Here is a 66,318-nt window from a genome sequence, read left to right as displayed (position 1 = left end):
GGTGTGAGGTGTGTGAGGTGTGAGGTGTGAGGTGTGTGAGGTGTGAGGTGTGAGGTGTGTGAGGCGTGAGGTGTGAGGTGTGAGGTGTGAGGTGTGTGAGGTGTGAGGTGTGAGGTGTGTGAGGTGTGTGAGGTGTGTGAGGTTGAGGTGTGAGGTGTGAGGTGTGAGGTGTGAGGTGTGTGAGGTGTGAGGTGTGAGGTGTGTGAGGTGTGAGGTGTGTGAGGTATGAGGTGTGTGAGGTGTGTGAGGTGTGAGGTGTGAGGTGTGTGAGGTGTGAGGTGTGAGGTGTGTGAGGTGTGAGGTGTGTGAGGTATGAGGTGTGTGAGGTGTGTGAGGTGTGAGGTGTGAGGTGTGAGGTGTGTGAGGTGCGAGGTGTGTGAGGTGTGAGGTGTGTGAGGTGTGAGGTGTGAGGTATGTGAGGTGTGAAGTGTGAGGTGTGAGCTGTGAGCTGTGAGCTGTGTGTGTGCGGTCGGCCAGCTCGAGGTGTTTTCCACGCCTCTTCGGGGCTCTCTTTGGGGACGGTGTCAGGGGGCCGAGGGGGTCCCCCAGCGGCAGTTCCCTTTCCCTGCTGGTTCTGCTTTCTGAGGAGCCGCCGCGGGGGAGGGGCCTGTCCCCCAGGCAGGGGGACGGGAGGGGCACCTGTGTCCCTGGCCCCCTCCTCCCACAGGACCCGGAGCAGCTCCTAGAGGGGGCTGCCCACAAGGCCTGGGCCCCCTGCGCCGTGGGGACGGTGACCTTCGGGGCCCACAAGTCTTTGCGGTGGGGGCGGGGCTGTCCTGTGCATTATGGGAAGTTTAGCGCTTTCCCCACCAAGGTCTCCAGAAAGGCACCTGCCCCTCTCTCCCCTGGGGATGGAGCACCTGGTTGGGGACCACTGGGTGGGGCTGCAGGGGTCCTCCAGAGGGGAGAGGAATCTAGGGGAGGATCTGCATTCATCCATCTGCTGACCTCTGACCTGTGAGAACTGGGGTCGGTCTGCTGAGGGCGGCCAGGACAGGAGAGTCTGGGCGTCTGACAGGGAGGTCACGCCCGACGTCCTTCCTTCCTGACCTGGGACGCCGCTGTGAGGGCCGGAGCTCAGGGCCTCCGTGGACACGAGGGGCCGTTTCCCTGGCGGGAGTGCCAGGCCGGCTCGGGGGGGCAGGGCAGGGGGCAGGGCAGGGGGGCGGAGCCCGTGTGCTCAGCCAGGTGACTGGGGCTTGGGGTGTGGCCGCCCAGCTGGTGAACTAGGACACCGACCGCTTTGGTCACAGGCAGGGTGCTCCCCCCAGAGGGACGGGGTGCTCCCCCAGAGGGACGGGGTGCTCCCCCAGAGGGACGGGGTGCTCCCCCAGAGGGACGGGGGCAGGAGGGTGTAAGCCACCAGCTCTCAGTGATGCTGGTCAAAGCCCTTTCCTCCCCCATCCCCCTCCCCCTGGCTCTCTCCTGCCCACCCTGCTCCCCCCTCTCATCAGAAAGCCCCTTCCCTGCCTGCCAGGCCCGGGAAACCCCTGGGAGCCCCCCCCCCCCGGGCCCTGACCGGGCATCACCGACAATGGCCCCTGGCCGACCGCTCGGCCTCCAGGACAGACTGACACGGATGGACTGACAGGGACAGACTGACACGGACAGACTGACAGAAACAGACTGACACAGACTGACAGAAACAGACTGACAGAAACAGACTGACACGGACAGACTGACACAGACAGACTGACACGGATGGACTGACACGGACAGACTGACACGGATGGACTGACACGGACAGACTGATAGGGACAGAGTGACAGGGACACACTGACAGGGACAGACTGGCACAGACAGACTGTCACGGACGGACTGACAGGGACAGACTGGCACGGACAGACTGACACGGACACACTGACACAGACAGACTGGCATGGACGGACTGACACGGACAGACTGACAGGTACAGACTGACAGGGACACACTGACAGGGACACACTGACACTGACGGACTGAAACAGACAGACTGACAGGGACACACTGACAGGGACGCAGGCTCGCACCACGCACGGTGTCACAGCCCTCTGAGGAGGTGAGGTGCAAAGCGTGTCTCACGTCGGACAGGGTGACCCTGGGTCATGTGTGTGGTGGACGGACACGCGGTGAAGATGTGAGAATGCGGGATCCGCACCTCAAGGCCACCCTGCAGTGCCCACTGTCGCCAGTGGGTGGCAGCAGTCCAGAACCCACCAGGGCAGATGGACAAACAGGTGGCCCAGACTCCAGGGACCTATTCGGGATTCGGCCGGAGGGGCAGACCACAGAGGCAGCGGGCGGGGCGGGTGTGACGGGCGGAGGCTCCGTCTGGGAAGAGAGAACATTCGGAGGGGTGGGGGGGATGGTCGCACAGCAGGGTGGACGCTGAGTGCACTGAGCTGGGCACGTCCCAGTGGTTAACTGGGCATTTTGTCCCGGCCCGTGTGGCTCAGTGGGTAGAGCGCCAGCCAGTGGACCAGAGGGTCTCCGGTTAGATTCTGGTTCAGGGCATGTGCCCAGGGTTGCAGGCTCCTCCCCGGCCCCGGGCCCTGGTCGGGTACATGCAGGAGGCTCTTCGAGGTGGCCTGTGCTGCCCACGCTGCCCAAGGCTGGTCAGGAGCTGGAGCCCCTCGAGGGGCCCGGCCGGTCCCACCCTGCCCGTCTGTCTGGGTCACCAGGCCTGGTCGCCAGGGCCTGGTCGCCGGGGCCTGGTCGCCGGGGCCTGGTCGTCGGGGCCTGGTTGCTGGGAGCCTGGTCGTCAGGGGCCTGGTTGTCGGGGCCCGGTTGTCGGGGGCCTGGTCGTCGGGGCCTGGTTGTCGGGAGTCTGGTCGTCAGGGCCTGGTCGCCGGGGCCTGGTCGCCGGGGCCCGGTTGTTGGGGGCCTGGTCGTCGGGGTCTGGTTGTTGGGGCCCGGTTGTCGGGGGCCTGGTTGTCGGGAGCCTGGTCATCAGGGCCTGGTCTTTGGGGCCCGGTTGCCTGGTCTGGTCGTCGGGGCCTGGTTGCTGGGAGCCTGGTCGTCAGGGGCCTGGTCGTCGGGGCCCGGTTGTCGGGGGCCTGGTTGTTGGGGGCCTGGTTGCTGGGAGCCTGGTCGTCGGGGCCCGGTTGTCGGGGGCCTGGTTGTCGGGAGCCTGGTCATCAGGGCCTGGTCTTTGGGCCCGGTTGCCTGGTCTGGTCATCGGGGCCCGGTTGTCGGGGGCCTGGTCGTCGGGGCCCGGTTGTCGGGGGCCTGGTTGTCGGGAGCCTGGTCATCAGGGCCTGGTCTTTGAGCCCGGTTGCCTGGTCTGGTCGTCGGGGCCCGGTTGTCGGGGCCTGGTTGTCGGGGAGCCTGGTCGTCGGGGCCCGGTTGTCGGGGGCCTGGTCATCGGGGCCCGGTTGTCGGGGGCCTGGTCGTCGGGGCCTGGTCTTTGGGCCCGGTTGCCTGGTCTGGTCGTCGGGGCCCGGTTGTTGGGAGCCTGGTCGCTGGGGCCTGGTCGCCGGGGGACCCGGTTGTCGGGGACCCGGTCGCCGGGTCTTGTCGCCGGGGCCTGGTCATTGGGGCCTGCGTGTGGGGACGGTCTGGGGAACTCGGAGGTGCTTCCCGCCCCCGACCCTGTGTTGTCAGAGGGGAAGTGGGCTGGGCCGCTTCCTGTTCTTGCCGGCTCAGTGTCAGGCTCAGTGACAGACACAGTGTCAGGCTCAGTGACAGGCACAGGTCCAGCCAGAGAGCCCGCGCCCCTCGGTCAGCCCCTGCGTCTGAGCGGGAGTTTCAGACGGCGGCTGCTCCCGAACCAGCCGGGCCGGTGAGTCCGCACCGGGGAGGGCGGCAGGGGCCGCAGGGGCGTCTGACAGCCGAGGGGGTGCTGGGGGGTCACAGCCTGAGGCCTCACCAGGGAGCCCGGGTGTCAGTGCCCCCCGCCCCCGCGCTATGTGGGCAGAGGTTTGGGGTGCCAGAACCTCACAGACTGTCTTCTGCTAAGGCTCAGGAGCTTCCGGGGTGCCCAGCTGGCGCTGACATGTGGGGTGGGGTGGGGTGGGGTGGGGTGGGGGCTGGCGGGAATGAAGAGCCGCTCCCCGAGTCCAGGGGCGGGCCCAGAGCTGGAGGCGGGAGGGGAGATGGTGCGAGCACAGATCTGGGGCTCAGCCTCACGGGTGCTGAGGGACATGAAGCGTGTGTTGAAGGGTGTGTTAGACCAGATGGAAACCGGGGACGGGAGGTGAGCCCCACGGGGTGGGGGCAAGGCGGGTCCGCTCACTGGCCGGGGAGGTGAGCCGGGACTGGGGAGCCGGCGGGCCCGCAGGAGCTGGGCGGTGGGAGCCCTGTGGAGGGGAGAGGCCGGACCGCCCACCCAGGGGTCGGGATGAGAGGACTCAGGGACGCGGGGACGGGGGGGATGGGGGGCTGGGGGGCTGGGGGGACGGGGGGACATGGGGACGAGGGGACGGGGGGATGGGGGAACGAGGGGACAAGGGGACATGGGGATGAGGGGACGGGGGGACGGGGGGCTGGGGGGACGGGGGGACATGGGGACGAGGGGACGGGGGGATGGGGGGCTGGGGGGACGGGGGGACATGGGGACGGGGGGACGGGGGGATGGGGGGACGGGGGATGGGGGGCTGGGGGGACGGGGGGACATGGGGACGAGGGGACAGGGGGACGGGGGGCTGGGGGAGACGGGGGGACATGGGGACAAGGGGACAAGGGGACGAGGATGGTGGGGACAGCATGCTGTGCGAAAGGCTCCCAGTTGGCGTGTTTGTCTGTGTGAGACATTCATGGTTAAAGCACGTGTGTGGACCGACAGGGCCGTGCTGCAGGCACAGGCATGGCGGCGGGCGAGGCCTCGCGGACCTCGTGGGAAAGGGGGTTTGGTGTGACTGCGCCTGCGCCTGGCCCTGGGCAGCGCCGCGGGCGTGGGGGACGCGGGCTCCGCCTGCTGGCCTGTCCCCCCACATCGCGTCCAGGGGAGGGGGCGGCCCGGCAGGGAAGTGGGAGGCCCTGCGGGGAGGGTGAGGCCCGGCAGGGAGGGGGGAGGCCCGGCAGGGAGCAGGGAGGCCCGGCAGGGAGGGCGCTGTGCCCGTGGGCCGCCTGCTCCTCACGGGCCACTGGCCGGACGGCCACAGGCACCGGGCGGGGACGCCGGGAGGACACGGGCTGCCCCCTGGCTGCTGCGGGCTCCCGGCCGCCAGCGCGGGAGCAGCCGGGGCCGCTGAGGCTGCAGCCCGCCCTCCGGCTCGCTCCCCTGGGGGCATGGACTGGAGGGGGCAGGAAGCAGAGGGCGACAGTGGAACGGGGTCACGGGCAGGAAGCCCTGGGAGGGGGCCACGTGTCCACGTGAGGACAAGCTCTGTGGGTGTCCGCTGGGGAGTGGGCGGCCAGGGTGGGGCGGGGCCTGGGGCCTGGGTCTGGCGTCCGGGGGCCTGGGTCCCCTCTCAGGCTGCGTGGGCCCGGCTGCTCCTCTCGGGGGGTCCCTTTCTGCCCCCCCACGCACCCGGCCTGGCTGTCAGGCCTGAGGGCAGGGCTGTGGCCCCGGTCTGGGCATCAGCGCCTGGCTCTGCCCAGGACCCGCCCGCCACGGCCTGCCCTCAGGGCGGCGCTGGGAGAGAGGGAGGGGAGGGCTGGGGGAGGGCCCCCACCTCCTCAGAGGGCCGAGCATGGCAGGTGGGCCTCGCCAGGCGCCCAGGGGACCCAGGCCCCAGCCGGCAGCCGTCTGACCTGAGACCCGGGGGCGAGGGCAGGGTGAGAGAGGCCTGTGCCCTCCAGACCCTGTGACCCCCAGGATCTGTGACCCCCCGGCCCTGTGACCTCCCGGCCCTGTGACCCCCTGGTCCTGTGACCTCCCGGCCCTGTGACCCCCAGGATCTCTGACCCCCCGGCCCTGTGACCTCCCGGCCCTGTGACCCCCAGGATCTGTGACCTCCAGACCCTGTGACCTCCCGGCCCTGTGACCCCCAGGATTTGTGACCTCCAGACCCTGTGACCTCCCGGCCCTGTGACCCCCAGGACCTGTGACCCCCAGGCCCTGTGACCTCCCGGCCCTGTGACCCCCAGGATATGTGACCCCCAGAATCTGTGACCTCCCGGCCCTGTGACCCCCAGGATCTGTGACCCCCAGAATCTGTGACCTCCAGACCCTGTGACCCCCAGGATCTGTGACCCCCAGGCCCTGTGACCTCCCGGCCCTGTGACCCCCAGGATATGTGACCCCCAGGATCTGTGACCTCCAGGCCCTGTGACCCCCAGGCACTGTGACCTCCAGGCCCTGTGACCCCCAGACCCTGTGACCCCCAGGATCTGTGACCCCCAGGCCCTGTGACCTCCCGGCCCTGTGACCCCCAGGATCTGTGACCTCCCGGTCCTGTGACCCCCAGGATCTGTGACCTCCAGAACCTGTGACCTCCAGACATTGTGACCCCCAGGATCTCTGACCCCCAGGCCCTGTGACCTTCCGGCCCTGTGACCCCCAGGATCTGTGACCTCCAGGCCCTGTGCCCTCCAGACCCTGTGACACCCAGGATCTGTGACCCCCCGGCCCTGTGACCTCCCGGCCCTGTGACCCCCAGGATCTGTGAACCCCCGGCCCTGTGACCTCCCAGCCCTGTGACCCCCAGGATCTGTGACCCCCCCGGCCCTGTGACCTCCCGGCCCTGTGACCCCCAGGATCTGTGACCTCCCGGCCCTGTGACCCCCAGGATCTGTGACCTCCAGGCCCTGTGACCTCCAGACCCTGTGACCCCCAGGATCTGTGACCCCCAGGCCCTGTGACCTCCCGGCCCTGTGACCCCCAGGATCTGTGACCCCCCTGGCTCTGTGACCTCCCGGCCCTGTGACCCCCAGGATATGTGACCCCCAGGATCTGTGACCTCCAGGCCCTGTCACCCCCCAGGCACTGTGACCTCCAGGCCCTGTGACCCCCAGACCCTGTGACCCCCAGGCCCTGTGACCTCCCGGCCCTGTGACCCCCAGGATCTGTGACCTCCCGGCCCTGTGACCCCCAGGATCTGTGACCTCCAGAATCTGTGACCTCCAGACACTGTGACCCCCAGGATCTCTGACCCCCAGGCCCTGTGACCTTCCGGCCCTGGGACCCCCAGGCTCTGTTACCCCTGGCCCTGTGACCCCCAGGCCCTGTGACCCCAAGGCCCTGTGACCCCCAGGCCCTGTGACCCCCAGGCCCTGTGACCCCCAGGATCTGTGACCTCCAGGCCCTGTGACCCTCAGGCCCTGTGACCCTCAGGCCCTGTGACCCCCAGGCCCTGTGACCCCCAGGATCTGTGACCTCCAGGCCCTGTGACCCTCAGGCCCTGTGACCCCCAGGCCCTGTGATCCCCAGGATCTGTGACGCCCAGACCCAGTGACCTCCCGGCCCTGTGACCTCCAGGCCCTGTGACCTCCCAGCCCTGTGACCTCCTTGCCCTGTGACCCCCAGGATCTGTGACCCCCAGGCTCTGTGACCCCCAGGCCCTGTGACCCCCAGGATCTGTGACCCCCAGGCCCTGTGACCCCCAGGCTCTGTGACTCCCAGGATCTGTGACCCCCAGGCCGTGTGACCTCCAGGCCCTGTGACCCCCAGGCTCTGTGACCCCCACGCCCTGTGACCCCCAGACCCTGTGACCTCCCGGTCCTGTGACCCCCAGGCCCTGTGACCCCCAGGCCCTGTGACCCCCAGGCTCTGTGACCTCCAGGCCCTGTGACCCCCTGGCCCTGTGACCCCCAGGCCCTGTGACCCCCTGGCCCTGTGACCCCCAGGCTCTGTGACTCCCAGGATCTGTGACCCCCAGGCCCTGTGACCCCCAGGCCCTGTGACCCCCAGGCCCTGTGACCCCCAGGCCCTGTGACCCCCAGGCTCTGTGACTCCCAGGATCTGTGACCCCCAGGCCCTGTGACCCCCAGGCCCTGTGACCCCCAGGCTCTGTGACCCCCACGCCCTATGACCCCCAGACCCTGTGACCTCCCGGTCCTGTGACCCCCAGGCCCTGTGACCCCCAGGCCCTGTGACCCCCAGGCTCTGTGACCTCCAGGCCCTGTGACCCCCAGGATCTGTGAGCCCCAGGCCCTGTGACCCCCAGACCCTGTGATCCCCAGGATCTGTGACCCCCAGACCCTGTGACCTCCCGGCCCTGTGACCCTCAGGCCCTGTGACCCCCAGGCCCTGTGACCCCCAGGAACTGTGACCTCCAGGCCCTGTGACCCCCAGGCCCTGTGACCCTCAGGCCCTGTGACCTCCAGGCCCTGTGACCCCCAGGCCCTGTGACCCCCAGGATCTGTGACCCCCAGGCCCTGTGACCCCCAGGCCCTGTGACCCCCAGGATCTGTGACCTCCAGGATCTGTGACCTCCCGGCCCTGTGACCTCCCGGCCCTGTGACCTCCCGGCCCTGTGACCTCCCGGCCCCTGTGGGATGTCAGTCATTTGGTGAAGGGGTTTCTGGATTCTTCTTTGCCTCGGCCCTTTCCTTGCATGCATTCGGTCTGACCCAGCACGCCTGGTGAGGGGTCGTCTGGTTTCAGGTCAACACAGGCTTCCTGTGGTTTCCAGCGGTGGAACTGCCTTCGGGGGCGGGGCCGGGAGGCCCATCGGGCGTGTGGGCAGCACTCGGGGCTGCCCTGGGCAGGGGATCGGGCTCAGAGCCAGGGCTCAGCCTGCCGGCTGCCTCGTGGCTCCGTGACCTGAGGCCGGCCCCGCAGAGCGCCCCGCAGAGCGCCCCGCAGAGCGGAGTGGGACGCAGCTCCGGGCTCCGGCTCATCCACACCCTCTGAGGGTGGAGCCTCTCGGCGCCTGTGCTTCGGGCGGGAGCCAGGGGAGGTCGGAGGGCTGCTGGGTGCTCCGGGGCCTGGGTTCCTTTTTCAGGAGCATGCTGGGACGTTCTTTCAGGCGACAGGTGCTGTGCATCTTGGGAAACGGTGGCCACACTGCGGTTCACGCTGCCATCGGCTCAGGGGAAGGGGGCCTTCCTCACGCTCCCTCGGAGCCGGGAGGCGAAGGGACTGCACTGGAGCTTCTCATCGTCTTACTTGTGGGGCTGCGCTTGTTTCTCCTGGGAACTACCTGCTCGTTGGCTCTGACACTTGCTGTTGATTTGTAGGAGCTCTTTATATATGAAGGACACACTGTAGAGTCCGCAGGATAAGTGCAGGACGTGACTCATCATAACGGCTCACTCACCAAGGCCTCATGCCTTCGCTTGTGACTTAACCCGATTTCCCTAAAGCGATTTCAACCTGCTTGTTCTCCAGCTCCTGGTGAACCCTGAGTGAGCTTCGGAGCAAGACCCACAGGATGTGATGTGCCTGGGGCGCTGCTGAAGAGCCACCCGACCCTGGACCCGGCCAGCATGCCAGGTGAGAGCCCCCACGCCTCCTCTGCCTTGAGCCCGTGGGAGGGGCCCCGGGAGGGCTCCGCCGGGCGCTTCTCGCAGACGGCGAACTCCGCCGGGAAAGGAGCCGGGCTCCGTGGTCGGAGCGTCGTCCGTGCACTAGGAGCTTGCAGGTTCCATCCCATCCCGTCTGGAGGCAGCCCGTCCACATTTCTCTCTCACGTCCATGTGCCTCTCTCTCCCCCTTCCTCCTATTCTCAGCGAAGGATGAAAAGCAGCCTGCAGCCCGGCTGCTTTGATTTCAGATAAGAAGAGAAAGAGAGAGAGAGAAACGTCAAAGATGAGAGAGAATCATGGACCGGCTGCCTCCTGCACGCCCCCCACTGGGGATCCAGTCCATAGCCCTGGCCTGTGCCCCAACCTGGAATCGAACCCAGGACCCTTCCGTGGAAGGCCGGCCCTCCCTCCACTGACCAGGGCGGGATCTTATCGTTTCTGAGGGTCTCTGGAAGGGCCCCTCCACCACCCTCACGCCGCCGTCTCCGTCCGCAGGAAACCTCACGGCCGCAGGAAACCTCACGGCTGCAGGAAACCTCACGGTTGTCTGTGAGCCCAACCGCTGCAACGTGTCCTTCGAGGAGAGCCGCGTGCTGGCCGTGTCCGTGTACATCGCCGTGTGCGCGCTGGGGCTGCCCGCCAACTGCCTGACGGCCTGGCTGGCGCTGCGGGAGGCACGGCGGGGCAGCGTGCTGGCCGTGTACCTGTGCGGCCTGGCGCTCTGCGAGCTGCTGTACGCGGCCACCCTGCCGCTGTGGGTGCTGTATGTGAACAAGGGCCACTGCTGGGTCCTGGGCGCCCGGGCCTGCCAGGTCACCGCCTTCGTCTTCTTCTGCAACCTCTACGTGAGCATCCTGCTGCTCTGCGCCGTGTCCTGCGACCGCTACGTGGCCGTGGCCTACGCGCTGGAGAGCCGTGGCCGCCGCCGCCGCCGCACCGCAGGCCTGCTCATGGCCGCCGCCTTCCTGCTCGTGGGGCTGGTCCACTACCCCGTGTTCGAGACGGACGTGAAGGACACCTGCTTCGAGACGCTGCCCGTGGACGCCCGGGCGGCCCGCTACTACTACGCGCGGTTCGCCCTGGGCTTTGCCCTGCCGCTGGGCGTCATCGCCGGCGCCAACCACCGCGTCTTCCGGGCCGTGGGCCGCAGCGCGGGCCTGAGCGCCGCCCGGAAGGCGCGGGCGCGGCGCACGGCGCTGGCGGTGGTGGCCATCTTCCTGGCCTGCTTCGCCCCCTACCACCTGGTGCTGCTGCTCCGGGCCGCCGCCTTCTCCTACTACGGCGGCGACGAGGGCGCCCTGTGCCGCCTGGAGGCCCGCGTGGGCACCGCCTCCGTGGCCTTCCTGTGCCTCACCACGGTGAGTAGCGTGGCCGACCCCGTGCTCTACATGCTGGCCACGGCCCGCTCCCGGCAGGACCTGTCCTGGATCCGCAGGGAGTGGACGGCGTGGTCTGCGGGGACGGAGGCCACGAGGCTCACGCGCCTGAAGGACTCGGAGGAGAGGCCGTCGCCCGAGCCACTGGCGGGCAGCTGCCTGCTCCCCAGCCCCGCGCTGCCCCGGGGACACGGCCGGGCGCCCTGCAGAGGCTGCGGGAGGAGTCCTGCTGAGCCCCGGGGCCCGGGGCCGGCCGCGCGGCTTCCCCATCCCCGGAGCCCGCCCACCGTGTCCGTGGCGCTGCCGTGACGCCTCTGGAAGCCGTGCCACCGATTCCTTGTTCCTGCAGCCACATGCTCCACACGCCTCTTCCCCTCGGGGCCCGGCCTGGCTCTCCCCGGGGGCCCAGGAGCCAGGCAGCCCGGCAGGCAGGGGGCCCGGCAGCCACAGCTCGCCTGGCGGTTAGCTGGCACGTTCCGGCACCCTGGAGGTGCCGAGTCAGCATCCAGGGGAGACTTACAGCAATATGTACGTGTTCATACACTGATGTCAGAGAGGAAGCGAGAGGGAGGGGTAGGAACGTCCATGATGAGAGAGGATCATGGACCCGCTGCCTCCTGCACGCCCTGCACTGGGAACTGAGCCTGCCACCTGGGCCTGTGCCCTGACCGGGAATCGAACCCCGAGCCACAAGGCCAGGCCGGCAAAGACTTCATTTCTAGGCTTTCTGGTGGGTGTGGCTCTGACGACCGAGAGTTCCTGGTGGCTGTGCACCGGGAGCGGGCTTAGGCAGAGCCTGGTCCCCGTGGGGCACCCAGGCCTGTGGGGCAGAAGCCCAGCCCCGAGGGCCCTCGCGGGGTGGCTGGCTGTGTGCCGAGGTCTGACGCTGCAGGCCGCCGAGCCCTCGGGGAGCTGGGGTGCCACGTGTCCCCCGGAGGAAGCCCAGGGCTCCTGGCTCCCGGCAGGGCTGGGACGGTGACCGGGTCCGAGGCTCCGAGGCCGTGGGACTCCCTTCACTCCTGGTTCCCGCACCGCTGTCCGGGGAGCAGCAGGGCAGGGACGGCTGGATCAGAGCATCCACCCCTCACAGGCGCCGGCGGAGCTCGGGCCGGAGCAAGTGGGCTCCCCGGAAACCACCTGGTGGGGTCGGACCTGGGCTGACCCCCGACAAGCCTCTCTGGGCCAAGCCACACCCACGGCTGCCTCAGTTTCCTCATCTGCCCCAGGGCCAGCCACACCTGCCTCACTAGGCCTCCGCCTCGGCTACTCACAGCTCAGCACAAGGACAGACGCCCAGCCGGCCGGGCCAGGCCCCTCCCTGTTTTGGGGGTCCTTTCCCAGGAGGCCGTGCGGGTGCGGGCCGTGTGTGGAAGGCAGCGCTGGCTGTCTGTCTGTCCGCACCGGGAGAGGCACTGAGAAGCACATTTAGAAATAAAACGGGATGCCTGCGTGTCCGTCTCAACTTCCCGTTTGAATGAAACAACATCTTTTTCCCTTTTAGAGTAAAACTTCCCTCCGGGGCGCCCCCCCGCTCTCTCAGGTGTGGGCTGGGGGAGTCCAGGCGGGGGCGGGGGCACGCGACACTCCGAGGGGCAGAGTGTGTGGCTTCCGGGGGCTGCTCAGTCTGCACCACAGACGGCGGCCAAGGCGGCGGTTCTCCTGAGTCGGGCAGGAAGCCAGAGGGGGCGACGTCTGGGCCGGTTCCGCCGGAGGCTCAGGGGGGCGGCCACATCCCTCCAGCTCTGGGCTGCCGTCCTCCTGGGCTCATTTCTCACGGCTCTGCTCCCCCTCCGGGCCCCTGTCCCTTCTATTATTTTATTTTATTTTATTTATATATTTTTATTGATTTCAGAGAGGAAGGGAGAGGGAGAGAGAGAGATAGAAACCTCAGTGATGAGAGAGGATCACTGCTCAGCTGCCTCTGGCACACCCCCCGCTGGGGATCCAACCCACAACCCAGGCATGTGCCCTGACCGGAATCGAACCCTGGGCCCTCCAGTCCACAGGCCAGTGCTCTATCCACTGAGCAACACCGCCCAGGGCTATCCCTTCCGTTTACTTAAGTTAAGTTTTCTGGGGCGATTTGTAAGTTTCAAGGGTACAGTTCTCGAAGGTGTCGCCTGCGTATCCGTGGTGTGAGCTGCGCCCCACGCTTAGCCGTGACCTCACTCTCGGTGACTGTGCTGCAGCCACAGCCTTTGGCCTTTCCTGAGAGCTGCACCCCCCACAATGCTCCCCGCGCCTCAGGTTCTCTGCCTGGAACATTTAAAAAATCTGTTTTTAGAGCCCTGACTGGTTCCGATCAGTGGGTAGAGCATAGGCCTGCAGACGGAGGGGTCCCAGCTTCAATTCCAGTCAAGGGCACGTACCTAAGTTGCAGCCTGGATCCATGCCTCTGGTCAGGGTGCATGCAGGAGGCAACCAACCAATGTGTCTCTCTCATCCTGGTCCTTTCTATCTCTCCATCTTCCCGCCTCTCTGAAATCAACACAAATGTATTTTTAAGAAGCTTTAAGAAATATGTTTTTCTTGATTTTAGAGAGGGAGAGGGATGGAGAGATAGCACGCCCCCTACTGGGGATCGAGCCTACAACTCACACATGTGCCCTGACTGGGAATCGAACTGGTGGCCGACCTCCTGGCTCCTGAGCCCAGCACTCAGCCCCTCCCCTCCCACGCACCGCCCCGTCCTACCCACGCCCCGCCCTCGCCCCTCCCTCCCACGCCCCGCCCCTCCGGCCCCTTCCCTCTCATGCCCCGCCCCTCCTGCCCCTCCCTCTCATGCCGCCCCACCCTCTTCCTGCCCTACGCCCCGCCCCGCCCTCCCATGCTCCGCCCCCTTCCTGCCTCACGCCCCACCCCCTCCATGCCCCTCCCCCCTGGTGCTCTTCCTCTCTCATCCCCGCCCCGCCTCCAGGAGGCCCGCGCAGGCGCAGTAGGGCCGCGCGCGGAGACCTGGGAGCCGGGGGGCGGGGCGGAGGGCGCGGGCCCAACGGCCAACGCGGCCGCGCGGGAACTGCAGCGGCAGGCCCCGCCCCCGGTTTGAACCAGAGACCCCGCCCCCGATCTCAGCCAATCGGCGGGCGGGCCGGCCGCGCCTGGCGGCCCTTTGTGGGCGCTGAGCGCCCGCCCCGGCTCCGCCCCCTCGGCGCAGGCGGTGCGGACGGCGGCCGCCAGGTGAGCAGCGTCTGGGCTCCGGGTTCCTCCTTGGGGGGCGGCGGGGTCCGCGGGCGCGGGGAGGTTCGGGTCTGGGGAGGCGGGCGGCGGCACGTGGTCGCCTGGGGGCCTGGGGTGGCGGGCGGCCGGGGCTCGGGGTGGCGGGCGGCCTGGGATTCCGAGGGTGGGGGGTGGGGGTGGCCCGGCCTCCGCGGGCGCGGGAGGCTCGGGTCTGGGGAGGTGGGAGGCGGCACGTGGTCGCCTGGGGGCCTGGGGTGGCGGGGCGGCCTGGGATTCCGAGGGTGGGGGGGTGAGGGTGGCCCGGGGTCCCGGGGCGGCGGGCGGCGGGCGGTGCCGGCGATGGGCATCCGGAAGAGAGGCGCGACCTTGTGGACCTCTGCCCCCCCATTCCCGCCCCTCCAGTCCCATTTTCACCCAAAAGTAACAGCTCGTGGCTGTAGTCCGGCCTCTTTAGACAGAGACACGCCGAGAGGGTTTGCTGGGCGGGTGGTGTAGGGAGACCCCACCCTGGTCTCCTTCCAGGGGCCTTGGACCAGGTGGGTCAGGCTTCCCTATCACCCAGGAGACCCTCCATGAAGTTCGTGGGGACTCCCGCTGACAAAGTTACAGCTCCACCCCGTGCCCTGAGGCTGCCCCTCCTTCCCCACCCTTCCACCCACCCAGTCACCCTCCCACCCACTCACCCATCCATCCCTCCTTTTATCCTTCCACCGCCGTGCCACACACCCATCGTGTGGACCACAGGGAGGCTCGGTCCCCCTCCTGACCGCAGTCCTTGCAGAGTGAGTGGTGGGACACTTGAATTTCCTCTCTGTCTCAGTGAAGCTCTGTCTGCTGGAACATGAAGCCTTACAAGGCAGGACAGCCTCCGTAGCCCCATGGGTGCCCCCTTTGTTTCTCGGTGGTGGTTGCCTCGTACCCGGATGCTAAGGACATTTTGCAATGGCTTCCCTGCTCCAGACTGCGAAGGGCCCAGCTCTCTGGTCTGGGAGGGCCGGAGCCAGCGTGGGGCCTCGCCCGGGCCGGTGGAGACTGACAGGCAGGGCGGGCTGCCCCGTCCAGACCCCTGGCAGGAGCGCTGTCTGCTGTGGCTCCTGTGCCGCCCGCAGTCAGCCTGGGATGGGCCCAGCTGTGACTCCAGTCCAGCTCCCCGGCCACCTTAGCTCCACATCTTTGAAAGCTCGTCCCCAAAACAGGGTTCCCAGGAAGAGCCCCCCGGGAGGTGTGGGGTGCCCAGCGCCTTTCCTCTGCGGGGCTGCGCTCAGACTCCGACCGACCGACCGAGGTCACTGTCCTCACAAGCAAAGGAAAACAGGTTCATGTCTGAGCGCCTGCCTGCCCACGCAGCCCAGGGGCCAGTTTGGCCGTGTTTTACGGTTAAAGTGGAAATCAGGGTGGAGTTCGCGATGACCTTTGCAGGTTTAGCCTGGAGGAGGGCGGGGATGGTCCCTCGGCCGGGATGGAGCCTGTCTCCTCCGGTCGCCAGGCCGGGGCTCCGTGGGGCTGCCCGTGAGGGTGTCAGGCCACCGCGGTCGGCCTCGCCGTGGCCCGCCCATCGCACGCGCCGTGCCCTCCTGACGGGGGTCTGCCTGGGACAGACAAACACCTGAGGCCGGGTGCCTGGCCCGGCTGGAGGTCATGGTGATGGGGCCGGTCAGAGTCGGTCCTGTCCCGCCTCCTGCGTTCCCATCAGCCTCCCTGAGGTGGGTGAGGGGCCAGGCCCCGCTGGTGGGGCTGCCGCTCCCCGGTGGACTCGGCCTTCCGTCCTCTCCGGCCGCCGACGGGAGCGGTGCCGGGGACCTGGGCATTGAACTAGGCGCGCCAACCGGCCACCCCAGAGGAATGGCGTGGGTGAGACCCGCGCAGGGAGCCGGGCTCTGCGGGTGGACCGGCCTGGTGTGGGACCCGGGTCCCCCGAGAGGAGGGTGACGGCTTTGCGGGAGCTGTGCTGGGCCAGCCCGCCCCATGGTCCCTGCGGAGCCACACCGGCGACTGTCCCAGCACCAGTGTGCGAGGAGCGTGGCCCTCCTGGCCACCTCTGGGCTCGGCGGGTGACACCCTCCCCCCACCCGCTGCCTCTGAGCCGTCCGTGCGGCTCTGCCTGCTGGGCACTGAGTGAGCAGCTGCCGAGCGGCGGTGTGGATGGAGCCCGCCTGGGCCGGGCCGGGATGGGGCCTGATGTGCGCCCTGCGCAGCTCCTCTCCCCTGGCTCGTCCGTCTCGGTCACCGGGTGTGACGTGGGACGGTGGCCTGGCGACGCCAACACTCAGCGGCGCGCTCCGGGCACTTGGCCAGCCGCCTGTCCTGTGGGCCGTGGCACAGTCCTGTGGGCCTCCGTTTGGTTCTTGCCTCTTCATTCGCCATGCGGTGGCCTCGGTTACCCATGCCCTCTGGGAAACGGGCTGCCGGCAGGGGCCCGTGGGCGGGAGGGCTTGTGGGCAGCAGCAGTGGGGGCAGGGCGGGGACCCGTGCTGGAAGGTCCGGCAGGGAGGCGGTGCGGAGAACCTGGGGGCCTCTGCTTCCAGGGGGCAGCTGGGCGGGGTGCACGGGCCTGGAACGGCCCCTCCCCAGTCCTGGCGGAGGCTCTGAGGAGTCCGTGCCGGGCTGTGGGGGCGGGGGAGTGAGAGCCCCACATTTGGACGTCGGGAGTGGTCGTGACCTTGCACCTGACACAAATGCAGGTGAACTCAACTCCACACACAGAAAACGCGGGAGAACCCGAGGTGGGGTTCCGTCCGGGCCCGGGGTGTCCAGTGCTTTCTGACCCTCTTCCCAGCGGTCACAGGAGGCGGCCCCTCATGCTTGTCGGCACGCCGGCCGGAGGAGAAGGGACTGGGCGCCCTGTGACTGCTGGGACATTGGTCCTCTGTGGGCCCTCGGCCGGAATGGGGACGAGGCTGTCCTCGGAGACCCACCTTCCTGCAGCCCAGGTGCCGCTGCGCTCTGAGGGCCAGCCGGCTCACCTCCACCGCCCTCCCTGTGCCCCCCTCCTGAGTGGGGCGGGACCAGTTACGCTAGGCCGGTCGCCACGCAGAGGCGGGACTAGCTTCTTTGGAGACACTCGGAGCGCCAGGGCTGCAGAGCCTCGGCCGGGCGTCCGACAGCCTGACGTGACGGCCTGGTCTCAGCACAGGTGTTCGCGTGGCAGTGACGCAGTGGCCAATAACACCAGAGCACACGTCTGCAGACGGCATGCGCAGCCGGTCCTGGTGCTTAGCAGTGTAGCTAGCGGTACTCTTGGTTAGCATTTTAGCTAGGGGCTTCGCCAGGGCTGCGGCGGTGAGTGCTGGACTAGCTGCTGAGACAGAAAACGTGAACCCCCTCCAGAGGGATTGGACTGGTCTTAGGAGCTTGGTGGTAACCCCATGATGTGGGCATAGCCCCTGCGGCGCTGTGAGGGCAGGGATGGACGGACAGACAGCTGCCGGCTGTGTTGATGCGTTCGACCTGCTTGCTGCTCCGGGGGACCTAGTCTGGTGAGGAAATAAGCTGTGACCACAGCTTTTTGTTTGTGTGGGTTTTAGGTTTTTAAATTTATTTTTAGAGAGAGAGGAAGGGAGAGGGAGAGAGAAATAGCGATGTGAGAGCAAAACAAGACAGGCTACCTTCTGCCCGTCCCTTCCTGTGGTTCTGTGGACCCACCATGCAGACCTGTTCTGGCCACGCCTGCCCGACTGTCTCTGTTGGAACGTCGCCGCCGTGGGGTCAGCGCCACGTTCTTTGAGATTGGCTTTCTCACGTGGCAGCTCCCGGGGTCCCTGGCCACTCCCATTGCCGGGAAGGGGTGCGTGGTGTGGGCCCGGAGAACCCCAGCCCCCCTGGGGCGAGCCTGTTCCGTGTTCAGCTCTGAGTCAGCTGCAGTGAACATGCCTGTACATGTCTGTACGTGAACATGGGTGTTCATTCCCGGGTTAATGCCCACGGTCGCTTAAGTTTTACCCGGTAAGTACAGGGGAGCGAGGTGGAGGGTGTTGACACTCAGGGCAGGGCTGGCGCTCGGGGTGGGTCGGGGGGCCTTGCCAGGGGCTCCTGCGGGGGCCTCAGCCCCTCTTCCTTCACTGCAGACCCATCGCCACCGCCCGGGCTCCACCCAGCACCGCCACGCAGCCTCGGGTTTGGTGTTCTTAGAAAGGAAATCCAATGATGGGCAAGTGCAGGGTCTAACCCTCACGCACACGCGAGGGAGTTATCTGAAGTCAAGGCACCGAGCTCCTTGGCCAAGTTGGGAAGAGAACAGAACGCGGTGTGGGCACCTCTTCTGGAAAGGGAGCCCTGGTGGGAGGCGCCCACCACAGTGCTCGGCTTAGTGACCCCAACACGTCAGCTGAGTGCGCGCCCAGGCCCTGCAGACAGCCCTCTGGGCGCCCCAGGCACCGCCGCAGCCTTTGTGTCCCTGCAGCCTGCCGGCCGATGGCCCAGGGCCCTGGAGAGCAGCCTGGGGGGTCAGACGGGCGGAGGCCACTCCCAAAGGTGAGGGTCCTCCGGGGACTCTGAGGGGGCGGCCTGCGGGTTCTCTGCACCTCTTTGCAGGCCGTGTGGGGGCTGGGGTGGGGCCCCTCCCGGTGCCGGCCGGCGGCTGGCTGGCTGGTCAGAGGAAGGTGCGCCCTGCCTGGCGCAGCCCGGCTTGTACTGCGGCTTCAGCCCCGCTCCTCTGCTTGTGCCTCCGTTTCCAGTCCATCGTCTTTGCGGTGGAGACGGCTGTGCAGGTCAGAGGCTGCGGTTCGTGCTCGCACTCGGAGCTCCGAGTGGTGGTGCACAGCGTGGACGCCCTGGAAGCGGCCTCTGGTCTCCGCCCCGCACCCCGCCCGGCCGCAGACCGAGGGCTCGAAGGGCTAAGGTCTCCCGTCTCCGCAGGACACAGCATGTTCGCCCGCGGGCTGAAGAGGAAGAGCGCGGACGGCGAGGACAGCCCGCCGGCGCCGCCCTCCTACAGCCTGCAGCGCCAGTCGCTGCTGGACATGTCGCTGGTCAAGCTGCAGCTGTGCCACATGCTGGTGGAGCCCAACCTCTGCCGCTCGGTGCTCATCGCCAACACCGTGCGGCAGCTGCAGGAAGACCTGAGCCTGGACGCGGCCTGGCGGCTGCCGGCGCCCCCGGGCGCGGGGCGGGGGCCGCTGGAGCGCCTCGTCTCCACCGACATCCTGTGTCGAAGCCCCTGGGAGCAGCAGGGCGGCCACTCTGCTCCTGACTCGGGGGGCAGCCCCGCGCCAGACCTCTGCGAACTGCCGGGGGCCCCGAGTGCGCAGGCGCCGAGGAGCGCCCCCGGCTGCGCGTGGGAGGCGGACCGCCCGCGGGAGAGCCGGGGCGGCTTCCAGACGTCGCTGGACCAGATACTGGAGACCCTGGAGAGCAGGGCGCCCCGCGCGGCGGAAGGGCTGTTCGCGGACGTGGACGGGCCCTACTACGACCTGGACGCCGTGCTGACGGGCATGGTGGGCGCCAAGGCAGTCCCCGGCGACGGGTTCGAGGCCTTGGCCTCCGCGGGCGCCCCGCCCCCCGGCTCTAGCTGCAAACGGGACCTGGGCGAGCTGGACCACGTGGTGGAGATCCTGGTGGAGACCTGAGCCTGGTCCTGCCGCCCGCACTTGCCGGCCCCGCCTGCCCACGGGCAGCTGCTGCGTGCCCGCAGGATGGCCTGGTGGCCGCTGCTTGCCCTCCTCCGGCCGGGCTGGGCTGCACTCGGGGCGGCTCCCGGAGGACCGGCCCCAGCGACAGCGCCTGCGGTCCTGGGTGAAGTTTTAAAGACTGAGTTTTATACGTTTTGGGCAACATTTTGCTTAAGATATATTTTGTAAACTTTTTATTATCGCTGGACTTTCCCAGCTATTTTGTGAAAAGTATATTTTTTCTATGAACGTCCTTTGCTGCTAATAGACCGTCTGTGACCCGAGCGCCTGCAGTCGGTGTGTTTACTTCCCGAGGTTGGTTCTTTCTGACGAGGATCCTCCCTCCAAGTCAGCTTCCCTGTAAGCTCTGTGGAGCCACCCCACGTGCTGCCACGGCGGGGGCCACTCCATGAGGCAGCCAGCCCACCTCCCAGCTTGGTGGGAAGCGGTGTAGGCTCTGCAGGGTTTAATGGATGGCTGTCCTACATCCTTCATAATAAAAGGCTAATGTGCAAATAGACTGAGTGAGATACTACAGGCACTTCAGTGTCAATCACAGGGCGGACCTCAACGCAGGAGCTGAGCCTCTCTTGCCTCTGAGGCAGCGCTAAGGACCCCTGGGGGGTGTGTGTGCTGACTGCCGGCTTAGGCTCCGGTTCACTCCCTGCCGGCAGACGGACACCCCCCTTCCCCCCAGTGCCCCAATATCACGTGCTGGGCCTCTGGTTTATGTATAAATGTTCTTGGGGGCAAAGGTCAGATTGCTGTCTGGCCCTCGTGGGTCTTCAGACACCTTAGGGGTCTCTGGTGCCGACCTCGGCACAAAGGCCTGTGCACACGCTTGCTGTTGGCGGGCTGGGCCGTGCCTGCTCGTGCCTTCTGGGACCCGCTGTCCAGGTCAGTGTACATCTGGGTTAAAGAGCGTGGACACGGGGCATCGATGGCCCTCGGTCTTGAGGGAGTGGGTGGTGGGTTGGCGGGGTTGCCTGCCCGAGGCCTGGTGGACACCACCTGCCCCTCCTCCTCCTCTTTCCAGCTCACAAGGCACTGCCCTTCCCACACAGCTCCTTCCTCTCGCCTGCTCCTTCCCTCCCTGAGGTGGACTTTCTTCTGGGCTCGTGGTGATTTCATGTCCGTGCTGTCGCCAGTCTTCCGATCCCGGGAACCTGAGGAATACTCGGAAGTGGAGGTGATGGCTCCTGTCACCCAGGGTCCGCCCTGGGAGGTTGGGGGAGCCGCACTCCTGGGCAGGAGTGGCTTTGCGGGTTGCCCCGGGAGCTCCCGTGCTGAGGGCTGCTCAGCCTGGGCCGAGGGTTCCAGCCTCAGACTCCCCCAGGCATGGTGCCCCTGGGTCCAGGCCCCCAGGCTCGGGGCCTGCAAATCCTGGCTTCCCCTCGGACAGAGAAAGGTGGGGGCGGGCGCACCCGCTGCGCATGGGCACTGCCCAGGCTCCCAGGGGTCTTGCCCGCTGTCTTCGGGAGCCTGGTGGTCAGAGACCCGTCTGCTGCCGCTGTGGGTCACGCAGAGACCCACTCATAATGGGAGTCCAGCCAGGCTCTCGCCCCGGGCCAGCCTCGCAGGAGGGAGGGTGCTCCGGAGACCGGACGGCCTGGGGCCGCTGCTCGCCACTGCCCAGCCGCTGCTGCTGGCTTGCTCGGGCGTGCGGGTGGCCCGCCTGGGCCCGGGTCTGTGGAACACGGACCGTCCGGCTCAGGGGCGTGTCCTCAGACTATGGGGCCTCGGGCCGGGTGGGCAGGGGTCAGCGAGGTCCGGTCCGGCCAGAGCAAGGGAGAGTCCGGGCGCTCGGCGACGGCGGCGCGAAGTCCGCCAGTGGGGCCGGGACTCCGGGGGAGGGTCCCTGGGCGGGGCGGACGGGAGGGAGCCGCAGCTGGGCGCGCTCAGGCCGGTGTCCGGCTCAGGCCCGCAATCACGCCTACGGCTCCAAGTCCGCGTGCGGCTCCCGCCGGTTGCCCAGCAACAACGCTCACCAGTCCTACTTCTGGCGATGCCACCCTGACGTCACAGCCTGGGGCAGAGGGCGTGGCAGCTCCAGGCCACGCCCCTCAGAGCCCCCGCCCCCGGCGCGCCCAGACGCTGTGGCCAGAGGGGCTGACGGCACCCTGCCACCCTGCGAGGCCTCGTGCCGCCCCCACGCGGACTGTCCGGCGGCTGCGCGACGCCTTCCCGCCTTCCCGCCCTCGGCCTTCCTAGCGCGAGGGCGGAGGAGCGTCCCTGCTCCCGGGCCCCTGCAGTGCCTGGTCCTGCCCGGTCACCAGCCCTCCTGCTGCTGCTGCCATCCGGGGCGAGGGGCGCTGGCCAGGCTTCCCTCAGCCCCACCCAGGCCCCGCAGCCACCCTCGGGAGCAAGCCTCCGGGCGCAGCCCTCAGGGCGGGACCCTCACCCGCCGGCCAGTCCACCCGCGCTCACGTCCCTCACCTGGGACTCCGGGCCGTCCTGTGTGCACGAATCACCCCCTCTCCCTGGTCCTCAGCCAAGCTCCTGGGAACATTAGTTTAAAAAGTCACCAGATGAGATCATTCTCTGAACGCTGGACCGCAGCCTCCTGCTCCCGGCCCTGCTTCCCGCACAACAGCCGGCTCTGCAGTGTGTGAGCAGCCACACGCCCAGCCAGACTGCCCGGCCTGGACAGACACTGGTGACACCGCCCAGCCAGACTGCCCGGCCTGGACAGACACCGGTGACCCCGCCCAGCCAGACTGTCCAGCCTGGACAGACACCGGTGACCCCGCCCAGCCAGACTGTCCAGCCTGGACAGACACCGGTGACCCTGCAGGAGGTGACCAGGCGCCGGGCGGCCTCTTCTGGGACCCTGATCCACTGTCCTTGCTGTCTGCACAGCCCACGGCCTGGCCACAGTGCTGTCCTCACCCGAGGCCCGAGGGAGGGGTCGCCAGGGCTGGAGCCTTTTTTGAGGCTCCCCATGCCCCCTGTGGGCCTGGGTGGGGAGTGAGGACAGCACTGTGACCCTCTGGGTACGACCCTCGGGATGCGGGGTGGCAGCACCCAGGCACAGCAGCACCTGGCATCCCAGACTAGTCTGAGTCCTGACCCCCAACCTGTGAACAGGGAACTCACAGTAAGACAAACTTCACAGACGTGCTAAGACTCTTGAGAAGGAGAGACAGTCCTGGGAGACGGTTATGCTGCTGAGCCCAGTAATCACAGGGTCCGTCCCAGAGGGAGCCGGGGAACGGGAGGGGGTGGTGGACGGGGGAGAGGGGGGGACACGGGGTGGAAGGAGGCCTGACTCGGGGTGGTGAGCACACAGCACAAAGTGCAGATGATGTGTTGTAAGGTGGTACACCGGAAACCTGTATAATCCTACTAGCCAAGGTCACCCCCATAAGAGAGGGGGCAGCCCTGGCTAGAGTGGTTAGAGCATGAGTCTGCAGATCGTCGCCCGTTGGATTCCCAGTCAAAGGCACATGCCTGGGCTCACATACCTGGGTTGCAGGAAGGCAACCAATCAATGCGTCTCTCTGGCATTGATCTCTCTCTCTTTCTCTCTCCCTCCTCCCTCCCTTCCACTCTCTTTAAAAGATCAATGGAGCCCTAACTCATTTGGCTCAGTGGATAGAGTGTCAGCCTGGGGACTGAGAGGTCCCAGGTTCGATCCGGTCAAGGGCATGTGCCTTGGTTGCGGGCACATCCCCAGTAGGAGGTGTGCAAGAGGCAGCTGATCAATGATTCTCTCTCATCCATGTTTCCAACTCTCTATCCCTCTCTCTTCCTCTCTGTAAAAATCAATAAAATGTATTTTAAAAATAAATAAACAAAAGATCAATGGAGAAAATGCCCTTGGAGGCAGGAGGCTCAGAGTCTGAGAGGATGGAAGGCGGGAGCAGGGGTCGGAGGACGTGGGGGCCAGAATGCAGGTCGCCTTGAGAGGCTGAAAAGGCAGTGGTCTTCCTGAACCCCCAGAGGCACACAGCCCCCCCTCGTCCCCCACCTCATCTCTGTGAAAGAACAAACTGTAACTCTGCGCTATTACTTGTCACAGCGGCCACAGGGGTCATACCTGGTGACCCCACGCAGGAGGTGCTCCGGGCTGAGCCAACACCCAGAGGGGGCAGCAGAGGGGACCCCGACATTGGATGCTCAGCCCGGCGGAAGGAGGGGGTGAGGGCAGCCCAGGCTGAGAGGTGACCCCTGCTCCTCAGGTCAGCATCTGGACAGATAGACCCAGCATGGCGTGGGTCCCAGCCGCAGACCAGGCCTCCGGGGGGGCGGGCAGGGCAGGCAGTTGTTTAAGGTAAGCATGCTTCACTGGCTGGGAGAGGCTGGCCAGCAGGCAGGTCCCCCTTAAAGTGGGGGTACAGGGGCGTGAAGTGGGGTGCAGTGTGGTCAGGAGAAAGGGCCCCTGTGGCCCTCCCAGGTGCCTCAGGAAGGACCCCTTGGCCTGTCCCTGAGCCCCCGCCCTGCTGCAGGGAGGGGGCGTAGCTGTGGAGGTCCAGGTACCCGCCCCGTGCCCCTCGGGGTGGGCAGGGCCACGGCAGAGCTATTTTTGCTTCTGCTGCTGCGGCTGCTGCAAAGGTGCATCAATCATTGATGCTCCTCGCGTCCCTGCTGCCCGGAGCGGCCAGGAGCCCGGTGCGGGTGGGTGCGGCTCTGCCCAGAGCCAGCCTGCAGAGATGTGGCTGGAGCCCAGCTTCTCACCCTGCCTCCAACAGTGCCCTACTCCTGTACCAGCACCCAGGTGCCAGCCCTGGGAGGCGGCAGGCGAGCCTGGACCCCTGACCCGCGGCCACGGCCAGGGCCGGGGGCCTGGGGAGGAGGCCTGTTTGTGGATGGAGAGAGACTGCAGGGCCGCACGGCCCCCAGGGGGTGGTCCCCAGAGGCGGTGTGTATGGGGGGTGGGGTGGGGGGGGCTGTGAGGTGGGCCCTGTCTCCGTGCCTCCGGGGACAGCGTTCCTGAGCCACGCCCAGATGCCGTGGCCGTAGGAAGTAGGCCATCTGTCCCCAGAGGGGCACACGGGACCGGCTGCAGCTGAGGACGCGGCAGCTCCTGGCGCACAGGGCTCTGCACAGGCACGGGGCCAGGCCCCGGCTGGGGGTCGGGCCGGGCAGGGAGGCACCGAGCAGTTTCCTGGGCCCACTGGGCGCCTTCTCCCGTCCGGCCCTGGGATTGGGGCCTGCAGGCGGGAGGAGGGTGGGAGGTGAGGCAGGGCCTGACCAACTTCCGGACAGTCCCCCTCCGCACACTGTGGGGTACGCTGCCTGTGGGGCAGGGCCTCCCAGGGATAAAATGGGGCCCACGTGGCCCTAGGGGTCCCAGGGGTGAGCACAGCAGGTGACGTCCGCCTCTGCTTCAGAGCAGGCAGGAGCGGGGAAAGGGCAGCCCCTGAGGTGGGGTCCCTGCCCCCCATCCTGAATCTGGGGCCCCAGGGACCACCCACTGCCCAGGGGGCCAGCAGTGCGTGGCTCAGCCGCTTCCTCGGGGCTCAGGCCAGGCAGTCCCAGCCCCTCACCTGACAGTCCCAGTCCCAGTCCCAGTCCTTCCCCCCCGCTCCCCGGCACGGAGCCGCTGGGAGCCACCGCAGGCCGAGCATCCTGCGTGACCATCAGGACATGCCAATGTCGCACGGAGTGAGCTGCTCCCTTTGGGTGGGGCCAGGGTCCCCACAACCTCACAAGGTCACACGCCCAATGGGGACGCGGAGCCGTGCCCCAAGGTCTCCTAAGAGACGGGCTGGGACCCCTGACAGGCCTGCGGGGGCGCCGGCCGGGACTCACCGCGGCAGAGGCCGGTCTCAGGGCGGCGGGGGTGCGGGGGCGGCGGGGGCTCTGGCCGGCGGGCTGCCAGCCTGAGCGGAGACGGCAGGCAGGAGGGGTGCGGCCCACGCGTGTCCCTCCTGAAGGACAGGGCTGTGCCATCACGCCACGGCTGGAGACGCGGGCGGCTGCCAGGGCCTCTTCCCGGCAGCACGGCCGCGTCTGCCCGATGCTGCTGGAGGGCTGCCCGCGGCAATGCCGGAACCGGAGTGAGTCATGCAGCAGCGCACCTGGGCCTGCGTGTGCTCCGGAGCCGACGCTGTGCACCCGCGTGTGTGAGTGTGCGCGTGTCCCATCCCAGCAGCTGGGCTGGGGTGGGTGCACGTGTGTGAGTGCGTGTGCCTTCTCTGAGTGCAGGGGGACCTGTCCAAGCAGATCTGTGTATCTGGGCATTGGGCCGAGTGTGTGTGTGTGTGTGAGAGAGTGTGTGAGTGTGTGTGATAGTGAGTGTGTATGTGTGTGTGTGTGATAGTGAGTGTGTATGTGTGTGTGTGTGATAGTGAGTGTGTATGTGTGTGAATGTGTGATAGTGAGTGTGAGTGTGTGTGATAGAGTATGTGAGTGTATGTGTATGTGTGTGTGAGTGTGAGATAGTGAGTGTGTGAGTGTGTGTGTGTGTGTGTGAGTGTGATAGTGTGTGTGAATGTGTGTATTTTTGTGTGTGTGTGAATGTGTGATAGTGTGAGTGTGTGTGTGAGATAGTGTGAGTGTGTGATAGAGTGAGTGTATGTGTGTGTGTGAGATAGTGAGTGTGAGTGTGTGTGTGAGTATATGTGTGTGAGAGTGTGTGTGTGTGAGTGTGCGATAGTGAATGTGTGTCTGGGGCCTCTGTTGCAGACGGCCTGCAAGCAAACGGGGCTGTGTGTCCTCTGCCATCCAGCAGCAGCCGGCAGCCGGCCATGCCCCTGGAGACTGGGTCTGTTCTGGCCCGGCTTCCCCAACCCAGCAGGACGTGTCCTCCAAGGGGCCCTCCACAGCCTGCGCCTCCGCTCACCCCCCGATGCCCATGGGAACCCCTCTCCTGGGCTCCCCACTCACGCCCCCTTCCCCAGGGGAGCTGCCCTCTGCTCTCTGCACAGCAACTGTGGCCCCAACTGTCCTGCCACCCCACCAGCTCCCTCTCCCCCACACCCCTCCGCCACCGACACCCCTCCCACCGCCAGGGGGTCCAGCCCCACCCCCTTCACTTGCCCCAGGCGCACCCCACCCCCACCCAACGGGTGGTCTTTCCTCGGCCTCCACCGCCCCCGCCCTCGGGCCTGCCAGCGGGAACCAGCCGCGTCACCGCCCTCTGCACACACTCTCTGCTGCCTCTGTTCCCGCTCCTGAGGGCGAGGCCTGCACAGGGGCCTCCCAGGACCCTCTCCACCGCCCCTCCAGGGCCTCCCAGGACTCTCTCCCCCGCCCCCCCAGGGCCTCCCAGGACCCTCTCCACCGCCACCCCCCCAGGGCCGCACCCGGAGCCCCAGGGCAGGGTCAGCCTCCTCCCTGCAGCCCAGGGCGCCCCGCACCCAGCCGTGACAGTAGACTGCGGTTCAGGGGTCGACCCTCCCCTGGCAGGGTCCACAGGTATCTCTGCACCCCGAAAGCAAGCGGGCCGGGGGCGCCGGGCCGGGCCGAGCCGGGGGAGGGGCTGGCCCGCAGCTGAGACCCGCGGGGGGCTGGGGGGTGGGGGGCGGGGGGAGGGGTGTCCAGCGGGAGGCCGACGTGGGCGGGGCGAGGGGCGGGGCCTGCCGGCCCTGGGGCGTGGTCTGGTGACAGGGGGCGTGGCCTGTGGCCCCGCAGCCAATGGGCTGAATGAGGCGGGCGGCTCCGCCCCTGCTGGCTGTGGCCGGGCGGGGTGGCGGGCCGGGGGCGCGGTCGGCCCGGTCCGCAGTCAGTCCCGGCGCAGAGCAGCGCAACGGAGCTGAGCGCAGCGCCGGCCGCTCCCTTCGGAGCCGGAGCCGGAGCCGGAGCCGGAGCAGCGACTGAAGGCCGGGCCCGCCCGCCGCCGCCGCCGCCGCGATGTGCGACTGCTTCCACATGGTGCTGCCCGCCTGGCCCGGAGCCCCCGGCAGCGGTGCGCCGCCTGCAGCCCTCGCCCCGCTCCGCTCCGGCGGGTGGGCCCCCGGGGAGGGGCCGCCGGGGAGAGCCTGGGTCCCCCCCCCCCGCCTCCCGGGCCTGCCTTCCCCGGCGCTGCTCCCTCCGCCTCCTCCCGCACTGCCTCTCCAGAGACAATCCTCCCCGCCTCCTCCGGCCCCTGCCTCCCCTCCCGCTGCCATGCCTGCCTCCCCGAGGCTGCCCCGCTGCCCCCGGGGAGTTCCTGTCCCTGGAGACGCCGCGGGGAGGGCCGCACGTGTGAGCGGGCGCGAGGGCCATGGGCCGTCGAACGCGGTTGGTTTGGGGGGAGCGGGATGGAGGGGTTTGGGGGGAGCGGGATGGAGGGGTTTGGGGGGAGCGGGATGGAGGGGTTTGGGGGGAGCGGGATGGAGGGGTTTGGGGGAGCGGGATGGAGGGGTTTGGGGGAGCGGGATGGAGGGGTTTGGGGGAGCGGGATGGAGGGGTTGGGGGAGCGGGATGGAGGGGGTTGGGGGAGCGGGATGGAGGGGTTTGGGGGAGCGGGATGGAGGGGTTGGGGGGAGCGGGATGGAGGGGGTTGGGGGAGCGGGATGGAGGGGGTTGGGGGAGCGGGATGGAGGGGTTTGGGGGGAGCGGGATGGAGGGGTTTGGGGGAGCGGGATGGAGGGGTTTGGGGGAGCGGGATGGAGGGGTTTGGGGGAGCGGGATGGAGGGGTTTGGGGGAGCGGGATGGAGGGGTTTGGGGGAGCGGGATGGAGAGCTGCTGGTCCGGGTCCGGGGCACCAGGCTGGCTGGGCTGGGTCAGTAGGGCGGCTGCTATGTGGCTGGGTCTGAGGGGCAGCTGGTGGCTGTGGCAGGAATGGATCTGAAGCCTGGGGTTCGGAGAGGGACCTGAGGGGGTCAGAGGTCAGCCACGGTGCTGGGCGAGGGAATGAGCACCAGGTGCTCTGACCTCCTGCACCTGCCGGACAGACGGCACGGCCTGGCTCCAGGGCCCGCATCTGGGCGTCTGGCAGGAGGGTGGGGCAGAGGCAGGCGGCCAGAGTCAGAGTCAGGGTCAGGGTCAGGGCTGCGGCAGCCTGGCCACACCCGGCACCTGGCCCTCTGCCAGGGGCTCGCTGCATCGGTGAGGCTGGACCTCACTCCGCGGGGACAGCAGATCGATGGTGGCGATGGCGCTGCTGGTGCCGGGGACGGGTGCTCCTGGCCCAGGCACACCCTCCTGCCCCATGTGTCTGAGGATACCGAGGCCCAGCTGGCCTCCTGAGCGCCTCCCTCACCCAGAGGGGCACCCTGACCTCCGGCCCACACCTGTGGGTGGGCCGCCCCCGCCGCCTCCTCCAGGGGGGCCGGGCCTGAACCCAGGGCCTCAGCCCGTGGTGGGGAGAGCAGCCGGGCCTGGAGGACACGGCGTTGCTCTGCCTTGGCCCAGAGACGCCCCAGGACGCCCCAGCCCGCAGGCTGGAGGGTCCATGTCGCCAGCCTCCCACCTCCCCGAGGCCCGGGCGCCTCCCCAGGGGCCCTCGCTCTCTGCCTGGTCTTGGTGGTTCCCTGGCCTCCGGTGTCCAGTGAGGCGTCCGCTCTTAGGGGTGGAGTCAGCGCCTCGTGGGCAGTGGTGGGAGACCTGCTGCATCAGGGGCGGGTGCCCAGCACACCGCAGTGGAGCCTGCACCTCCCCCCCATGAGGCCCCGGGGGGTGGTCCAGGCCTGTTCCCGTGGATTCCTCCTTAGCGGCCCGGAGGGACCACACCCCGGTCTCTCCCCTCACCCAGCCTGCCCCCTGCACCCGCCACCAGGGCCGGTCTGCACCCTCTCCCACGTCCAGGGGGAGAGAGCCAGATCCCCTGCAGCCTGCGTGTAACGGCTGCCCCCTGGTGGCTGTGCAGGGAACATACCCGAGCAGGGATCGGCCCAGCCTCCCGCACCAGACCAGGCCAGCTCCTCCACACCCCAACTGCCCTCCCAGGTGACCTTCCCTGTCCCAGAGTGCCCTGTGCCACCCCACTCAGGACACGGAACCCCTCAGCTGCCACGGCTCCCGTGGCCACACCCCAGGGCCGTGGCTCCTTCCACAGGCACAGCAGGGAGCCCCTGACCTCCGCCTCATACCTGACAGCCCCTGGCGTGGCCGGAGACCCCCACCTGAGGGCCAGGGAGGCCCCAGGGGCAGCGCTGGCAATGCAGGGGGTCTGGGTGGCTCTGGGATGCCACGGCCTCCCCAGGGCAGGGCAGGGCTGGGCCCCCGTGGCCCCGCCCCCGCACGGCCCTGGGCTGGAGGGCTGGAGGCTGGATCAGGCATCCGTGGACAGGAGTGACCACAGCTGCCACGGCCAAGGTCAGGCAGAGCGGGCAGCCGGGCAGGCGGCCTGCGCCGTCCACACCAGGCAGGGCTGTGTCCCCATCTGCAGACGGGCACACGAGTCCCGGGCAGCCTGGAGGCTCTCCGGCCTCGGCGGGGCCCAGAGCGGCCATGTCACCGGCTTCACGCAGGGACGTGTGACCGGGCAGGGGGCCCACAGGCGGGGGCGCCCTCACGTGCCCCCTCCAGCCTGGGCGTGCGCCTGGCAGGGCGGGCATGGCGGCCACCTTGGCCCAGGGGCCAGCCCTCCGGACCCCTCCCGAGCTGGGCCCTCAGAGCCACTGCTGGCATGGCTGTGCCCGGCAGCACCCGGGTCTGGGACAGCTGGGCGTGTGCCCAAGCGCTGGGAGAGGGGTGCCCCCTCCTCCCCTGGGTCTGGGCCCCCGGGCCCCCCGCGTATGGGCCTGCGGCAGGCCTGCCCTGTGACCCCGTCTCCCTGTCCTGGACCAGCCAGGAGCCGCCTCTTCCAGGAAGGCCCTCTGCCTGCTGGGCCCACCACTCTCCTCCAGGCTCTGGCCCTCTGCCTCCTTCCGGGCGGCCCTGCTGAAGGCCCCTGTGTTTTAGGCTCGGCCTGGGGGTGAGGCCCTGCCCCCCGCCTCAGCTTGGTCCCGGGCCTGGGAGGAGGTGCCTCATGTGAGGGGGTGCCTGCCCCCCATCGTCTGTCTGCGTCCCAAGGGCCTCGCCGTGGAGGCCCTGCAGCTGAGGTGAGTCAGGCAGCCTTGGGGCAGGAGCAGTCAGGGAGGGCTGCCCGGAGGAAGGGCTGTCAGACAGGAGGCTGGGGAGTGTTAGCTGGGGGAGTGGCAGTGGCCCACAGGGTGGGGAGAGGAGGGTGGGGTTCAGGGGAGCGGGCAGGGGCCGCTGTCAGCAGGGAGGGCTCCTTTGAGGGCAGCAGGATGCTCCTAAGGGGTTCAGGGCAGGCCCTGAGGGGAGGGGGGTGGCTGGATGAGAAGATGGGGGGCTGGGGGCTGAGGGGGGGCTGGGTGAGCCCAGAGCGGTCTGGGTGTGCACACGGGAGAACCGCTGCCCCCCTGACCCCATCCCCATCTCCACGCCAAGGCAGCCGCGCCCGTGCGTGCGGGGCAGAGCCTCTGGGCGCCTCTGCCAGGCCCCCCCTCCCCCCGCCCCTCCAGGCTCCCGTGTTTTCCTTTTTTCGGAAGCACAGGGGCCGGGAGCCAGCGGGCGGCCTGGCTGGGATGAATATTTAATGGCAGAAGCACTTTCTAAAATGGAAAAATGGATCTGGGCCCGGAGCTGGGGGTGGGGCAGGGCGGAGGCAGCATCCCTGGGCCCGCATCCCCCTCTCGCTGGTCCCTGCTGGTCCCGCCCTGCAGGAGCCCCAGGAGACCCCAGGCCCGGCCCCCAGGAGGGCGGCCTCAGGCTCACGCCGGGCTGGGAGGGGCCGGCCTCGGGGAGGGTTCTCCAGCCACATCCTGCCCGGCCCGGCCCGGGGTGCCCACGGCGGAGACGGCCGGGCCTCGCCTCCCGGTGGCACAGCAGGGGTGGGCGGCTCAGGCCCGCTGGCCAGTGCGTGGATCCCACCGTCCTCTGGAATCTGCCCCTCCCGCCGGCCTCGGCCCTGCCACACCCTGGTTCCCCAGCTCCCCGGCCCTGCTGACCCTCAGGGGCGGGGCGAGGGCGGCCTCACGCGGCCTGGCTGCAGGACCCTCGGGCACCCCTTCCCAGCAGGCCTTGCTCCTGGGTGGTGCCCACACCCGAGGGTGCCTCGTGACACATCCCCTGAGAATGGCACGCTGGGTCCCGGCTGCCTTGCCAGCTGATTCACTATCAGCTGCCCTGGCCCTGCCCTCCGCCCGCAGGCCTTCCCAGGGCCTCTGTGCGGGGCTGGGGGGCGACCCGGGGGGGGGGGGCACGCGGGCACTGGCTGGGCAGTGGCCTGGGGGCCCCGGCCGCGGGAGCCATGGGTCTGGCCCGGTGTGTCCCTGCAGGACTGGAACCCACAGGGGGCGGGGAAGGGCATGAGGGCAGCCCCTGGCTTGAGCCACTACAAGGTTATAGTGGGCTTTTAAAAATTTTATTGCTTGGTTGATTGATTTTTACAGAGGACAGAGAGTTAGAAACATCGATGAGAGACAAACATCCATCAGCTGCCTCCTGCACACCTCCCACTGGGGATGTGCCTGCAACCAAGGTACATGCCCTTGACCGGAATCAAACCTGGGACCCTTCAGTCCGCAGACCGATGCTCTATCCACTGAGCCACACCGGTTAGGGCAGTGGTGGGCAAACTCATTAGTCAGCAGAGCCAAATATCAGCAGTACGACGATTGAAATTTCTTTTGAGAGGCAAATTTCCTAAACTTAAACTATGTAGGTAGGTGCACTGTTATTAACTTAATTAGGGTAAGTGGTATTTTGTGGAAGAGCCACACTCAAGGCCCACAGAGCCCCATGTGGCTCGCGAGCCGCAGTTTGCGGACCACTGGGTGAGGGCGTCACCATGGTCTTGACCCTGAGCCCGGGCTCCCAGCCTGACCCTCGCTCCCTGCCCAGGGTTCCCGGCCTGTGCAGCCGCGTCCCCCTCCCCCTCCCGCAGGTCCATCTGGGGGCCCTGGTGCCCAGCCTGGGCGGGGCTGCTGGTGCTGCCCCCGGGGGGTGGGGTTTGGGGTCGGGGGAGTCGGGTCCGAGCTGGGAGGGCACTTCAGGCCCAGGCAGCAGGTCCGAGCTGGGAGGGCACTTCAGGCCCAGGCAGCAGGTCCGAGCTGGGAGGGCACTTCAGGCCCAGGCAGCAGGTCTGAGCTGGGAGGGCACTTCAGGCCCAGGCAGCAGGTCCGAGCTGGGAGGGAGGGGGAGAGGGGGTGGAGATGGGGGGTGGGGTCAGCGAGGCCGTGGTTCTCCCCGTGTGCACACCAGTCCGCTCTGGGCTCACCCGCCCCTCAGCACAGGCCTGAGTCGGGCGGGGGGGGGGGGCCTGAGTCGGGGGGGCCTGAGTCGGGGGGGGCCTGAGTCGGGGGGGGCCTGAGTCGGGGGGGGGCCTGTGGTGGAGGGGGGCCTGAGTCGGGGGGGGCCTGTGGTGGAGGGGGGCCTGAGTCGGGGGGGGGGGGCCTGAGTCGGGGAGGGGGCCTGAGTCGGGGGGGCCTGAGTCGGGGGGGCCTGAGTCGGGGGGGGGCCTGAGTCGGGGGGGCCTGAGTCGGGGGGGGCCTGAGTCGGGGGGGGCCTGTGGTGGAGGGGGGCCTGAGTCGGGGGGGGGGCCTGAGTCGGGGGGGGGCCTGAGTCGGGGGGGCCTGAGTCGGGGGGGGCCTGAGTCGGGGGGGGGCCTGAGTCGGGGGGGCCTGAGTCACGGGGGGCCTGAGTCGGGGGGGGCCTGTGGTGGAGGGGGGCCTGAGTCGGGGGGGGGCCTGAGTCACGGGGGGCCTGAGTCGGGGGGGGCCTGTGGTGGAGGGGGGCCTGAGTCGGGGGGGGGCCTGAGTCACGGGGGGCCTGAGTCGGGGGGGGCCTGTGGTGGGGGAACCGAGCCGGGGCTCAGGGAGGGGCCCAGTTCGCAGGCCACACAGCAGACGGGCTGGTGGTGCGCCCTCGGCTTCCCAGGTGGGGGCCTGACAAAGGTGACCCCGAGGTGCAGGGCTGAGGCCGAGGAGGCCGTGGGGTTCAGGAGACGGGCCCCAGGCTGAGGAGGGGGTGCCGCGACCCTGCCCCTGCCAGCCCCCTCCCACTCAGCCGGCACCCGGCTGACCCGGGGTGGGGGAGGGTCTGGTGGGGGGACGGCTGTAGACGGGGAGCCCCAGGTGAGAGCGTGTGGCTGTGGGAGGGGAGACGTCACCGCGGCCGGCCTGGCTGTCCTCTCACAGGCACAGAGTGGTTTGTGGCTGCTGAGGTGCTGGGTGGGGGGCAGGAGGGGCCTGGGTGGCACTCCCAGGGCCTCTGACCCGGCTGCCCGCCCGGCTGCCCGCCCGGGGGCCGGAGCGTTATCGGGGGCCCTCGGAGGAGCCCTCGGAAGAGCCGGGCCCTCCCTGCCGTCGCCCCCCTCCCCCGGCTCCCGGCTCCCTGCGTCCGGGTGGGGGCTCTCCCAGCAGCTGCCTTTGTGCCCGGGGACCCCCAGGGCCCCCGGCTGCAGCCACCACTGCCCCCCCCCCAGGGCCCCCGGCTGCAGCCACCACTGCCCCCCCCCCAGGGCCCCCGGCTGCAGCCACCACTGCCCCCCCCCCCCAGGGCCCCCGGCTGCAGCCACCACTGCCCTCCCTGCTGCGACCTGCGGGCGGGAGGCGGTGCCGGGGCGGCCCACCTGCAGGCCCGGGGCGAGGGCGGCCGGCACGCAGGCAGACGGGAGCGCCGTCCTGCCCGGGCCTGCACCTGCCCCCCCTCCCCCCAGCCGGGAGGAGGCTCGCCGTGTGGGCGGGGCCCGGGACGGCAGGGGGAGTGACCGGTGGCAGCCTCTGTGGGCCCCTGGGGGCCTGGGGACGGGGGTCCTCAGACTTGCAGGGGGCGTTCCCAGCCACCACTATCTGCGGTGCCGGGTGGGCTGTGACGATGCTGGCCCCGATGCCTGCTCCCCGCCCCCAGAGCTCCGAGTGGCAGGGGCTGCCGAGCGTGGGCGGAGAGGGCTGGGGGTCCGGCTGCCCTCCGGGGGGCACAGGCAGGCCCTGCCCACTCCCCCGGCCCTGGGCGGGCGTGTCCGGCCCCGTCCAGCCGTGTGGCTGGGTCTCCACAGCCTGGGCCCCGATGGGGCAGGATGGGTGCCGCCTGCGGCCCCTCCAGGAGGGGCACCGGCGGGGAAACCGAGGCAGAGGCTGCGTGTCTGACATGCCCGTCTGTCGGCACAGCAGGCGTGGGCCGGGCCGGGCTGGGCCGGGCCGGGCAGAACCGGCCGGGCTGGGCTGGGCCGTGGGCGCGGTGACTCACATCCCCACGCTGGGCTGGGCGTGTTTCCTTCCCCTGTCAGCTGCTCGGCCGGGCGGGGGGAGGGGCGCCCCTCAGACACAGCGGCTGCAGGGGCGCAGGCCAGCTGGGAGGGGCCGGAGGGCGGGGCGCGGGGGAGGGCCCAGGAGGGCAGCTGGGCGAGCCCCTGCGGGAGCCTCACTCCGGGCCAGCGGCGAGGACGTGGGCTCGGTAAGTGGCGCCGCTGTGCCCGTGCCCCTGCCCCGGCCCTGCCCCGGGCCTGCCCGCTGCTGTTGGAGGGCACCCCAAAGCTGGGCCATGTGACGGGGGGGCTTCTGAACTTGTTTGGCACCTGGGCCGGACCCCAGAGTTTGTGGAGGGCGTCAGCCGCCTGTTTACCGAAGGTGCCGGGGGCCTGGGCCGGGGCAGCACCATCGGGCGCCCTGTGCTGGCCACGGGGGCGGGGGGTGACCTCTCAGCCCCGAGAGAAGCAGCGCTGCCCCGTCCCATCCGGGCGGCCTCTCCTTTTGGCCGTCGAGCCCGTGCCTCAGTTTCCCCAGTTACCGTGGGAGACGCCCCGAGCCCACCCGCTGCCTCTCAGGCCCGGAACTTGGCTGCCCCCTCAGGCTGGGCAGGGCCCTCTCGGTCCGGGAGGTCTGCCCGCTCCTTCCCTTCCCCGCGCATCACTCCCTGCTGGAGCGTTCATTTTGCACCGACTGTGTGTCTGCTCTCGTGCTGGCTGAGCCAGTGTTTGGGGGACCAGGGGGTGCAGGGCTGGGTGGGTCAGTGTTTTGGGGACAGTGGGGGCCCGGGGGCTGCAGGGCTGGGTGAGCCAGTGTTTGGGGGGCCAGGGGGTAAAGGGCTGGGTGAGCCAGTGTGTGGGGTTCAGGGGGGCTGCAGGGCTGGGTGAGGCAGTGTTTGGGGGGCCAGGGGGTAAAGGGCTGGGTGAGGCAGTGTTTGGGGGGCCAGGGGTAAAGGGCTGGGTGAGCCAGTGTTTGGGGGAGCAGGGGGCTGCAGTGTTGGGTGGGCCAGTGTGTGGGGGCCCGGGGGGCTGCTGGCCCCGGCCAGTTCTCTCCAGAGCCAGGGGTAGGGGGCCGTCAGCCCAGCGTGTCCCCGTGCAGCTCCCAGACGAGGGGCCGGTCCGGGGGGCTGGAAGCGGGGTGCTAGGCCCAGACACACGTGTCCCCCCCCTCCCCCTGCCCCCCGACCTCTCGGGCCCCCTGGGCCCCCTGGCAGCCCTCGTCCCAGCAGGCCGCTGCCCCAGGAACATGCAAAGGCCCCCACACCTGCCCCCTGGAGGCTGGTGCCGGGCCGGGCTGGATGCCAACGGGGTTTGTCTAAGCCGCGCCCCCCGCCCGCAGGCTCCCCCTGGGCTGCTGGGGGCCGGCGGGGGGCACCCGGGCACAGCCCCTCAGGCAAGCCTGGGCTCTGCCCCCTCTGCCGCCTCCATGCACCCGAGTCCAGGGCCCCTCCCTGGACTGTTTACGGCCGATCAGGTGGCGTGTGGGGCGGGGCTGATGGCGGGTACCAGCCGGGCGGGCCTGGGCCAGGTGGGGGGAGGGTATGTCACCTCCACATCCTCTCTGAGCAAGGGCTCTGTGACCTTCAAGTGACCCCGTTATCTGAGGGGCTGCTGGCCCCGGGGCGGCCCCAGCGTCTGACTTGGGGCAGCAGGTGGGGCCCCTCAGGACAGGATGGCCGCAAGATGCCCAGGGCCTCGCCCCCTGCAGGGCCTGTGGGGCTGGCACAGGCCTGGCCGGGCAGCCAGCACCTCCTCCCCTGTGGGTGCCCTGGGTGGCCGGCTCCCGCTCAGGGGCGCAGGGGGACCCAAGCTTCCGACTGCAGCCTCGCCCCACCCTGGCCCGCCGCTCCGCGCCCGGCAGAGGGCTTGGCAGAGGGCCCGCGCCCAGGAGGGGCGGCTGTGAGGGCCGAGGGCTGGTGGGACAGGAGCTCCCACCCCGGCTTCCCGCGGGCATGCCTGCCCAGCTGCCAACCCCGTCCTCCGAGCGGACTGGGGTACAGCTCTCGGGGCCTCTCACCCCGTGCTCCCCCGCTCACGCAGGGCACCCCCGCCAGCACCCAGCCCGAGGCCCCGCACAGGGCACCCCCGCCAGCACCCAGCCCGAGGCCCCGCACAGGGCCCCCCCGCCAGCACCCAGCCCGAGGCCCCGCACAGGGCCCCCCCGTCAGCACCCAGCCCGAGGCCCCGCACAGGGCACCCTCTGCCCAGGGTCGCAGGGCCTTGCCCAGGTCTGTGCGGGCGCCGCCCCCTGGGGACACAGCGCTGCCAGGCTGCCCGCCCTCAGCCTTGTTTTGTTGTGACTCAGAGTCAGCCGCTGCCGAGCCTCAGAGGGGGCGGGTCTCTGGCTGTGAGCCCTCCCAGCCCGCCCACCCCCTGGGCCCGTGCCCGCCCCGCAGCACCTTCCTCTGCCCGCCCAGCGGAGCCCTGCTGGGCGCCGCACGGCTCCCCCTGCAGCCTCAGCTCCCGTCGCCTGCCCCACCCGCTCTCTGTGGGGAGAGGGAGGGGAGAGGGATCGGCTGCTGGGGGCCGGCAGGCTCTGCAGGACGGGGTCCAGTTCCCACCCCTCCCCCTCTGCGCCAGAACCGGGGTCCAGGCCTCGCTCTGCTCCCGAGCTCCCCGCCCCATTGCTCCCCGCAGCTCCTGTGGCATCAGCTGGCTTTGGGGCCACTCGGTCCCGGTGAGGGACGGTTCCCGCGCCCAGCCCTGTCCATGGTCTCCGGAAGTCTGGTCGGCTTTTCGTGTTTGTGGTTGTGAATCCTCCTCTGAGGATGTTTTCCCATTGGTGTTAGAGAGGGCGGACGGGAGAGGGAGAGACAGAGGAACAGAACACCGATGAGAGACACACCGATCCATGGGGTGCCTCCTGCAGGCACCCCGACCAGGGCCCGAGCTGGGGAGGAGCCTGCGGCCGAGTCCCTGCCCTTCACCGGAATGGGACCCGGGACCCTTCTGTCCCAGGGCCGGGGCTCTACCCACTGAGCCACCCGCCAGGGCGTGGAGCCTGATGGTGAAACCAGGCCCTCGGCTCTGCCTCTCAGGGCAGCACACACTTCCTGTGGCCGCCATGGGGCCGCGGAGCACGGTTCCTGCGGTTCCGTTTGGGGGCGGGGGCGGGGGGGAGGGGGGGGAAGGCCGTCCCGGCTGCTGAAGGACCCGCCGCCCGCTGTCTGTCTGTCTGTCCGCTCCGGGGTTTTGTTCTGTTGCCTTGGTCTGAATTCCCATTTGCCCGAGGACTGTCCCGTCTGGCGCTGCTGGTGCGTCTTTGGGGTGCGTCTGTTCAGGTCTTTGGCCCTTTCCCGGCCCCCCCCCCCCCCCTGCAATACAGTGTATGGACTTCAGAGAGGAAGGGAGAGGAGAGAGATGTAAGCATCAGGCATGAGAGAGAAGCGTGGATCGGCCGCCTCCCGTACGCCCCCTCTGGGGATGGAGCCCGCCAGCCGGGCACGTGCCCCGACGGGGACTCTCACCGTGACCTCCTGGTTCATGGGTCGAGTCTTAACCACTGAGCCACACAGGCCGGCTCCTGGCCCATTTCTCATGGCGTGTTTGTCTTTCTCTCTCCTGGCATGGCTCCGGTGCCAGGCCTCGGGCAGACACTTCCTGAAGGCCTTCCCCCCGGCCGGGGAGCTGGGGGGGGGGTGAACGTCGCCCCCAAACGCCAAGGTTGCTGGTTCGATCCCTGGCCAGGGCGCAGAGAAGACTCAGCCCATGAACGCGTGGGTGGGTGGAGTAACAAACTGATGTCTCTCTCTCTCTCCCTCTTCTTCCCCTCTCTCTAAAATCAGCCGACCCAAAAAAACACAGAACTTAAAAAAGAGAGTGCTTCTCCAGACCGAGGCGCTGTGTCCACTTTCCCTTACGAGTCACGCCTTCCGTGCCCACAGCGCCCCCCCCCCCCCCCCCCCCGTGGCCCCGCGCCCGCCGCTCCCGCCTGTGGTCCGGCAGCACTCAGCGCTGTGACTCACAGCGTCCGTTTTCCCGGGAGAACTGAGGGAAAGGCCCGCTTTCCCCAGACCAACGCCGATGACCGGGCGCCAGAGCCTGTGGGGAACGGCTGTTTGTCTCTCGCGATGGCGGGCGGCCTGGTCAGAGGGGCTGAGCCCCAGCCGGGCTCCTTGGCCCCCTGCTCCGCCTGCACCCAGCCTCCGGCCCCGGAGCCGGAGGGCACCCGTGCGGCTGCAGTTATTTTATTCGGTGGGACTTTGAGAATGTGTTTTTACTGATGGGGGGGGGGAGAGAGAGAGAGAGAGAGAGAGAGAGAGAGAGAGGGAGAGAGAGAGAGAGAGGGAGAGGGAGAGACATCCCTTGGCTGCCTCCTCAGGCCTCCCCCGGGAGCGGAGCCGGCCGGCATCGCGCTGGCCAGGATTCCCACCAGCACCTCTGGTTCGTGGGCCGACCTCCACCGACCGAGCCAGGCCAGCCGGGCGGGGACACGTGGTCAGCCAGGCGACCGTCCCAGGTGCCCTTGGCGAGAGGGCGCGTCAGGCACGTGGTCCCAGCGCCTCGGGGTGAGGGGAGCGGGTGGGCGGCCTGTGGGTTACAGACTGTCTGAGCGGAGCCAGCCCCCTGGGGGCTGGGGGTCTGCCTCTTTGTCCTCCTGTTTCCCACCCACGTTCTAGCTCTGTGGGCGTGTGCACATGCGTGTAGGAGGTGTGACCGCCGGCCGCCCACGCTGGGCACGGCCCCACCCGCCCCGTCCGTCCCCGTCTGCTGTTCCACGCGCCCGGCCGGCCACACCCTCGCCTGCCCCTCGAGGGGCCGCCTCTCCCTGGTCCCTGCCATCTGCCCTCACGGCCGTTGGCACCTGGGACGCCCCCAGGCCACAGACTGACAGCTTATTATGTTTTTTGGGTGAATCGTAATTCTCCATGGCACTGCATGTACACATGATTTCTTGGCTTTTGCCTCTTTATTTTTTATTGTTTTCCTTCAGTTCCACTTTAAAACGGCATATGTATATACATACTTTAGTTCTGGCATACAGCTGGTCTTGCTTCTTTATCTCATCTGACAATCTCTGCCTTTTGCCTCAACTTTTAACCCCCCCCCCATCCCCTCCCCGCCCGAGGTCCATGGTCGGCAAACTGCGGCTCGAGAGCCACATGCGGCTCTTTGGCCCCTTGAGTGTGGCTCTTCCACAGAACACCACGGCCTGGGTGAGTCTATGTTGAAGAAGTGGCGTTAGAAGAAGTTTAAGTTTAAAAATTCGGTTCTCCAAATAAATGTCTATCGTTGTCCTGTTGGTATTTGGCTCTGTGGACTGATGAGTTTGCCGACCATGGAGCTAGGTTTAACGTGATTGTTAATGTGGTTTAAATCCTACTGTCCTGCTAATTGCTCTCTGTGTTATCCCGTCCATTCTCTGTCCTCTATCCGCACCTGGTTTTCAGGGTTAATTAAATATATTTATCCCACAATAGCACACACGCTATGTACACATCATATATGTTCATATGTAAGACTACAGCCCGATGCACGTAATCTGCAGGAGCAGGCCTTCCTGCCCCTGGCGGCCAGCACCGCTTCCCTCCGGCGCCCGGGACCCGGGCTTCCCCCTGGCCGGCTTCGTCCGGAAGGACAGTATTCCATTTTATTTCCACTGTTGGCCTCTTTCTCCTTTCTTTTTATAAATACAGTGGTACCTCACACAACGAACTTAATTCGTTCCAGGAGCAAGCTTGTTATGCGAAAAGTTCGTTATGTGAAACGCGTTTTCCCATAACAATACATGTTAAAAAAAAATAATTCGTTCGGTAGCATAAAATATGCTAAGATGACATAAAAAAAATATGCTAAGATGACATATTTTTATTTAGATACATCTAAAAACATAATTTTTTTAAAAAAAACACACATTTTTTAAATTTTAAGACAGACTAAGTAGAGTCTACCGAATCTTGCACATCTTCATCCATTTTCTGCTTTTTGGCCGATGGTTTCATGAAAAACCTGTCCAAAGTTCGCTGTGCGAGGCGTTCGTTATGCGAGGCACCACTGTATATTTATTGATTTCAGAGAGGAAGGGAGAAGGAGAGAGAGAGAAACATCAGTGATGAGAATCGTGGATCAGCTGCCTCCTGCACGCCCCTCACTGGGGATGGAGCCTGAAACCCAGGCCTGTGCCCTGGACCGGAATCGAACCCGAGGCCCTCGGGTTCAGGGCTGACGCTCGAACCAATGAGCACGTGGCCAGGGCTCCCGGCGCCTCGCTCTGCGCCCGATCCCGGAGTGAATTAACGCCAGGGCTGTCCGCGGGGTTTTGTGTTTTATAATTTGTTCCTTTACGAGCGCTTCCTTCGTGGACCCATGTATTTCCCCGGAATCTTTAACACGCTTCCCCTTCGCTTGTTGGACAATTTTATCTATCTTTTCCAGGTTTCCAGTCTGTTCTCCATCATTTTATTCTTATTTTGTTGGTTTAAGTCTTTATTGCTGGAAGTATTACACAGGCCCTCGCCCTCCCCCTCCCCCTAACCTCTGCCAGCTGCGCCCGCCCCTCGCCGGCGGCTCTGGGGCCTGTGGACTGCGGAGGGGGCCTCTGCCAGCCGTGGGTTCTGTCCGAGGGGCCTCGCCGGCCCCATCCTCAGCTGCTCGGCCTCCCCGGGGCTGATGGGCTGGTTTAGTCTCTTCCTTAGAGGAACCTGTGGCGTCTGTCGCGTTGCCTGAGCTCCCCCTGCCCCCCCTTCCTGGCTCCCTGCCCCCCCGCCTGTGATCTCGGACTCAGCGTCCAGGATGGGGCCACCCCCCTGGACGTACACCCGCCCCCGGGCCCCCCGCAGGCTCACTGAGCCGCCTCTCCCCGCAGTGTCCGGGCGGCAGCTGCAGGCCGAGGATCCGGACGCGGACACGGAGGAGGACCGCTCGGTACGTGAGGCCCGGGCACGCCCTCCGCCCCTCCCCTGGCTGGGCAGGCCCGGCGGAGGGTCACCCACTCGCCCCCCTCGCTCCCCCCACAGGTGACCGAGGGGCCCGTGGAGGAGATCATCCGGCCCCGCCCGCAGGGCTCCTCGCCCGTCTACGAATGCGTGGCTGAGGGCGCCGGCTTCGCGCTGCGGGTGAGGCCGCCGACGGGGACCCCTCCCCCCAGGGCTCCGGCGGCCCCCCCCCCCCCAGGCTGCCGCTCCTCATCGCCGAGGGGCAGCTCACAGGCGTGTCTGCCAGCCCCCACCCCCCACCCGCCCCGTCCGCCGCCCAGGGCCTCGGCTGTGCCTGATCGGCTGCCCTCTGCCCGCCACCCTTCCCTTCAGCTGGTCAGAGAGGTGTGTGCACACGTGTGCGCGTGCATGAGCATTTGTGTATATGTGTGCATGCATGTGCATACATGTGCACGTGTGCGCATGCGTGTGAGGAGCAGACCTCATGCTCCTGTGGGCGGCTGGGGAGGAGACAGGTGGTGTCCCACAGCCGAGGCCGAGGCCCCCTCTGCACGCAGCCCCGCCCGGAGGCTCCTGCCCCCCCCATCGCCGGGTCCCCGGGCAGCCGGAGGGTGACCAGCGGGGGGGTGACGGTGTCTGTGGCCGCAGGAGGACACGCAGAGCAGGCCGGGCCCCTCCGGGCGACGGCGGTCCTGGTGGAAGCGGGATTCCGGGGACTCGCGGACGTTTGCCAGGATGAGCCGTTCGGAGGTGGGTCTGGTGGGAACGGGGGGAGGTGTCAGGGGGTGGACCCCTCACAGGGCTGCAGCCAGAGGCCCAGCAGAGCAGGAGGAGCGGTGCTGGGACCTGGGTGTGCACCCTGCCAGGCCTGGGGCCGGGCTCCAGGGGCCGGGCCAGGCTGCGGGCCGGGACCTGGTGCTCACAGCTCCCTGCTCAGCCGTGTGCGGGGGGCTGCTGCCTGCGGCACAGGCTGCGGAGGGTGCTGGGTCTGTGGGCTCCTGGGGAGGAGGGGGCGCTGCCCTGAGGCCACCTGTCTGTCATGGGGTCCCTGGCAGTCCTGACGCCTGTGGCCCAGGCCTGGCCGCCCCAGGCCAGGCAGGCCGTGCCCTCTGCTGCATTTCCCTCCGTGTTTGTGACCCTGGCCGTTTGAGCTCACAGCGGGTGAAGAATGAACGAGGCCACGAGGCTGACAGCTGGGAGCAGAAGGCCCGCCCCTTTGCCCCCCAAGTCCCTGGGGCTGCCCCGAGTCCTGGCAGGTGGGGGCGGGGACAGGAGGAGGCCATGCCTGCCCCCTCCCCTGCAGCTGGCTCCAGCAAAACTGGGCCACAGCAACCCAGGTGCCCTCCCCGCGCCCTCTCTGCGCCCTCTGCTGGGTGCAGGCAGGACCAGCTCTGTCCTGGAGGAGGCAGCCAGCACTGGGCCAGGCAGGACTGTACGCGCTCACCGGCCGTGTGCTCTGCTCTGCCCACCAGGAGGCGGCGGAGGTGACGCTGAAGACGGAGGTGGAGGCGGGCGCCAGCGGCTACAGCGTCACGGGCGGCGGGGACCAGGGCATCTTCGTCAAGCAAGTGCTCAAGGGCTCCTCGGCCGCCAAGCTCTTCAGCCTGCGAGAAGGTGCCCGGCCACCTCCCTGCTCCCTGGCCCCCAGCAGCGGGGGGGATCTGCAGGGCCAGGCCAGGCCGGGGCTCAGGATGTGGCCCACATGCTGGGCTCTCTCCCTGTGACGGACACACACACACACACACACACGCCTGCCCTCGCAGGGCTCCGTGGACGGACGTGCTGGGCACGTGGCAACTCCCTCTCGTGCACGCACCCCTGCAGGCCTTCCCACACCCCTCCTCACCCCTGCAGGCCCCTCCTCACCTATCCAAGCCCCTCTGCTCCCCTTTGGCCCCTCGGTCCCAGCAAGGTAAACCTGGGGGCTAAGGCCACGGCCGCTCTGTCTGTCCAGGGGACCAGCTGCTCAGCGCAACCGTCTTCTTTGACCACATTAACTACGAGGATGCTCTCAAGATCCTCCAGTACTCAGAGCCGTACAAGGTCCAGTTCCACATCAAGCGGAAGCTCCCGGCCGCAGGGGCGGAGGACGGGGCCTCCGGCACCGCTCAGCACGCCCCAAAGCATCCGGGGACCCAGGTGAGCGCGGGACCCCGGGAGGCCCGGGGTGGGGGGCCTGGGCCCAGCGCCGCGGACTGCCTGGGCAGCTCCAACAGGCCCTCTCCCTGCGCCCCAGGACGAGGATGGCGCCGAGGGCGGCCCAGACACCCCCGTGAGGACGCTGGAGCGGGACGGGGACCAGGAGCGGCTCATCTCCAAGTCCCGGGGCAGCCGGGGCCGGCGGGCCCAGCGGGAGAGGCTGTCCTGGCCCAAGTTCCAGGCCGCGCGGAGCCAGCGAGGGCCCCGGCGGTCCCACAGCTCCTCCGAGGCCCACGAGGAGGGCCCGGCCCCCGACGGGTCCCCCACCAGCTCGGACACGGAGGCCCAGTTCCTGGCGGAGGAGCGGGAGCGGGCGGCAACGGCCGGCAGCCAGCGGAGGAGGAGGTTCCTGAACCTCAGGTTCAAGGTGGGCTCCGGGAAGGGACCATCGAGGGAGGGGGAGGGGGCGCCGAGGCAGAGGGGCCACAGCGGGACTGTCCAGACCCCCTTCCTGGCGGAGGCAGGTCCTGGGGTAACAGCCAGCCGGACGTGAGGGCTGTGGCTCAGGGTAGCAGGGAGGGCAGGGTGGCAGAGACACCTGCTCTGAGCATGGAGGGTGGGACGGGCAGACGCTGAAAGAAGACAGAGGCGGGAAGGGCCAGCGGAGAGGGTGCCCCAGGGGGCAGCTGGGGCAGGCCCAGCCCCCGGACAGGGTGGGGCGGGCCTCGGGGAGGGAGGCGGAGGCTGGACTCGGGCATTGCCAGGTTATCCCTGCAAGACCCTGCGGGTGAGGCCGCCTGGGGGCCCCCAACCAAGTCCAGACCAGAACACCACGCCCTCAGACGCCCACCTTCGGCTTTTCCAAAGGAAGGGAGCTGGGCACCGAAGGCGGGATGGAGGCCTGAGAGCTGGGGCCTAGGCAGGAGGAGAGGGAGCAGGGCCCAGACACCCCAGGGGACAGAGTTACCACAGCGCACGGCCCACACGGGAAGGAGGCCAGAGCAGAGAGGGGCCGGGCAGGATGGAGAGCGGACAGCAGACGTGGGGGTCGTGACAGGGGGCAGGGAGGAGGAGAGGAAAGTACCCACTTTCGGAGGGTCCCCCGAGGAGGCAGAGCCGAGGGCAGGGACACAGGGACGGGAAGCAGACAGAGACCCAGACACACAGACACGTCACGGCTGTCCGTTTGCAGGCGGACACGGAGGACGCGGCTGGGAAGGAGCGCAGAGCCCAGAAGCACCCCTCGAGGGCCGCAGCGGAGAGGGACCGGGGGGCAAGGCCAGAGGGCGGCCTCGGCCTCGGGGACAAGGAGGCGGTCGCGCACGACAGCAAGTTCAAGATGCCCAAGTTCAGGATGCCGTCCTTCTGCAGCTCAGGGGCAGCCACGGGGGCCGCAGGGGACGTGACCCTGCCCTCCATCCAGGCTGACCTCGAGGCCACTGACCTCAGTATTGACTTCCCATCTGCCGACGTGGACATCAAGACCGGCGAGATGGGAGTGAAGATCCCGGAGGGTCACCTGCCTGAGGGAGAGCTCGAGGGACGGTCCTCCGGAGTTGGACTCAAAGGGCACCTGCCCGGGGTTCACATGCCCAGCATAAAGATGCCCAAAGTCGACTTCAAGGGCCCCCAGGTGGACATCAAGGGGCCCAAAGTGGATCTGACAGGCGCCAAAGCAGAGGTGTCGGCCCCTGACGTGGCGGGGTCAGTGCCCAGTGTGGAGGTGGATATCCAGACTACAGGTTCTAAGCTGGAGGGAGACATTGTCCTGAGGGACATGGAGGAGGCCACCTGGGATGGGAAGTTCAAGATCCCCAGGTTCAAGATGCCATCCTTCGGAGTATCGAGGCCAGAGACAGACTGGGGGACGTCCGTGGACATGCCCGAGGCCACGTCAACAGGGGAGGCGAGACTTCTTTCCCTGGAGGGTGAGATGCGAGTCCCAGGGGGTGCCCTCCACATGCCATCGGCTGAAATCAACCTCCCAGGGGGAGAGTGGGAGGTGGCCGTCCCCAAGGGAGAGGTGTCGCTGGGGGAGCTGAAGGGCAAAGCAGAAGGAGCCACGTTCAAAGGACACCTGCCCAAGGCGCAGATGCCCGGAATGAAAATGCCCAAAGTCGATTTCAAGGGCCCCCAGGTGGACATCAAGGGGCCCAAAGTGGACCTGCAGGGACCCAAAGGGGAGGTGACTGTTCCTGAGGGAGAAGTGAAGCTTGGAGAGGTGAAGGGCAAAGCAGAAGGGCCCACGTTCAAGGGTCACATGCCCAAGGTGCAGATGCCTAGCATGAAGATGCCCAAAGTCGACTTCAAGGGCCCCCAGGTGGACATCAAGGGGCCCAAAGTGGACCTGCAGGGCCCCAAAGGGGAGGTGACTGTCCCCGACATGCAGGTTTCGCTGCCCAGTGTGGAGGTGGACATTCAGGCACCGAGCGCCAAGCTAGAGGGAGACATCGTTCTGGGGGACACAGAGGTGGCCACCAAAGACAGCAAGTTCAAGATGCCCAAGTTCAAGATGCCTTCCTTCGGTATGTCTGGGCCAGGCAAGGCCATGGAGGCCTCAGTGGACGTGACCCTGCCAAAGGCTGAGGCAGACGTGTCCATGCCCTCCATCCAGACTGACATCAAGACCACTGACCTCAGTATTGACCTCCCATCAGCCGACATTGACATCAAGACAGGCAAACTTGGAGTGAAGATCCCGGAGGGTCACCTGCCTGAGGGAGAGCTCGAAGGACGCTCCTCTGGAGTTGGATTCAAAGGGCACCTGCCCAAGGTTCACATGCCCAGCATGAAGATGCCCAAAGTCGACTTCAAGAGCCCCCAGGTGGACATCAAGGGGCCCAAACTGGACCTGCAGGGCCCCAAAGGGGAGGTGACCATCCCCGACATGGAGGTGTCAATGCCCAGTGTGGAGGTGGACATTCAGGCTCCAGGTCGGACACTGGTGGGTGACATCACTCAGGGGGATAAGGAAGTGGTCGCCAAGGATAGCAAATTCAAGATGCCCAAGTTCAAAATGCCCTCGTTTGGCACATCGGTACCGAGCAAGGACTGGGGATCATCCGTGGACATGCCAGTGCCCAAAGCCACTGGGAAGATGACCCTGCCATCCATCCCGGGGGAGACTGCAGTCGCAAAGGGCAGCGTCCACCTATCATCGGCTGATCTTCAGTTTCCTGAGGGAGAAATGGAGGTGGCCCTCCCAGAGGGAGAGGTGACCCTGGGAGAAATGAAGGGCAAAGCAGAAGGGGCCTGGTTCAAGGGCCACATGCCCAAGGTGCAGATCCCCGAGATGAAGATGCCCAAAGTCGACTTAAAGGGCCCCCAGGTGGACATCAAGGGGCCCAAAGTGGACCTGCAGGGCCCCAAAGGAGAGGTGACCGTCCCCAACATGGAGGTTTCGCTGCCAGGTGTGGAGGTGGACATTCAGGCTCCGGGCACCAAGCTAGAGGGAGACATCGTTCTGGGGGACACAGAGGTGGCCACCAAAGACAGCAAGTTCAAGATGCCCAAGTTCAAGATGCCTTCCTTCGGTATGTCTGGGCCAGACAAGTCCATGGAGACCTCAGTGGACGTGTCCGTGCCCTCCATTCAGACTGACATCAAGACCAGTGACCTCACTATTGAGCTGCCATCTGCTGATGTGGACATCAAGACAGGCGAGCTTGGAGTGAAGATCCCGGAGGGTCACCTGCCTGAGGGAGAGCTCGAGGGACGCTCCTCCGGAGTTGGATTCAAAGGGCACCTGCCCAAGGTTCACATGCCCAGCATGAAGATGCCCAAAGTCGACTTCAAGGGCCCCCAGGTGGACATCAAGGGGCCCAAAGTAGACCTGAAGGGCCCCGAAGTGGAGGTGACTGTTCCTGAGGGAGAAGTGAAGCTTGGAGAGGTGAAGGGCAAAGCAGAAGGGCCCACGTTCAAGGGCCACATGCCCAAGGTGCAGATGCCTAGCATGAAGATGCCCAAAGTCGACTTCAAGGGCCCTCAGGTGGACATCAAGGGGCCCAAAGTGGACCTGCAGGGCCCCAAAGGGGAGGTGACCGACCCCGACATGGAGGTTTCGCTGCCCAGTGTGGAGGTGGACATTCAGGCTCCGGGCGCCAAGCTAGAGGGAGACATCGTTCTGGGGGACACAGAGGTGGCCACCAAAGACAGCAAGTTCAAGATGCCCAAGTTCAAGATGCCTTCCTTCGGTATGTCTGGGCCAGGCAAGGCCATGGAGGCCTCAGTGGATGTGACCTTGCCAAAGGCTGAGGCAGACGTGTCCCTGCCCTCCATCCGGACTGACATGAAGACCACTGACCTCAGTATTGACCTCCCATCAGCCGACATTGACATCAAGACAGGAGAACTTGGAGTGAAGATCCCGGAGGGTCACCTGCCTGAGGGAGAGCTCGAAGGACGCTCCTCTGGAGTTGGATTCAAAGGGCACCTGCCCAAGGTTCACATGCCCAGCATGAAGATGCCCAAAGTCGACTTCAAGGGCCCCCAGGTGGACATCAAGGGGCCCAAAGTGGACCTGCAGGGCCCCAAAGGGGAGGTGACCGTCCCCGACATGCAGGTTTCGCTGCCCAGTGTGGAGGTGGACATTCAGGCTCCGGGCGCCAAGCTAGAGGGAGACATCGTTCTGGGGGACACAGAGGTGGCCACCAAAGACAGCAAGTTCAAGTTGCCCAAGTTCAAGATGCCTTCCTTCGGTATGTCTGGGCCAGACAAGTCCATGGAGACCTCAGTGGACGTGTCCGTGCCCTCCATTCAGACTGACATCAAGACCAGTGACCTCACTATTGAGCTGCCATCTGCTGATGTGGACATCAAGACAGGCGAGCTTGGAGTGAAGATCCCGGAGGGTCACCTGCCTGAGGGAGAGCTCGAGGGACGCTCCTCCGGAGTTGGATTCAAAGGGCACCTGCCCAAGGTTCACATGCCCAGCATGAAGATGCCCAAAGTCGACTTCAAGGGCCCCCAGGTGGACTTCAAGGGGCCCAAAGTGGACCTGCAGGGCCCCAAAGGGGAGGTGACCGTCCCCGACATGCAGGTTTCGCTGCCCAGTGTGGAGGTGGACATTCAGGCTCCGGGCGCCAAGCTAGAGGGAGACATCGTTCTGGGGGACACAGAGGTGGCCACAAAAGACAGCAAGTTCAAGATGCCCAAGTTCAAGATGCCTTCCTTCGGTATGTCTGGGCCAGGCAAGGCCATGGAGGCCTCAGTGGATGTGACCTTGCCAAAGGCTGAGGCAGACGTGTCCCTGCCCTCCATCCGGACTGACATGAAGACCACTGACCTCAGTATTGACCTCCCATCAGCCGACATTGACATCAAGACAGGAGAACTTGGAGTGAAGATCCCGGAGGGTCACCTGCCTGAGGGAGAGCTCGAAGGACGCTCCTCTGGAGTTGGATTCAAAGGGCACCTGCCCAAGGTTCACATGCCCAGCATGAAGCTGCCCAAAGTCGACTTCAAGGGCCCCCAGGTGGACATCAAGGGGCCCAAAGTAGACCTGAAGGGCCCCGAAGAGGAGGTGACTGTTCCTGAGGGAGAAGTGAAGCTTGGAGAGGTGAAGGGCAAAGCAGAAGGGCCCACGTTCAAGGGCCACATGCCCAAGGTGCAGATGCCTAGCATGAAGATGCCCAAAGTCGACTTCAAGGGCCCCCAGGTGGACATCAAGGGGCCCAAAGTGGACCTGCAGGGCCCCAAAGGGGAGGTGACCGTCCCCGACATGCAGGTTTCGCTGCCCAGTGTGGAGGTGGACATTCAGGCTCCGGGCGCCAAGCTAGAGGGAGACATCGTTCTGGGGGACACAGAGGTGGCCACCAAAGACAGCAAGTTCAAGATGCCCAAGTTCAAGATGCCTTCCTTCGGTATGTCTGGGCCAGACAAGTCCATGGAGACCTCAGTGGACGTGTCCGTGCCCTCCATTCAGACTGACATCAAGACCAGTGACCTCACTATTGAGCTGCCATCTGCTGATGTGGACATCAAGACAGGCGAGCTTGGAGTGAAGATCCCGGAGGTTCACCTGCCTGAGGGAGAGCTCGAGGGACGCTCCTCCGGAGTTGGATTCAAAGGGCACCTGCCCAAGGTTCACATGCCCAGCATGAAGATGCCCAAAGTCGACTTCAAGGGCCCCCAGGTGGACATCAAGGGGCCCAAAGTAGACCTGAAGGGCCCCGAAGGGGAGGTGACTGTTCCTGAGGGAGAAGTGAAGCTTGGAGAGGTGAAGGGCAAAGCAGAAGGGCCCACGTTCAAGGGCCACATGCCCAAGGTGCAGATGCCCAGCATGAAGATGCCCAAAGTCGACTTCAAGGGCCCCCAGGTGGACATCAAGGGGCCCAAAGTGGACCTTCAGGGCCCCAAAGGGGAGGTGACCGTCCGCGACATGCAGGTTTCGCTGCCCAGTGTGGAGGTGGACATTCAGGCTCCGGGCGCCAAGCTAGAGGGAGACATCGTTCTGGGGGACACAGAGGTGGCCACCAAATACAGCAAGTTCAAGATGCCCAAGTTCAAGATGCCTTCCTTCGGTATGTCTGGTCCAGACAAGTCCATGGAGACCTCAGTGGAGGTGTCCGTGCCCTCCATTCAGACTGACATCAAGACCAGTGACCTCACTATTGAGCTGCCATCTGCTGATGTGGACATCAAGACAGGCGAGCTTGGAGTGAAGATCCCGGAGGGTCACCTGCCTGAGGGAGAGCTCGAGGGACGCTCCAACGGAGTTGGATTCAAAGGGCACCTGCCCAAGGTTCACATGCCCAGCATGAAGATGCCCAAAGTCGACTTCAAGGGCCCCCAGGTGGACATCAAGGGGCCCAAAGTAGACCTGAAGGGCCCCGAAGGGGAGGTGACTGTTCCTGAGGGAGAAGTGAAGCTTGGAGAGGTGAAGGGCAAAGCAGAAGGGCCCACGTTCAAGGGCCACATGCCCAAGGTGCAGATGCCTAGCATGAAGATGCCCGAAGTCGACTTCAAGGGCCCCCAGGTGGACATCAAGGGGCCCAAAGTGGACCTGCAGGGCCCCAAAGGGGAGGTGACCGTCCCCGACATGGAGGTTTCGCTGCCCAGTGTGGAGGTGGACATTCAGGCTCCGGGCGCCAAGCTAGAGGGAGACATCGTTCTGGGGGACACAGAGGTGGCTACCAAAGACAGCAAGTTCAAGATGCCCAAGTTCAAGATGCCTTCCTTCGGTATGTCTGGGCCAGGCAAGGCCATGGAGGCCTCAGTGGATGTGACCTTGCCAAAGGCTGAGGCAGACGTGTCCCTGCCCTCCATCCAGACTGACATGAAGACCACTGACCTCAGTATTGACCTCCCATCAGCCGACATTGACATCAAGACAGGAGAACTTGGAGTGAAGATCCCGGAGGGTCACCTGCCTGAGGGAGAGCTCGAAGGACGCTCCTCTGGAGTTGGATTCAAAGGGCACCTGCCCAAGGTTCACATGCCCAGCATGAAGATGCCCAAAGTCGACTTCAAGGGCCCCCAGGTGGACATCAAGGGGCCCAAAGTGGACCTGCAGGGCCCCAAAGGGGAGGTGACCGTCCCCGACATGCAGGTTTCGCTGCCCAGTGTGGAGGTGGACATTCAGGCTCCGGGCGCCAAGCTAGAGGGAGACATCGTTCTGGGGGACACAGAGGTGGCCACCAAAGACAGCAAGTTCAAGATGCCCAAGTTCAAGATGCCTTCCTTCGGTATGTCTGGGCCAGACAAGTCCATGGAGACCTCAGTGGACGTGTCCGTGCCCTCCATTCAGACTGACATCAAGACCAGTGACCTCACTATTGAGCTGCCATCTGCTGATGTGGACATCAAGACAGGCGAGCTTGGAGTGAAGATCCCGGAGGGTCACCTGCCTGAGGGAGTGCTCGAGGGACGCTCCTCCGGAGTTGGATTCAAAGGGCACCTGCCCAAGGTTCACATGCCCAGCATGAAGATGCCCAAAGTCGACTTCAAGGGCCCCCAGGTGGACATCAAGGGGCCCAAAGTAGACCTGAAGGGCCCCGAAGGGGAGGTGACTGTTCCTGAGGGAGAAGTGAAGCTTGGAGAGGTGAAGGGCAAAGCAGAAGGGCCCACGTTCAAGGGCCACATGCCCAAGGTGCAGATGCCTAGCATGAAGATGCCCGAAGTCGACTTCAAGGGCCCCCAGGTGGACTTCAAGGGGCCCAAAGTGGACCTGCAGGGCCCCAAAGGGGAGGTGACCGTCCCCGACATGGAGGTTTCACTGCCCAGTGTGGAGGTGGACATTCAGGCTCCGGGCGCCAAGCTAGAGGGAGACATCGTTCTGGGGGACACAGAGGTGGCCACCAAAGACAGCAAGTTCAAGATGCCCAAGTTCAAGATGCCTTCCTTCGGTATGTCTGGGCCAGGCAAGGCCATGGAGGCCTCAGTGGATGTGACCTTGCCAAAGGCTGAGGCAGACGTGTCCCTGCCCTCCATCCGGACTGACATGAAGACCACTGACCTCAGTATTGACCTCCCATCAGCCGACATTGACATCAAGACAGGAGAACTTGGAGTGAAGATCCCGAAGGGTCACCTGCCTGAGGGAGAGCTCGAAGGATGCTCCTCTGGAGTTGGATTCAAAGGGCACCTGCCCAAGGTTCACATGCCCAGCATGAAGATGCCCAAAGTCGACTTCAAGGGCCCCCAGGTGGACTTCAAGGGGCCCAAAGTGGACCTGCAGGGCCCCAAAGGGGAGGTGACCGTCCCCGACATGCAGGTTTCGCTGCCCAGTGTGGAGGTGGACATTCAGGCTCCGGGCGCCAAGCTAGAGGGAGACATCGTTCTGGGGGACACAGAGGTGGCCACCAAAGACAGCAAGTTCAAGATGCCCAAGTTCAAGATGCCTTCCTTCGGTATGTCTGGGCCAGGCAAGGCCATGGAGGCCTCAGTGGATGTGACCTTGCCAAAGGCTGAGGCAGACATGTCCCTGCCCTCCATCCAGACTGACATGAAGACCACTGACCTCATTATTGACCTCCCATCAGCCGACATTGACATCAAGACAGGCGAGCTTGGAGTGAAGATCCCGGAGGGTCACCTGCCGGAGGGAGAGCTCGAGGGACGCTCCTCCGGAGTTGGATTCAAAGGGCACCTGCCCAAGGTTCACATGCCCAGCATGAAGATGCCCAAAGTCGACTTCAAGGGCCCCCAGGTGGACATCAAGGGGCCCAAAGTAGACCTGAAGGGCCCCGAAGGGGAGGTGACTGTTCCTGAGGGAGAAGTGAAGCTTGGAGAGGTGAAGGGCAAAGCAGAAGGGCCCACGTTCAAGGGCCACATGCCCAAGGTGCAGATGCCTAGCATGAAGATGCCCAAAGTCGACTTCAAGGGCCCCCAGGTGGACATCAAGGGGCCCAAAGTGGACCTGCAGGGCCCCAAAGGGGAGGTGACCATCCCCGACATGGAGATTTCGCTGCCCAGTGTGGAGGTGGACATTCAGGCTCCGGGCGCCAAGCTAGAGGGAGACATCGTTCTGGGGGACACAGAGGTGGTCACCAAAGACAGCAAGTTCAAGATGCCCAAGTTCAAGATGCCTTCCTTCGGTATGTCTGGGCCAGGCAAGGCCATGGAGGCCTCAGTGGATGTGACCTTGCCAAAGGCTGAGGCAGACGTGTCCCTGCCCTCCATCCAGACTGACATGAAGACCACTGACCTCATTATTGACCTCCCATCAGCCGACATTGACATCAAGACAGGCGAGCTTGGAGTGAAGATCCCGGAGGGTCACCTGCCGGAGGGAGAGCTCGAGGGACGCTCCTCCGGATTTGGATTCAAAGGGCACCTGCCCAAGGTTCACATGCCCAGCATGAAGATGCCCAAAGTCGACTTCAAGGGCCCCCAGGTGGACATCAAGGGGCCCAAAGTAGACCTGAAGGGCCCCGAAGGGGAGGTGACTGTTCCTGAGGGAGAAGTGAAGCTTGGAGAGGTGAAGGGCAAAGCAGAAGGGCCCACGTTCAAGGGCCACATGCCCAAGGTGCAGATGCCTAGCATGAAGATGCCCAAAGTCGACTTCAAGGGCCCCCAGGTGGACATCAAGGGGCCCAAAGTGGACCTGCAGGGCCCCAAAGGGGAGGTGACCATCCCCGACATGGAGGTTTCGCTGCCCAGTGTGGAGGTGGACATTCAGGCTCCGGGCGCCAAGCTAGAGGGAGACATCGTTCTGGGGGACACAGAGGTGGCCACCAAAGACAGCAAGTTCAAGATGCCTTCCTTCGGTATGTCTGGGCCAGGCAAGGCCATGGAGGCCTCAGTGGACGTGACCTTGCCAAAGGCTGAGGCAGACGTGTCCCTGCCCTCCATCCAGACTGACATGAAGACCACTGACCTCAGTATTGACCTCCCATCAGCCGACATTGACATCAAGACAGGAGAACTTGGAGTGAAGATCCCGGAGGGTCACCTGCCTGAGGGAGAGCTCGAAGGACGCTCCTCTGGAGTTGGATTCAAAGGGCACCTGCCCAAGGTTCACATGCCCAGCATGAAGATGCCCAAAGTCGACTTCAAGGGCCCCCAGGTGGACTTCAAGGGGCCCAAAGTGGACCTGCAGGGGCCCAAAGGGGAGGTGACCGTCCCCGACATGCAGGTTTCGCTGCCCAGTGTGGAGGTGGACATTCAGGCTCCGGGCGCCAAGCTAGAGGGAGACATCGTTCTGGGGGACACAGAGGTGGCCACCAAAGACAGCAAGTTCAAGATGCCCAAGTTCAAGATGCCTTCCTTCGGTATGTCTGGGCCAGACAAGTCCATGGAGACCTCAGTGCACATGTCCCTTCCCTCCATTCAGACTGACATCAAGACCAGTGACCTCACTATTGAGCTGCCATCTGCTGATGTGGACATCAAGACAGGCGAGCTTGGAGTGAAGATCCCGGAGGGTCACCTGCCGGAGGGAGAGCTCGAGGGACGCTCCTCCGGAGTTGGATTCAAAGGGCACCTGCCCAAGGTTCACATGCCCAGCATGAAGATGCCCAAAGTCGACTTCAAGGGCCCCCAGGTGGACATCAAGGGGCCCAAAGTAGACCTGAAGGGCCCCGAAGGGGAGGTGACTGTTCCTGAGGGAGAAGTGAAGCTTGGAGAGGTGAAGGGCAAAGCAGAAGGGCCCACGTTCAAGGGTCACATGCCCAAGGTGCAGATGCCCAGCATGAAGATGCCCAAAGTCGACTTCAAGGGCCCCCAGGTGGACATCAAGGGGCCCAAAGTGGACCTGCAGGGCCCCAAAGGGGAGGTGACCGTCCCCGACATGCAGGTTTCGCTGCCCAGTGTGGAGGTGGACATTCAGGCACCGAGCGCCAAGCTAGAGGGAGACATCGTTCTGGGGGACACAGAGGTGGCCACCAAAGACAGCAAGTTCAAGATGCCCAAGTTCAAGATGCCTTCCTTCGGTATGTCTGGGCCAGACAAGTCCATGGAGACCTCAGTGGACGTGTCCGTGCCCTCCATTCAGACTGACATCAAGACAAGTGACCTCACTATTGAGCTGCCATCTACTGATGTGGACATCAAGGGGCCCAAAGTAGACCTGAAGGGCCCCGAAGGGGAGGTGACTGTTCCTGAGGGAGAAGTGAAGCTTGGAGAGGTGAAGGGCAAAGCAGAAGGGCCCAGGTTCAAGGGCCACATACCGAAGGTGCAGATGCCCAGCATGAAGATGCCCAAAGTCGACTTCAAGGGCCCCCAGGTGGACATCAAGGGGCCCAAAGTGGACCTTCAGGGCCCCAAAGGGGAGGTGACCGTCCCCGACATGCAGGTTTCGCTGCCCAGTGTGGAGGTGGACATTCAGGCACCGAGCGCCAAGCTAGAGGGAGACATCGTTCTGGGGGACACAGAGGTGGCCACCAAAGACAGCAAGTTCAAGATGCCCAAGTTCAAGATGCCTTCCTTCGGTATGTCTGGACCAGGCAAGGCCATGGAGGCCTCAGTGGACGTGACCCTGCCAAAGTCTGAGGCAGACGTGTCACTGCCCTCCATCCAGACTGACATCAAGACCACTGACCTCAGTATTGACCTCCCATCAGCCGACATTGACATCAAAACAGGCGAACTTGGAGTGAAGATCCCAGAGGGTCACCTGCCTGAGGGAGAGCTCGAAGGACGCTCCTCTGGAGTTGGATTCAAAGGGCACCTGCCCAAGGTTCACATGCCCAGCATGAAGCTGCCCAAAGTCGACTTCAAGGGCCCCCAGGTGGACATCAAAGGGCCCAAAGTGGACTTGAAGGGCCCCGAAGGTGAGGTGACCGTCCCTGACATGGAGGTTTCATTGCCCAGTGTGGAGGTGGACATTCAGGCTCCGGGCGCCAAGCTAGAGGGAGACATCGTTCTGGGGGACACAGAGGTGGCTACCAAAGACAGCAAGTTCAAGATGCCCAAGTTCAAGATGCCTTCCTTCGGTATGTCTGGGCCACACAAGTCTATGGAGACCTCAGTGGACGTGTCCCTGCCCTCCATTCAGACTGACATCAAGACCAGTGACCTCACTATTGAGCTGCCATCTGCTGATGTGGACATCAAGACAGGCGAGCTTGGAGTGAAGATCCCGGAGGGTCACCTGCCTGAGGGAGAGCTCGAGGGACGCTCCTCCGGAGTTGGATTCAAAGGGCACCTGCCCAAGGTTCACATGCCCAGCATGAAGATGCCCAAAGTCGACTTCAAGGGCCCCCAGGTGGACATCAAGGGGCCCAAAGTGGACCTGCAGGGCCCCAAAGGGGACGTGACCGTCCCCGACATGGAGGTTTCGCTGCCCAGTGTGGAGGTGGACATTCAGGCTCCGGGCGCCAAGCTAGAGGGAGACATCGTTCTGGGGGACACAGAGGTGGCCACCAAAGACAGCAAGTTCAAGATGCCCAAGTTCAAGATGCCTTCCTTCGGGGTATCTCAACCACGCAAGGACTGGGGAACTTCGGTTGATGTGTCCTGGTCCCACAGCACAGAGCAGGCCCCCCCGGCCTCCCTGGTCGGTGAGATTCCAGGCCCAGCGGGCAGCATCCACCTGCCATCCGCTGATCTGCCGCTCCAGGGAGGCGAGATGGCGGTGCCCCTGAGGGAGGGCGAGGTGACGGTGGGCGAGCTGAAGGGCAAAGGAGAAGGCGCCAAGTTCAAAGGCCACCTGCCCAAGGTGCAGATGCCCAGCATCAAGGTGCCCAAGGTGGACATCAAGGGGCCCAAAATGGACCTGAAATGCACCAAAGGCGAGGTCACCCCTCCTGACTCAGAGACGGCGCCTCCTAGCGTGGAGGTGGACATCCAGGAGTCCCATCCCAAGGTCGCAGGTGACCTTGGCCTGGAGGGCAAGGCGGTGGCTGCCCGGGAGAGCAAGTTCAAGATGCCAAAGGTCAGCATGCCGTTCTTCCGACCGTCGTCCAGTAAGACGTACTCCGTGTCCGCTGATCGCTCCGTCTCCAGGGGCGACTTCGGGGAGGCCCCGGGGAGCCCGGCTGTGGTGGGTGTGGGGGTGACTCTCGGGGACCCGGGGGCTGCCACGGCGCCCTCTGTGCAGGCGGCCCTGCCGGGCAGGCCTGGGGTCTCTGCAGCCGGACCTGACATCAGTGGCCGCCACGCCGAGGCCTCGGCCCTCGTGGTCCGTGAAGGTGTCACACTTACCAAGTTCCAGGCGACTTTCCCCGGAGCCGGCATGGCCTCAGAGCGGCCTCCGGCAACGCCCTCGGAGTCCAGGGGGGACACGCACCTGTTCAGCGCCCCAGGCGCCGCCGACCCTCCGTCCCAGGAGCCCGTGCCTTCGTCCCCAACTGACGGCCGCCCTGGCCCGGCGGACGCCCTGATCCGCACAGCCTACGGCCTCGTGACTTTCCCCAAATTCCACCGACCGAGGTTCCGGGTTTCCGTGGCAGCGGCCGAGGCCGAGGCAGAGCCTGGCGCCTGGGAGGGCGCCCTCTCCCCACGCAGCCCCGCACGGGCGCCGGGCGCAGAGGAAGCCACGGTGTTCCCGTGGTCAGCCACACCGCTGCCACCGGCAGGCGACTCCGTGCCCCGGGGGACGGAGGAGCCTACAGGCGGAGCCGGGACTCCGGCCGTGGCTGCCGAAGGGGTGCCCGCGGGGGCCGCAGCGGCGGGAGCCGTGCGGGACGGCTCGCAGGACAGCTGGTTCAGGATGCCGTCGCTCCGCCTGCCCAGCTTCTGGCGCTCCTCCACGGAGCAGGGCGGGGCGGGGGCGCCGGGGGCGCCGAGGGAAGGGGAGGCTCAGGCTGCGGCCCCGAGGCCAGGGGTCTGTGCTCCCGGGTCCGAGGTGGAGAGGGACGTGGCGGGAGCTCTCGGGGGAGGTCTGCTCCATCCGGGCCTGGGCTCGGAGCCGCCCCTGCCTCCTGCCAGCACGTCCCCCGAGGAGCCCCCCACTTCCCAGGCCCCACAGGGTCCAGGCGAGGGCCCCCTCTCCGGCACGGGGCACCCCTCTCCCCCGCCGGAAGGCCCGCTCAGGCTGAAGGCTTTGAGGACGGCCGCGCCAGCCCGAGTCTCCGTCGTGGGCCAGGCTTGGGAGGACTCTGTGCTCACCGTCAGGTTCCCCAAGCTCAAGGTGCCCCGGTTCACGTTCCCGGCCCCCGGCGGCGAGGCCGACATCTTCGTCCCCCCGGCCGCGCGGGAGGTCTGGCGCCCGGACGGCAGCCTGGCCCTGGCCCTGCGGAGGGAGCCCCCCGGGGCCTGGGGCGTGAGCGTCCTGCAGGCGGGCGACGGGGCCCCCGGGCCGCAGCCGCCAGAGGCCCTGGCCCTCCCCGCGGAGGCCGGCCCCATCTCCAAGGTCAGAGTGCACATCCAGGGCGTGCGGGTGGAGAGCCGGGAGGTCACCGTCCACACCAGGGTCCTCACGGAGTCCGCCGCTGGGCTGGGGCCGCAGGCCGGCTCCTCGCAGATCCAGATCGTGCGGGAGGCGGAGATCCCGGCCTCCGAGGTCCAGACGCCGGCTTACGGGTTCTCCCTGCTCAAGGGGAAGGTCCCCGAGAGGCCCCTGCGGGCTCAGGTGCAGGTGGTCCCGCAGGGAGCCGAGCGGGCGCCGGGGGCCCCACAGCCGGACGCGGAGACGTTTGAGATCCTGTCCTCCGGCACGGACGCCGGCCCGCAGACCACCACGTCCGAAGGGTCAGACGGCAGCTCGGGCCCGCAGCCTGCGGACAGCGGTTCCGACGAGGAGCCGGCGGAGATCCTGGAGTTCCTGCCAGAGGACGGCCGAGAGGGAGACGGGGCCGCCGGGGAGAAGCTGGAGAGCAAGCGGGCCTCCGGGCGGTTCCGGTTCTGGCTCCCGAGCATCGGGTTCTCCTCCGGGGCCCCGGACGCCGGGGGCGCCGCCGCCACCGGGGAGGAACCCACACCCGCCCCGGTGCAGACGCAGCCCGAGGCCTGGCCTGCGGCCGAGCCGCCCAGGAAGCAGGAGAAGACGGGTTGGTTCCGGTTCCCCAGACTGGGCTTCTCCGCGGCGCCCGGCAGGAAGGGCGAGGGCGCGGCGGACGCCCCGGCCCAGGCGCAGCCCCCGGAGGAGGCCGTCACGTTCTTTGACGCCCGAGAAAGCCTGTCCCCCGAGGACCGCGAGGAGGAGCCCGGGGAGCCCGCCACGGCCACAGCCACGCGGGAGCCTGGCGGGAAGGCAGGGGCCCAGCCCGCGCCCCAGGCCCAGTGAGGCCGCAGCTGACCGCGAGACGGAGGTGCCCGTGGCCGTGGCCGTGGCGCACGCTCGTTGGCTGTGACGTGTGCGGGCGTGGTCAGTGGTGGGCGTGACCGCGGTGTGGGCGTGGCCTCGGTGGCGTGGCCCTGCCCTGCCCCCTGGCCGTCCAGCCTCCCTGCAGACAGCCCCCACCTTCCTGGGACCCCGCTGCCTGCGCGCACTGTAACCCGCTCGCTCCTGGGTGGACCGCCCCCCCCAGCCCCGGGGGCACCCCCTGCTTAGCGTGGACCCTGCAGGATGTGGGGCAGGTGCCGGCTGGCCGCTCAGGGCCCGTGGGGGTGGGTGGGGGTGGGGTGGGTGAGGCTGCAGGTGTGGGTGTGGGTGTGGGTGTGGGGGGACTGCCCGCGCCCAGCCCCTCCCCGCTGTTCCCCGCCAGACAATAAAGGAGGTGACGCCACCAACGGCTCTGAGGGCTTTTGTTCCGGGAAGAAGCGTCCCCCCGGCACACACGGCGGGTCCCCCAACACACTGCGGGTCCCCCCGGCACACACGGCGGGTCCCCCCGGCACACACGGCGGGTCCCCCAACACACTGCGGGTCCCCCCAACACACACGGCGGGTCCCCCCGGCACACACTGCGGGTCCCCCCGGCACACACTGCGGGTCCCCCCAACACACGGCGGGTCCCCCCAACACACGGCGGGTCCCCCCAACACACACGGCGGGTCCCCCCGGCACACACGGCGGGTCCCCCCGGCACACACGGCGGGTCCCCCCGGCACACACGGCAGGTCCCGGGGCGTCTGTGTCCGGCAGAGCCGCCTGGGAGGCCGTACTCTTAGGGGAGGGAAGAGAGGGCGGGGCTCAGGGCACTCAGCCGCGCTGACGGGTGGGTTCATGTGAGGCCTATGATGAGGGACCCAGGGACTTAGGAGTCGGGGGCTCAGGGTGTTTGGCAGGTGCTGATTGTGGCTCAGAGCTCAGGAATGTCCGGCCGCAGGTGGAGTTTACTTCCGTCCATCTTGGAGGAAGGGAGGGTCTATCAGGAGGGGCCATCTCAGAGGCTCTCCAAGCCCCCGCTGGGGGGGGCAGTAAGGGGGTTCCCACGTGGCCCCCATTCCCCGGCTCCCAGGCTCCGGCCCCCATTCCCTTGGAGGGGCTGCTGCTCCCCTGGCTGTGGGTGCGGGGCAGGAGCTGGTCCTTAACCCCCTGGGGGACTGTGGGCCCCACGTGGCCTGCTGCTTCCAAGACTGCCCCCCACCCCCCAACCCCGTGGGGCCCAGGGACGTGGAGGCCAGGCGGAGGAGGGCCGGGCCGGGCCATCAGGTTAGGGGAGGGAGCCCTGGAGCTGAGCCCCAGCAGGTCCCTGAGCGCCCCTGAGTGGGGCGGCGGGAAGGAGGGCTCAGTGGGCCTTTCGCCTGCAGCCGAGCAAGGCCGCGCCCCCCTCCCTCGCCCCCCTCCCGGCCAGTGCTGGCCTCTGGGGACACGGGCGGGGCTGCCTGGCTGGGGATTCACCGCCCCCCACCCCCGACCCCGGGGTCACAGCTGCGATGCTGACCGTGTGGCCACCCTCCTGTGCGCTGATGAGGAACCCCACAAACGGCGGGTCCCAGTTTATCGTCCAGTGTCGTGGGGAGCAGGCCGCCCCCCCACCCCCCCCCCCTGCAGGTCCCGAGGGCTGGGACCCAGGCTCCAAGGGGCTCAGGCCGCTCCGGGCCGGACAGGAAGAAGCTGCTTGTGAACTGGCCAGTGGCGGCAGCACTGGGTCCGCCCGCAGGCACACGGCCTGGTTCCCGCCCCTCAGCAAGGGGGGCCCTTCTGGCCCACCCCCATACCCCCCAACCCTTCTCTCAGCCTCATCCATCTGGGCTCCGGGAGGGGGCTCTGCTGGAGCAGGCCCCCCAGGCGGCCACTGGGGCGTGGCCACCCGACCCCGGGCGAGGCGGGCATGGCTGAGGCCCAGGCACCAGCTGGCCTGGAGCGCAGAGCCGTCGGGACCGGCCGGCCAGGCCTGGGCAGCGAGGGTGCGGTGGTGTCTGCTCCCGGCCCCACCTGGTCAGTGCAGCTCAGCACGGACGGGCCCAGCCGCCCGCCGCCCTGCCCACAGTGCAGGGCCCGCCCCCCTCAGGTCCTCGCAGGGGGTGGGGGGCATCAGGCTGGCTCTGGAGAACTTCCTCACAGCCAGGATGCTGGTGTCTGAGCGTCCCACCGGACCCCCAGCTCCCCCAGGGGCCGCCAGGACCGGGGCGGGAGGGGCAACGCAGGGTGTGGGGGAGGGGGACCCCGTGTCTCCTCGCTTAGCTCCCTCAGCGTCCGCTGCCCCTGGGTCCACGGAGCAGCCTCAAGCTCCATCCGGCCTCAGTGACGGGGGGAGCGGGGAGGGGACCCCCCTCTGGGCGGGCGGGTCGCAGCCCGAGTCAGAGCCAGCAGGTGGGACCTGGGACCGAATGCAGACCCTCCTCTGCAGGCAGGTGCAGCGGCTCCGGGGTACACTCCTGCCATCCCAGCTGGGCCAGCCCCCCCCAGCTCAGCCCAGGTTCTCCTCACTCTACACCCCTCCCATCCTGGGCCCCCTTCCCCTCTGCCCCCTTCCCCCTCCAGCCCTGCCCACAGGTCTGGGTCCCCCCCCTCCAACCCCCCAAGTCCTGGACCATCTCCCCCTCCAGCCCCACCCACAGGTCTGGGCCCCCACCCCCTCCAGCCCTGCCCACAGGTCTGGGCCCCTCTGCTATCCCAGGAACTGCCCAGGAGGTGGTCACAGGGACCAGTCCATCTGCTCCTGCTCCCGACCCCCAGCCAGGGCTCTGGCAATGCCAATGCCCCGGTCCCTGGGGGCTGGGCACTGAGGCGTCAGTGGCTCCATGGCAGACACGCCACCCGCATGCCCGGCGGGAGACGCACAGCCCAGGGGCCCGCTCCCGGGCCGGACTGCGGCTCTGGAATTGAGAGGCAGCTGGAGGCTCCGGGAGGAGGCGGGCTCAGGGGCCTGTATTTGGGCATCAGGAGAGCAGACAGTTCACAGACTGGGCGTGGGGGCGTCTCCACCCGGATGGGGCTTGTGGGAACGGAGCGGCCTGAGCCCGGGTGGGGCAGCCCGGAGGCCCGGGGGCGGGGCAGTGTCTCAGAGGCCGTGCGGCCGGAGCGGCCGGCGGGCCTCAGCCCGGCCACACGCAGTCCTGGCCCGGGGCCCGCCCGTCCAGGCCCACGGCGTAGCGGGAGCTCCAGTCCCGCTCGAACAGCCGCCGCAGCTGCTCCTGCACCGAGCTGGCCGCCCGCTGGCTCGCCACCAGCCCCACGCCCGACGTGCTGCTGAAGTAGTCTTCCGACCAGTTGGAGGTGCCTGGGGTGCGGGGAGATGCTGGTGCCCGGCCTCCCGGACCCCCCCCCCCCCCCCCGCCTGGCCCGGCCCGTGGGGACGTGATCACAGGGTGCGCGGAGGCCCTCTGGGCTGAGAGCCCACGCCCCCAGCTCCAGGCCTGGCCACGGCCCGGCTCGCCCCTCCGCGGGCCTGTGCCTCTGTGTCCCCACTCACAGCCGCCCTCAGACTCACAGGTGCCCTGCCCACAGCCCCGCCCCGGGCTCACCTACGTAGGCCGCCTTCTCCGTGACCATGAACTTGCTGTGGCTCATTCTGCTGAACGGGATGTGGGAGTGATTCCCCACCGGCACGATGAACACCTTCTGTGGGGCCGGAGGGAGCGAGTCCGGAGGGGAAGGGGGGAGAGGGGGTGGGGGAGGGGGAGAGGGGGCGGGGGAGGGGGGAGAGGGGGTGGGGGAGAGGGAGAGGGGGCGGGGGAGGGGGAGAGGGGGCGGGGGAGGGGGGAGAGGGAGCGGGGGGGGAGAGGGGGCGGGGGAGGGGGAGAGGGGTGGGGGAGGGGGAGAGGGGGCGGGGGAGGGGGGAGAGGGGGGGGGAGGGGGAGAGGGGGCGGGGGAGGGGGGAGAGGGGGGCGGGGGGAGAGGGGGCGGGGAGGGGTAGGGGAGGAGGGGAGAGGGGGCGGGGGAGGGGGGAGAGGGGGCGGGGGAGGGGGAGAGGGGCGGGGGGGAGAGGGGGCGGGGAGGGGGAGGGGAGGAGGGGAGAGGGGGCGGGGGAGGGGGAGAGGGGGCAGGGGAGGGGGGGAGAGGGGGCGGGGGAGGGGAGGAGGAGAGGGGGCGGGGGAGGGGGAGAGGGGGCAGGGGAGGGGGAGGGGAGGAGGGGAGAGGGGGCGGGGAGGGGGAGGGGAGGAGGGGAGGGGGTGGACGGGAGGGGAGGAGGGGAGGCACAGGGGCAGGGGGACCAGGCCTCACCACGTCCAGGGACACGTTGGCCGCGGGGTTGCTGAAGGCCTGCAGGGACCGCAGGAAGGAGAACATGCTGGGGTCCGAGTGCAGCGAGCAGCTGACCAGCAGGCGCACGGGCACCCGCCGGCTGAAGGCCGCCTCCCGCAGCGCGCTGTCCAGCACCGGCCAGTACCTGCGGGGCAGGCGGTCAGGGACCCGGCCATTGGGCCCGCCGCCCGGGGGTCTCCCTCCGGCCCCCTGCCCCTCCCCGCACACACCGGGCCGGGCGGCTGAAGCGTGTGGTGGGGAAGTAGTCCATCACAGAGACGTAGAGGAAGCGCCGGGCCGCCCGCATCACCGCCAGCAGCGCCTCCAGGTCCCGGGTGCGGCCCGCGGGGCAGAGCGCGGGTGGCGAGGCCTGGGGGGCGGGGAGGGGAGGTCCCTGAGGGCGCCGCCCTGCTGGAACCACGGTTCCCGGACCAGGGCGCCCTCCCTGCACCCCCTCCAGGATGTGGGGTCGGAGGGAGACTGGGTGCGGCCTGGCGGGGGCCCTGTGCCAGGCAAGGCTTCCCGCCTGCACGGGGACCCCGTCCGGGGTCAGGTCCCCGCCCAGACGCCAGGCCTCTGCTCCGGGCCAGCCACGGGCCGAGGGCACCGGCGGGGGGCATCGGCTGGGAGCATGGCCGGGAGCATCAGCCGAGGGCACCGGCGGGGGGCATCGGCCGGGGGCATCGGCCGGGGGCATCAGCCGGGGCATGGCCGGCCGCCCGCAGAGTAAGGACGGCGGGAAGAGCTGGAGCCCCTTCCCCCTCCCCTGTTCGGAGACGCCCCCACCCCTCAGGCCGCCTGTCTCCTGTGGTGCAGGCGCCTGGGGAGCCCGGGGCGGGTGGGGGCGGGGGGCCGGGCCTCTCACCGAGAAGTAGGCCGCGGTGGGCACCCCGCCGAAGCGGGCGCGGAGGGGCCGGGCGAGGTTGATGTGGGAGGAGAGGCTGTGGGGCCAGTGCCGGGGCAGCGCGGCGTGGGGCGCGCCCAGCGCCCAGTAGGTCTGGAAGGTCTTCTCCAGGTCCCCGGCCAGCCGGCTGCAGTTGTGCAGCACCACGCCCAGCTCCTTCACCTGCGGGCGCAGCGGTGGGGGGGTGCGGCCCCAGCGGTGAGGGGGGTGCGGCCCCAGCGGTGAGGGGGGTGTGGCCCCCAGCGGTGAGGGGGGTGCGGCCCCCAGCGGTGAGGGGGGTGCGGCCCCAGCGGCGAGGGGGGTGCGGCCCCCAGCAGTGAGGGGGCCCGGGCCAGGGTGCAGCGCCCCCAGCAGCTGGGCCACGGCCGCACCCCCAGCGGGGTGCGGGGAGCAGGAGTGGGGTGCCCAGCGGCCCCTGTGTGTCCTGAGCGTTGCTTCCAAGGACGGAAGCCCTACAGGGTCACTCGGAAACGCTCGGGAGACGCATGAAGCCGAGGGGCGCGTCCTCCTCAGGGTCCGGGCCGAGCAGTGTGACGGGGACCGTCCGCCGGCGTTTGGCCGCCTTAACGGGGGTTTTCCTGAGGGCCCGGCTGTGCCGTCTGCGGGCCTGGGCGGAGGCGCCAGCTCCCACGAGCCCCCACAGGCCCGGCCGCGGGGCTGTGTGGAGCGTCCACCTGCGCGCCCGAGGGCCACGGGTTCGAGTCCCGTCAAGGGCTCGGACCTCGGCTGCGGGCTGGCCACCTGCCCCGGTGGGCGTGTGCGGGAGGCGAGCGCTGGATGTGTTTCTCTCTCCCTCCTCCCCTCCCACACGCACTGCGAAAGGAGGCCGAGCGGAGGGGCTGGGCGCCCGGGACTCCTGCAGCTGTGGGGTCCGGCCGCGTGGGCCCCACGGGGAGATGTCCTGGGCGGCCGCCCTCCCGGTCCCCGGTGAGGAGCGAGCGGCCGGGAGCCCGGGGGGCGGGGACTCACCTGCGTCAGCGAGCGCCAGTCCATGTTGGCGCTGCCCAGGTACACGTGCTGCCCGTCCACCACCCAGAACTTGGAGTGCAGCACGCCGCCCGTCAGCCGCCCCATGGGCACGCGGCGCACCTGGGCACCTGCGGCCGCGAGACAGGGTGAGCCCCGGCCGACAGCCGCTCCGCACCGTGCCTCCCGCCAGCCGCCCGCTCCTCCCCGCCCCACAGGCCCCGCCCCTCCCCGCCCCACGGGCCCCGCTCCTCCCCGCCCCACGGGCCCCGCTCCTCCCCGCCCCACGGGCCCCGCTCCTCCCCGCCCCACGGGCCCCGCTCCTCCCCGCCCCACGGGCCCCGCTCCTCCCCGCCCCACGGCCCCGCTCCTCCCCGCCCCACGGGCCCCGCTCCTCCCCGCCCCACGGGCCCCGCTCCTCCCCGCCCCACGGGCCCCGCCCCTCCCCGCCTCACGGGCCCCGCTCCTCCCCGCCCCACGGGCCCCGCTCCTCCCCGCCCCACGGGCCCCGCCCCTCCCCGCCCCACGGGCCCCGCTCCTCCCCGCCCCACGGGCCCCGCTCCTCACCGCCTCACCGCCCCGCTCCTCCCCGCCCCACGGGCCCCGCTCCTCCCCGCCTCACCGGCCCCGCTCCTCCCCGCCCCACGGGCCCCGCTCCTCCCCGCCTCACGGGCCCTGCTCCTCCCAGCCTCACGGGCCCCGCCCCTCCCGCCTCACCGGCCCCGCTCCTCCCCGCCTCACGGGCCCCGCTCCTCCCCGCCTCACGGGCCCTGCTCCTCCCCGCCTCACGGGCCCTGCTCCTCCCCGCCCCACGGGCCCCGCTCCTCCCCGCCTCACGGGCCCCGCTCCTCCCAGCCTCACGGGCCCCGCTCCTCCCAGCCTCAAGGCCCCGCTCCTCCCCGCCTCACGGGCCCGCTCCTCCCCGCCTCACGGGCCCTGCTCCTCCCCGCCTCACCGCCTCACAGGCCCCGCTCCTCCCGGCC

The 66,318-nt window shown here is 67.5% G+C and overlaps 5 protein-coding genes across 8 annotated transcripts in view; 3 read left to right on the top strand and 2 right to left on the bottom strand.

The window, feature by feature from the left end:
• Window positions 1-11,797, bottom strand: part of LOC311628808 (inverted formin-2-like) — a 56,545-nt gene extending 44,748 nt beyond the window's left edge. The window contains 1 exon segment of the mRNA XM_084896347.1: window positions 11,794-11,797. The gene's annotated coding sequence lies outside the window, so the exon portion shown is untranslated.
• GPR132 (G protein-coupled receptor 132) lies at window positions 3,654-11,782 on the top strand. 2 transcript variants are annotated; one of them, XM_084896314.1, is made up of 3 exons: window positions 3,654-3,760; window positions 9,194-9,298; window positions 9,862-11,782. In XM_084896314.1, the coding sequence occupies exons 2-3, from the start codon at window positions 9,292-9,294 to the stop codon at window positions 11,013-11,015; spliced, it is 1,161 nt and encodes a 386-aa protein (XP_084752440.1). In that variant the 5' UTR covers window positions 3,654-3,760; window positions 9,194-9,291; the 3' UTR covers window positions 11,016-11,782. The 2 variants fall into 2 exon arrangements, with proteins under 2 accessions (XP_084752440.1, XP_084752439.1); XM_084896313.1 differs by having other exon boundaries at window positions 9,826-11,782.
• A 1,973-nt stretch (window positions 11,798-13,770) lies between the features above and the next one.
• CDCA4 (cell division cycle associated 4) lies at window positions 13,771-19,773 on the top strand. Of its 3 annotated transcripts, none has more exons than XM_084896431.1 (2): window positions 13,771-13,883; window positions 18,738-19,773. In XM_084896431.1, the coding sequence occupies exon 2, from the start codon at window positions 18,746-18,748 to the stop codon at window positions 19,445-19,447; it is 702 nt and encodes a 233-aa protein (XP_084752557.1). In that variant the 5' UTR covers window positions 13,771-13,883; window positions 18,738-18,745; the 3' UTR covers window positions 19,448-19,773. The 3 variants fall into 3 exon arrangements, with proteins under 3 accessions (XP_084752557.1, XP_084752559.1, XP_084752558.1); XM_084896433.1 differs by having other exon boundaries at window positions 13,853-13,883; window positions 18,557-19,773; XM_084896432.1 differs by lacking the exon at window positions 13,771-13,883 and adding an exon at window positions 17,935-18,353.
• A 7,447-nt stretch (window positions 19,774-27,220) lies between these two features.
• AHNAK2 (AHNAK nucleoprotein 2) lies at window positions 27,221-59,617 on the top strand. Its single transcript, XM_084896462.1, has 9 exons — window positions 27,221-27,341; window positions 41,360-41,418; window positions 41,511-41,609; window positions 42,078-42,179; window positions 42,902-43,043; window positions 43,384-43,568; window positions 43,666-43,995; window positions 44,761-49,110; window positions 49,294-59,617. Exons 1-9 carry the CDS (start codon window positions 27,287-27,289, stop codon window positions 59,173-59,175), a joined length of 15,204 nt encoding a protein of 5,067 aa, XP_084752588.1. The 5' UTR covers window positions 27,221-27,286; the 3' UTR covers window positions 59,176-59,617.
• Window positions 59,618-62,128: 2,511 nt separating this feature from the next.
• Window positions 62,129-65,506, bottom strand: PLD4 (phospholipase D family member 4). Its single transcript, XM_084896358.1, has 6 exons — window positions 65,339-65,506; window positions 64,331-64,531; window positions 63,696-63,835; window positions 63,445-63,610; window positions 62,745-62,841; window positions 62,129-62,500 (listed from the first exon to the last, which is right to left on the bottom strand). The coding sequence occupies exons 1-6, from the start codon at window positions 65,441-65,443 to the stop codon at window positions 62,316-62,318; spliced, it is 894 nt and encodes a 297-aa protein (XP_084752484.1). The 5' UTR covers window positions 65,444-65,506; the 3' UTR covers window positions 62,129-62,315.
• Between the last annotated feature and the right edge of the window lie 812 nt (window positions 65,507-66,318).

Source organism: Pipistrellus hanaki, assembly GCF_964339955.1.
Source record: "Pipistrellus hanaki genome assembly, chromosome: 1".
Taxonomy (NCBI): Eukaryota; Metazoa; Chordata; class Mammalia; order Chiroptera; family Vespertilionidae; genus Pipistrellus; species Pipistrellus hanaki.
The sequence above is the reverse complement of the archived record's forward strand: the minus strand, read 5'-3'. Positions and strand labels throughout refer to the sequence as shown.

Coding starts and splice junctions, on each gene's coding strand:
- CDCA4 (XM_084896431.1), top strand. CDS start 18,746: ATGTTCGCCCGCGGGCTGAAGAGGAAGAGCGCGGACGGCGAGGACAGC.
- AHNAK2 (XM_084896462.1), top strand. CDS start 27,287: ATGTGCGACTGCTTCCACATGGTGCTGCCCGCCTGGCCCGGAGCCCCC. Junction 27,342..41,359: donor GCCCGGAGCCCCCGGCAGCG/GTGCGCCGCCTG, acceptor CTCTCCCCGCAG/TGTCCGGGCGGCAGCTGCAG. Junction 43,569..43,665: donor CAAAGCATCCGGGGACCCAG/GTGAGCGCGGGA, acceptor CCTGCGCCCCAG/GACGAGGATGGCGCCGAGGG.
- PLD4 (XM_084896358.1), bottom strand. CDS start 65,443: ATGGGGCGGCTGACGGGCGGCGTGCTGCACTCCAAGTTCTGGGTGGTG. Junction 63,611..63,695: donor CGCTTCAGCCGCCCGGCCCG/GTGTGTGCGGGG, acceptor CCTGCCCCGCAG/GTACTGGCCGGTGCTGGACA. Junction 62,501..62,744: donor GGAGAAGGCGGCCTACGTAG/GTGAGCCCGGGG, acceptor CCCGCACCCCAG/GCACCTCCAACTGGTCGGAA.